General features: G+C 41.6%; 1 long non-coding RNA gene and 2 other non-coding genes across 4 annotated transcripts; all 3 read left to right on the forward strand.

Moving 5' to 3' along the window:
• Positions 1 to 38,098: 38,098 nt before the first annotated feature.
• LOC127778949 (uncharacterized) lies at positions 38,099 to 41,326 on the forward strand. 2 transcript variants are annotated; one of them, XR_008018585.1, is made up of 3 exons: positions 38,099 to 38,258; positions 40,250 to 40,465; positions 40,988 to 41,326. It is a non-coding gene; the product is annotated as an uncharacterized LOC127778949 (long non-coding RNA). The 2 variants fall into 2 exon arrangements; XR_008018584.1 differs by having other exon boundaries at positions 38,099 to 38,236.
• Positions 40,704 to 40,799, forward strand: LOC127780993 (small nucleolar RNA Z159/U59). The gene has a single exon (XR_008018883.1). It is a non-coding gene; the product is annotated as a small nucleolar RNA Z159/U59 (small nucleolar RNA).
• An 8,568-nt stretch (positions 41,327 to 49,894) lies between the features above and the next one.
• Positions 49,895 to 50,033, forward strand: LOC127781006 (small nucleolar RNA Z247). The gene has a single exon (XR_008018896.1). It is a non-coding gene; the product is annotated as a small nucleolar RNA Z247 (small nucleolar RNA).
• The last annotated feature ends 10,915 nt before the right edge of the window (positions 50,034 to 60,948 follow it).

Genomic DNA, 60,948 nt, shown 5'->3' on the forward strand with positions numbered 1-60,948 from the left:
TAAGAAAACTTACGACTCTGTCTCTAAGTGGGGCGTGTTCCATTTGATATCCAACTCTAGTCTAGACATCATAGGGATTCCGCCCCTCATCGGAGTCGCGGTCATCCTCTATGTCGGCTTCTGTCCAAGTAGGGCGGAGGAACAGTCTATATGTCCTATGCAGCCAACGAAGGTACTCTGAGAAAAGATGATTTTGGTGTATAGTCTCGATGTACCTGTCGTTCCTTCCGGCTGTCCTCCATTCATCAATGTATCTGTTATGCTCTAGCCCCCAGTCTTTTACCTTCTTTGTTCTCACCCTGTCATACCTAGACAAGTGGAAGGTGATGAAACAATAGTGAGCATCGACAAGGGTTAAATGGTACAAAATTGAACATTGACAATGAAAGCAAACAAAGATAAGAAATATTTACTTGTGTAATTAAACTCCAGTTGAGATGTCCTCAACCGGCCAGTCTTGCTTCTTCCCGAACTGTCGCATGACACGGTGCGAAAGGTGGTACTCAACTGCCCAGAAACAAATCAATGGGCACTAGTACATGAAGTAGTCAGAGTCTCGATTGCACATCGAGTTCAGGGTCAGGCTTGAAGTCTCATTTGTGTGGTATGGTAACCACTCAATCTGCAAAAGTTGAAGAGATGTCGTTGGTTAGTATCTCAATTAAAGAAGTAAATGTCTAACTAGAAGTGATATTGGAAGTACTTACATGTTGAGGCTGTAAGCAGTCCATCTGATTGACATAATGCTTGTATGCCACATCCCGGTGAGCATGTGCAGTGGCAGTACTCTTAAAAAGGTAGGCCGTTGTCTTCTCCATGTTTGGCTCATTGTAGGGCCAAGGAGTGAAGCTTTGCCTCCACTTAGGCCTTCCAACCGGTAGTCTTAACCACATCCACAGCTGAATCAATAGCACAAACCACTCATGTTGGATGATGGTGCCTGACGACAACAGGCCTCACAGAGCTGTCTATATGTCCACGCCAACACTGCTGAGCCCCAACTGAAACGGCCTAGATCACCAAGGTTGGCGACCAAAGGAATCCATATCGCCGAAGCAATGTCACCCCCAGCATCAGGAAACAGAACCCCTCCCAACAAGTGCAAGATGTATGCACGGGCATAACACTCAACACGCCATGGCTCAGCGTCGTCGTCAAGATGTGAGAAGTTCTGACTCAGCCAAGACAGGGGTATTCCATTCTGCTTCTTCTTGCCCCCTTGCCCCTGCTCAATGTTCAGTGGAATGCCAAACAGCTGCTCCACTTGTGCACGCCATCCAGGATTCTCTGTCCTGCCCGTCACGGCATGCCCCCGTAATGGGAGGGCCAAGATCATAGCCACATCCTGTAGAGGGATGGTCATCTCACCACTGGGGAGGTGGAAGCTGTGTGTCTCAGGCCTCCATCTGTCCACAAGTGCTGTGAACGCAGGAGCGTTGAACACTGGCATTCCTCTGCTCACGACCAAGGCCACCCAGAGCAACCCGGCGGCCCTTAGGTATGGGATGTACCTATCGTCGAACACTGGGGGGCATGAGCTCTAACTCGGAGCGGTTGAAGTACCTGCATTAGCAATTGTAAATCAATTAGTTAATATAATGTCAAACACACGCTACCGATACTTATGTACAAGTGAATCAATGCCGATTCATACCCTCCCCGCCTCGATCGCAGCCCCGCGATGACGGGCCTCGTAGTACGCCTCCAAGGCTGGGTAAGTCGGCAGTTGTCCCTCCTCGGCCATCCTACATGAAAAAGTAATAAATTCACCGTTAGTTACCAATATGACATATATTAAAAGAAAATGAATGCGAGAATCCAAAATAAATAAATAGACATTAAATAGACAAGAATAAAACATGCATTGACTTAAGTAGGAAAACAAAATATTTACCTCCCTAACACTTCTATTTTTTTGGACTTCTTCTTTTTTGGACGCTTAGGACGCTTAGGTTTCTTGTGACCCTCCTGGTGACACAACGAGCATCTATTTTGCACCGGCGCAGCATCAAGTTGAACACATGAAGGTGGTTTCCTTCACTGCTTCATCATGTCTGTTCACAAAGTAATCATTGCACTTCATGAACGTAAATGATACTATGGCCGTCACTAGAAGCTTATGAACACCAACTAGCACGCTATTGAACTGTTCGGCCATGTTGGTTGTCATGTAACCCTATCGGCGGCCATTTCTATCGTATGCACGAGACCACTTATCTTTATCCAACAACTCATCTTCAAGCCATTTACGAGGACCTTCGGGAATACGCTGCCTTAGTGCCACAACATCCCTCTCAAATATCCACTTCTCGTCAATCTGACATATCCTTAGGAGCTCTTTTGTCTGATGCTTGTCCGCACCGGCCTTGTGGAAATTAGCACTGAAGTGCCTCATGCACCATCGGTGGTGAACCGGTGGCAATCCTGGAACAGGAGTCCTCATGGCATTCATTATACCAGCATGTCGATCTGAGATAATACAAACCTCCCTATGCGGCCCAACCACAACCCGTCGGACAAGATCGATAAACCAGCACCAGTCTCGTGAATTCTCTTTCTCCACCAAGGCAAAAGCTAAAGGTACAAGTTGGTCCTCCGCATCAGCTGATAATGCAGTCATCAAGGCACCACCGTATTTCCCAGTTAGGAAGATTGCATCTATAGCTAGTACTGGCCTGCAATGCTTAAAAGCCTAAATGGAAGGACCAAAGCACCAGAATGCATACATAAAAATTTTCTTGGTCACTCCATCAACGTTGACAACCCTATCAGGATGAGTATCGATGTGGTTGACCATACTGGGATACCTCTGCTTAATGGCTTGCAGCAAAGTGGGCAAACGGACGTACGCTTCACCCCATTCACCGTAAATGAGCTTCATAGCCTCCTCTCGTGCCCTCCAAGCCTTGCCATACTTCACCCTATACTGGAAAACCTCAAATATATACAAAGCTAACGCAGAAGCAGAGAGTGTAGGTTGCAGTTTTATGGCATTGCATAACCTATTTGCTATGAACTTAGATGTCAGCTGCCGGTGGCTCCCTGAACCTTCGGCAGTAGCACAACTATGTTCCTTACCTACCCGTGATATCCTCCACGTGCCACTAGACCTCTTAGTTGCATGGACCTTCCATTTGCACCGTGGGTTTTCACATTTAACAGTGTACCTCCTATTTGCGGCAGAATTGACAACACGGTATGGACGATGGTGCACGATGGCGTACTCCTGGAGCCATAGCTTCAATGCGACCATGGATGGGAACTCTAAACCCTTTCTGAGACCATCCACCTGGAATGGTTCTGGCAACTGATCTAGGTTGATGCCGCCATCTAGTATTGCACCATGGGCATGTGTTAGGTCCCTAAACTCAGGAATGTCCGGCTTCCTCCCAAACACCTTCTCAAACGCATGACATTCCTCTAATGCTAACTTGTCATTATTAGTAAGTGGAGGGAATGGACAGTCATCATCAGAGTCTTCAGCAAATTCAACATCATATTGCTCAATACTTGCCTCCTCGTCAACCTCCTCTCTATTGACTTCTACTGAGACAGAATCGTGACCACCACTCAATTCGACATCAAAGTAATCATCTGGATTCACATATTGGCCTGCTACTTCCGCCGGGTATTCAGGGTTGCCTCCGTACGACGACCAATGAACACTCTCCGACAAATGTTCACTTAGATCAAGCCCCTCTTGTACTAACTACCTTTTCATCTCCCTCGCTGCATCCACATCATTAGTATCACAATGTCTTTTTGATGGTCCTGCCTCCCCTAAATCATTTCCAAGCAAAGGTCTCTTCTTATCTCCTTCCCCCTCCAAGTCTTCTCGTACCAACTCAGTCTTACTTGCACCCCCTCCATGATGAGAAGAATATGTCACAAAATTCTTCTCAACGTAATGATAAGAAGGATATTTGTTTAGATCCAAATTTTCTACGGTACGTACCAACTTTGATGCAAACACCTCTAGAGATCTAAACTGAGACTCTTTTACCAAATCAAAGTAAACTTCCCATTCCAACTGACCTATCACATTTAATATATACTTATGCCCTTGACCAACATTGTATCTCCCATAAAAACGAATCTCCACATTATCCTCGGTCCATCCAAGAACTTCTTTCACTCGTGACCTTAGTTCATCTAGAGTTGGGTGGGTGGGAAACAAAATGGTCTTCAATGACATATCCTCAAACTCAACATGTGCACCAACATAAGGTTCCACCACTCTACCACCGTAGTAAACACGAACAAGTCTATCCATCTACACCAAAAAATCAAATGTAACTTTGCAACAAAAATTAAATCTTCATTCCTAAACGTAGTCTAAACCGACATATTATAACCAATGCATAACTTAATTTGTCCCAAAGCTACTACTCCAAAAAAAATATTTAATCCACCTACAACTATCAACAAGTTTACTAGTGCATTACACATCGAAATATTACAAATACTCCGTCATAACACCCAACCTAGTTCTAATTAACTATAATCAATTTGGGCATAAAAGGGGTTCTAGGGTTACCCTTCGATCTACAAATTCAACCAATAAAAACGAAAAAAAGAAAGGGGAAATGGAGGAGTCTACCTTTCTCTTCGATTTCCACAAAAAATCCCGCGAAAAACGAGTTCAAATGGAGTGAATTTGAGGTGGGGAGGTGAGGGGGAGAGAGAGGGGGAGAGCTGCTGCTGCTCAGCTCGGGCTGGTGCTTGGGCGAAAATGGGAGTGGGGAGGAGAAAGGTGGTGGGGCCCATGGGATTTAAGGGGTCAGCCCACAGAGAAGGGGCGCGCCAGCCATGCTGGCGTCGTGGTATGAGGGGCAGCGCCAGTATGGCTGGCGCCCCCATTCTGCCCAGTCAGCACCTCCACGACAACCCTAGTGCCACGGTGGCACGGGCACGGCGCCAGTGTGGCTGGCGCCGCCATGTTGGGGTACGGCGCCAGCCACTCTGGCGCCCCAAAAAGGACCATTTCCGGTTTAAGTTTTTCCAGGGGTCTATTTGTAAAATATGTTTTCAAAAAGGACCAAAATATAAAAATTTCAGTGAGATCTTAGGCTATGTTTAGATCCAGGGGTGTAAAGTTTTGGCGTGCTACATCGGATATACGGACACACATTTGAAATATTAAATGTAGTCTAATAACAAAACAAATTACATAATCCGCCTCTAAACCGTGAGACAAATTTATTAAGACTAACTAATCAATATGGTTTGACCGCAGCCGTTATCACCGCCAAGACGCCAACAGCTTCCTCACCGTTGTGATGCGCCTGAGTATCTCCTCCCTCTGCTGCACCAGATCATCTTGCGTTTGATTTTACAATGTAATCATGAAACTGATACTGGATTTACAGTATGTTTTTAGCCCAAATCCATGGAAAGGTAGCTAGGAAGGAGTCTTATGAGCACCTTATCTGATCTTTGTGTCATTAGAGGAATTAACTGACATTCATTTATTGTTATGGCTAATCAGAATTATTTGATCTGGGATTGCTGCATTCATTGTAACGAGCTGCTGAAAGGCTTTTTCTTTTTCATCTTTGCAAGAAGAGGCAACCTACTGGGCATGATGCCGCCCTGGACCATGTACAGGTTTGGACGATGACTTGTAGTGGAATGAGCACTAATGTTTTTCTTCATGGTATTTATTAGGTTATTCCGAATCAGAATATTTAGCATATTGCCAAAAAAAATGTCGGTGTTTACCTTCTGCTAGCACTCTGAAAAGCATATTAACTTTTTGCTCACTGATATGTGGTTCCTAGGTTTGATAAATTTTCCCATGTGTGCTGTCATTGCAGGACGCCAGGATCCAGTTAGGCCTTAATTCTTCTATTTTATGACGAATACTCATATTTGATATTTGGTATGTATACCTGTGGTCCTGTGCAGATACTTGCCTTGATGTTCCAATAAATGTAACAAAAACTTCAGATAAATGAGCAATCATATGTTTGAAGTTTAGAAATAATAACTGAAGAGAAACATAACCAAGGCATAAAGCAAGGTAGATTGCTACTAACACTAGACTGAAACTGAAGGAATCACCTATTGCAATAGCTTTATCCAAGCACTCATAGGTACAACGGACAAGCTGCTTGGAAGCTTCATCAACATTTCCAACAAAATATGTCTCGTTCAAATCACCTGCAGTTTAGTTATATACTGTGTCAAAAAAACCAACAACTTTCAGCAGCGAAATACAATACCAGGCTGCAGAGAACTTACCATGAACTCCTTTGTAATATACAGTTACGTCGACATTTACAATGTCACCATCTTCAAGTTTCCTATTAGAGAAAGATCAGATAAAAACCAAAATCAATTTACCTGTTTGTTTTTTCTGAAAATAGCAGAAAACGTTATCACAATACTGATATAATAGAATTGTTACATTTCTATAGCATTTAATTCATTCTTTAGAAGTTCAAGAAATGGACATTTATGTGGAATCTGGTATTCTGCCTTTTCTGTTCATTTTAATTATAGAGAAAAATATTGATTGTTAATGTGCGCAGTTGTTGAATTGGTTGTCATGCATTGTGTATTATTTTTGCTGTGTTTATTAATCATAGAAAATGGAAATTTTCTATGTTTAAGGTGTGCCATAGCACTTCTGTCACTGTACTAAAAATGGCAAATTTTATGTTTTCACAAATTAGTGATATTTTTACAAATTTTGCAGTGTAAAGGTGTGAAAATTGAGCTTCCTTGAATGTCTTTTTTTTTTTACAGCTTTTACTAAGTGGGCATGTGTTCGGGAGGATTATAATAGTTTAGCCTAATTACGTCATGATTTGATAATATGATGCTACAATAAATATTTACTAATAATTATTAATTAGGCTTAATAAATTTATCTCTAATTTATTTTTATTATTAAACTATGTTTAATACTGTGTCGTATGTGACACCAGAACTTTTCGTCTGAACAGCCGCATGCATAGCGAGACAGTCCACACTCCAGAGTCCAGACTGCCTCTAGACCGGCGAGGCCAGGGTGAGGTGTTGGTGGCCACACCCACACGTACAGTACACACAGAGCAGGAGCAGGAGGGCGACTTCCTCCATTGGTTCTGCACAGAAATGGTGAAGTGTAACAGTAGTACGTACCCGGTCCGTCCATTGCATGCAGACCGTATGTACTCGGATATGTACGGTGTATCTATAGCAGTAGATATGCTCACTTCACGCACGCCAAGAACCATACTCCGTTCAATGTACACCGTGTTTAGTTCCAAAAATTTTCTTCAAACTTTCAACATTTTTATCATATCAAAACTTTCCAACACATATAAACTTCTAATTTTTTCATCACATCGTTCCAATTTCAATCAAACTATAATTTTGACTCACAATCGCTCCCTGCATATACCAGGTGCATTTAATTTGATCAATCCCATCGGCAAGCAGCGCAATTAATGTTTGCTACTGTAAATACTCGCATCGGAGTAGCTGGATGGAATGTCCACGAATACAATTCGGCTATGACTTACACCCTCCGTCTCAGGGATTTTAAGTTTTTTTTTTGCTTGTAACGTTCTTATTCAATTTTTTTTATAAATATAAAAAACGAAAAATTATGCTTAAAGTACTGTGGATAATAAAATAAGTTACAAATAAAATAAATAATAATCTCAAAATTTTTTAAATAAGACGAGTGGTCAAACGTTGCAAGCAAAAACTTAAAATCCCTTATATTATGGGACGGAGGAAGTATATAATATTTCTCCGTTCCCACTCCGTATATATATTTTAAAATTCAACTTTTAAAATATATGGTTAATAAATATTTTATTATAAATTAGATTTTATTTAATGAAAATAATATCATTGGATTATTATTTAAATTTATTTTTATATGATTATGATTTTGTTGCTACAAATATTGTAGTATATAAGAAATCTAAAGTTAAATATTAGTTTTAAAGACTTAGTTATGTTTGATCATGTCTTAGTGAGTAGGACGGAGAGAGTATATGTTTCTTAGGGAGTGGGCCAGCCATAAATTTTTTTAAAAAATATATTTTTTTAGTTTGTTGACTAGATTGCCATGTGACCAAATTGTCATCGTGCAGGTGGCACCTAGGACCAATACTACTTTGAATGTTAGGTAATTCGTTTAGTATGAAGAGTTCTGTGGGTAGAATGTCGGGTTTAAGAATTTAGGGGATAACTCATACATTTTGAGAATAGTTCTAGAGTTCCTGATGAGATACTAAAACATCGTACCATTTCTATCGTAAAAAATATCCTGATAAGTTGCCTATCTAATTACATAATGGCAGTACCAGGATTTATGAAAAAAAAATCGGTTGCTTTAGGGTTTGTTTGGTTCACGCCAAAATTAAAAATTTGGTTGAAATTGAAACGATGTAATGAAAAAATTGAAAATTTATGTGTGTAGGAAAGTTTGGATGTGATGAAAAAGTTGGAAGTTTGAAGAAAAAATCTGTAACTAAACTCAGCCTTAATCTGAAAAAACATTCAAATTCGATGAAGAAAACATGCCAGGTCGGGCCCATCATATATATCCCGACGTAGTGGCCGATGAGGAGGATGAGGGAGAACAAATTACCGAAAGAGGAAAGAGCGGAAAGCTGCAGGCCGAAAAACAACAATACGTGCAGGGTGTGCAGGTGTGATAGACATACTGTATTTCTGAAGCTGAAGCAGCTGCAGGCTGCAGCCTGGCCACGCTCAGAGCCACAGCTAGAGCTAGCTATAGGCGTGTTTGTACTGTTTGCACTGCACCCCTATGCCACATGGGTGTGTTCCTGGTTCCGGGAATTTCGTTCCGAATCGAGGAACGGGACTACCTGGAACTTCTGTCTCGAAAATAGATGGGTGGTTATTATGCTACAGAACTTAGAAATAGGATTGCTGCTAATTGTATAATTTGAATAGGAGTGCTAGAACTATGGAGCAAGGAGGAGAAAGGTTACGGCAAATAAGCTCATGATTATAGGTGTGTTTAGTTCTTTGGGTGTAAAGTTTTTAAAGTATACGGACGCACATTTAAAGTATTAAATATAGACTAATAACAAAACAAATTACATATTCTGCATGTAAACTGCGAGACGAATTTATTAAGCCTTATTAATCCGTCATTACCAAATATTTACTGTTGCATCGCAATATCAAATCATAGCGTTATTAGACTCAAAAGATTCGTCTCGCAATTTACATGCAAATTGTGCGATTGTTTTTTTCCCACATTTAATGCCCCATGCATGTGTCCAAACATTTGATGTGACGTTTTTGGTAAAAAAAAATTTAGGATCTAAACCAGGCCTATTTATATCACTGTTGTTTAGTTTTGGTGGCATATTTAAAATTTGAGTTTCAAACTGTCATGTTTGTAAGTGGCGTCAATAATGCGGATACGGTAGAATATATGCTTTTGTAAACTCATTAATGTTAACTTGGTCAGATGTTTTAAGTTCATTCCCAACCTACCAAAAGCAACAGTATATTCTCCAAATAAGTACATTAATTAGTTCATTGAATGTGCCAATGTGTACTTCCAGATGTCTATAGATGCACTTTTTTCTCTTCCTTAATGAGTGCTAAATTAGAAATAATCCCCTATATGGATAGGGAGAGTAAAAATCTCCATGCTCGGATGCTCTTATCCCTGTAAAATCAAAGATGTTTTTGATTATTATTCTGTGATGAATAATTGGCATTGGAGATTATAGGTTTTGTTATTTGGAATTTATTTATGAAGTGGTTTTGGAGATGATTGGATTTACAGGTGAATTGCAGGTGTTGTTATTTTATGTGGACCGGTCAGACCGGGCAGTGGTTGCCGGTCAGACCGGCGTGTATTGCGCGGTCTGACCGGACGACACTGTGTCGGTTTTGGTTTCGGGTTGTTTGTTTGGATATTCGTGATTGTTTCATGATTATGGCTTCTAAATGGATACTATGCGTATGTAATACTGTTGTTTGCTACTATTGAGTCAAGTTGGAGATAGCTTGGTCTCGGAATATGGTTTCTTTATTTATTCCATGTGTAGGTGACTCGATGTCTCGAGAGAGTATTTGCGGTGATGGACCGGGAGTCGGCTTGGGGATAAGACGACGTCCGTGGTGGTCAGATATCATGCGGGATACTTAGGCTAGAGTTGATGCACGTGGTTGGTGAATATTCCATATGGCATACGATGGAGGTGTTGTGTGCGTATGGGATGCGGAGTCGAATTTGGAAGGAGTCCAAATTTGGTATGAGTGGTTATGTAAAGTTTGTTTCTTGTACGAGAAGGTTTCCTATGGGGATTAGGACTTCTAGTATGAGTTTTGTTCGTGGCTTTAGGCTGTCTACCTTATGTATAAATAGAGAGGGAGCGTGAGTCTTCCCGGTATCGCTTTTGAGAGCAATTGAGTTGATAGTTTAGTTAGGGTTTCGAATTTCCTCGAGATTTTTGTAAGGAGTGTTGCTGATGCACTTTGTAAACACAGAGAGAATCAATAAAGTCGTCATCCACTTTAAGAGTTCTTCGATTTGTGTTTCACCGGGTTTCGGCGGTCTAACCGGCATCTCACCGGCGGTCAGACCAGCGACAAGCGGCAGTCAGACCGGCGGCTTAAGGGCGGTCAGACCAGCAGCGACTCCAGGCGTGGCAGGCATCTTCAGGCGGTTGGACCGATCGATCTACACCGGTCAGACCGACGACATCAGGGCGGTCAGACCGGTAAATCATCTTCGGTCAGACCGATCTAGTCGAATTTGAGGGTAACTTTTATTTCCGCTAAAAGTTTAGGTTTTTGGGTGTTCCAACCATTCACCCCCCCCCCCTCTGGTTGGCTTAGTTCTTGCTGTTCGATCCTACAAGTGGTATCATAGCCTCGTTTTCTTCTTTGGATTTTTACCGATCTAGAGTTTTTGCCATGGCTGCCGTTAAGTTTTCAACTAAGCCTCATGTTTTTGATGGAACGGATTTTTCTCATTGGTGTAGTAGGATGCAGTCTTACATTATGGCTGAGGATTATGATATTTGGAGAAAAGTTTCTCGAAAAGTTGATTCTAAGTCGAGTGCTTTGGTTTCTTCCTCAACTTCTTTGGATGTTAATGCTTCTTCATCAAAGTCTTCTTTGCTTGCTTTATTTAATGCCACATCTGATGATCAACTCGAACAGTTCGAGGAGGAGGATTTGGCTTTAGTTGCTAACCGTATTGCTTGAGCTATGAACAATGTCAGGTTCAGGAAAAGAGGAGGTCCAAATCGTTGCTTTGAATGTGGATCTATTGATCATCTTCGTGCGCGTTGTCCTAAGCTTGGGAGAGGCAAAAGGGAAGACAATGATGGTGGAGAGAAGGCCAACGACAACAAGCCAAAGGGTACGTTCAAGGAAGGAAGGTCAAGAAGGCTCTCAAGAAGGCTTTTGATCAAGTCTACGCCGCGTTTGAGCCACTAAGCGACGTAGATGGTGATAGTGGAGATGAAGATAAGGGAAAGAACATCTCCGGTGTTTGCTTCATGGCGCGTGGTGAATCGGATTCAGAGTTTGAAGACAATGAGGTAAGTGCTCTTGAGGAAGCTATTAATATTTTGAGTGCAAAAAATAAGAAGTGTGAGAAGATGTATAGAAAACAGGAGTTTATCATTGAATCTCTTAATTCTGAAATTGCTAGATTAAAATCTCTTATTCCTAATAATGATAATTGCCAAAATTTTGAGGTTTTAATGAATGAAATTTCTAAAATTAGAGAGGTCAATGCTGCACATGATTTGAAAAGTAAATCTTCTCTTGCTCTTAGTTTTGCTTTGCACACACGCACTTTGGATGAGTTGTTTTTAACTAAAAAGTTGTTGCAAAAATATCAAATTGCTTTTCATGCTAGTTTGATGTTTAACATTATTTGTGCTAAAAGTTAAAACAACCTCATGGTGTTTTGGATTGCTCAGCATGTACTTTGAATAAGTTGAAGTTAAAAGATGCTTTAGGTCGTGTTGAGTACATGGAAGATGTTGTGAAAAACAATGAAGTGCTTTCTTGTCCCAAGTGTCGTAAGAGCAAAGGTGTCATGGTAGATTGTGAAAATTGTGCTAATTTGGAAAAGGAGGTTTCTTATTTAAAAAACTCTTTGCTAAGATTTTCTGATGGTAAAAAGAACCTCAACATGATTCTAGATCAATCTAAGGTTAGCATACATAACCGTGGTTTAGGTTTTAATCCTTATGCTCATCATACTAGACATCCTCCTGTTGTGTTAGGTGTTGGTGCTAGAAGTGGTGAAATTTTGGTTAAACCTGAAACTAAGAACACTGTGTTTAAATCTGCTGGCATCATGTCTACTTTGAGTGCATCATCTTCAAAACCCAGTGTTGTGCGTGCAAAACCTTCTGTTGTTGCTTGTGTTGCTAAGTCATCTGATTCTGCCAATGTTTCTAATCATCGTGAAAAATATACTTGCTCATTTTGTGGGAAAGATGGACATATTGTTGGTTTTTGTTTCAGATTGGCACATAAACAGAAAAAGGAGAGAGAGATTGCTTTTGCAAAATCAAAGTGGTAAAAATCTAGTTTTCCCTCGAGGAAACCGGTCAGACCGCAGTGGGTCCCGCGGTCAGACCAACGATCAGTCAGACCGGCTACTGAGCGGCGGTCAGACCGGACACCAGTCAGACCGGCGGTACAGAAGCGGTCAGACCGGCCTCGGAGAAATTTTTCTGAAAATTCTCAAACTATTTTTGCATGTGGATATATGCCTATTGGATCTTCTGGTCGTGTGTCTCAGTACTGGATTCCTAAATTTTTATTATCATCAAACCCCAGTACTGAGGCTTCGACGTCTGCTTGTGTGTAGGCTTTGGTGGCAAGGAAGGAGAACGTGTGGATCGTGGATTCCGGTTGTTCGCGGCACATGACCGGTGATAAAAATTGGTTCTCCTCCCTCAAACAGGCATCCAAGAGGGAATCGGTTATCTTTGGTGATGCTTCTACTAGTGTCGTTCTCGCTACAGGTTTGGTCAAGGTAAATGACAAGTTTGAATTGAAGAATGTAGTTTTGGTTGAGGACTTAAAGTATAATTTGCTTTCAGTTTCACAAATTATTGATGAAGATTTTGAGGTTCATTTTAAGAAAACTGGAAGTAAAGTTTTTGATTCTCGTGGTGATTCTGTGTTGAATATTTCTCGCTATGGAAGAGTGTTTAAAACTGATTTTGATAATCCTGTTTCACCTGTGATAACATGTTTGGTTGCTAAGTTTGATAAAGATGTGATGTTTTGGCATCGTAGACTTGGACATGTTGGTTTTGATCATCTCACTAGGTTAAGTGGTTTGGATCTTGTTCGTGGTTTGCCTAAACTTAAGAAAGATCTTGATTTGGTTTGTACACCATGTCGTCATGCTAAGATGGTTGCTTCTTCACATGCTCCTATTGTTTCTGAGATGACGGATGCACCAGGACAGCTTTTACACATGGACACTGTTGGTCCAGCTAGAGTGCAATCTGTTCGAGGAAAGTGGTATGTGTTGGTTATTGTTGACGATTTTTCTCGATATTCTTGGGTTTTCTTTATGGCAACTAAGGATGAGGCGTTTCAACACTTTCGTGGTTTGTTTCTTCGATTGGATCTTGAATCTCCTGGTACTTTGAAAAGAATTCGAAGTAATAATGGTGGTGAATTTAAAAATGCTTCATTTGAACAGTTTTGCAACGAAAGAGGTCTTGAACATGAATTTTCTTCTCCTCGTGTTCCACAACAAAACGGTGTTGTTGAAAGAAAAAATCGTGTTTTGGTTGAGATAGCTAGAACGATGTTGGATGAATATCGCACTCCTAGAAAATTTTGGGCTGAGGCGATTAACACCGCATGCTATATTTCAAATCGGGTTTTCTTACGTTCGAAACTTGGAAAAACTTCTTATGAACTTCGATTTGGATATAAACCCAAAGTTTCACATTTGCGTGTTTTTGGTTGCAAATGCTTTGTCTTGAAATCTGGAAATTTGGATAAGTTTGAAGAATGCTCTACCGATGGATTATTTCTTGGTTACCCCGCACACTCTCGTGGCTATCGTGTACTTATTTTGGAGACTAACAAAATCGTGGAGACTTGTGAAGTTTCTTTTGATGAGGCTAGTCCATGTACTAGACCCGATATTGCAGGTACATTGTCACAGGTTCAGGGGGAGGATGGTCGTATTTTTGAAGATGAGAGCGACGACGACGACGAGGTCGGCTCGGCCGGTCAGACCGGGCACCAGGCCGGTCAGACCGCCGGCACACCTCCGGTCAGACCGGCACAGGAGGTGCGGTCAGACTGGCCAGGATCGTCGGCTGAGGGTTCTGTTGACGCTGTTCGAGATGGTCCTCCGGAGACTTCAACTTCGACCAGTACTGGTACAGAACGTGAATCAACTTCAGAAGTTGTTGCTCCTTTGCACATTCAATGACGACATCCACCGGAACAAATCATTGGTAATCTAGGTGAGCGGACTACAAGGTCTAAGGTAACGACTCATGATGTTTGTGCAAATTCTGCATTTGTTGCTTCTTTTGAACCCAAAGATGTGTCACATGCATTAACTGATGAATCGTGGATTAACGCCATGCATGAAGAACTTGAAAATTTTGAGAGAAACAAAGTTTGGACTTTAGTTGAACCACCTTCTGGACATAATATTATTGGAACCAAGTGGGTTTTCAAAAATAAACAAAATGAGGATGGTTTGATTGTGAGAAATAAAGCTACACTTATTGCTCAAGGTTTTACCCAGGTGGAGGGTTTGGATTTTGATGAAACTTTTGCTCCTGTTGCTAGAATTGAGGCAATTAGACTTTTGTTGGCTTTTGCTGCTTCAAAAGGTTTTAAATTGTATCAAATAGATGTGAAAATTGCTTTTCTAAATGGTTTTATACAGGAGGAAGTTTATGTCAAACAACCACCAGGTTTTGAAAATCCTGATTTTCCCAACCATGTTTTTAAATTGTCTAAAGTTTTGTATGGTTTGAAAGAAGCACCTAGAGCATGGTATGATAGGCTTAAGAACTTTTTGTTTGCGAAAGGTTTTTCAATGGGAAAGATTGATAAAACGCTTTTTGTTCTTAAGCATGGTGATAATCAACTGTTTGTTCAGATTTATGTGGATGATATCATCTTTGGTTGTTCATCTCACGCTTTGGTTGTGGAGTTTGCTGAGACTATGCGCAGGGAATTTGAGATGAGCATGATGGGTGAGTTATCGTACTTTTTGGAATCGCAAATTAAGCAAACACCTCAAGGTACTTTTGTGCATCAAACGAAGTACACAAAGGATCTTTTGAGACGGTTCAAGATGGAGAATTGCAAGCCAATTTCAATACCAATTGGTTCTACAGCTGTGTTGGATCCTGATGAAGATGATGAAGCTGTTGATCAAAAGGAGTATAGAAGTATGATTGGATCTTTGTTGTATCTAACTGCTTCTAGGCCAGACATACAATTTGTTGTGTGTTTGTGTGCACGCTTTCAAGCTTCTCCTCGTGCTTCACATCGTCAAGCAGTCAAGCGAATAATGAAGTGTTTGAATCATACACTTGAGTTTGGAATTTGGTATTCTACCTTATCTTCTATATGCTTAAGTGGATATTCCGATGCTGATTTTGGTGGTTGTAGAATTGATAGGAAAAGTACTAGTGGAACATGTCATTTTCTTGGTACATCATTAATTGCATGGTCTTCTAGGAAACAGTCTAGAGTTGCTCAATCAATTGCTGAATCTGAATATGTAGCTGCTGCTAGTTGTTGTTCACAGATTCTTTGGCTTATTTCTACTTTGAAAGATTATGGTCTTACTTTTGAAAAAGTACCTCTCTTTTGTGATAATATTAGTGCTATTAACATTGCTAAGAATCCTGTTCAACACTCACGCACAAAGCACATTGATATTCGCTTTCACTTTTTGAGGGATCATGTTGAGAAGGGAGATATTGAGTTGACATTTTTGGACACAAAGTTGCAACTTGCTGATATTTTCACTAAACCTTTGGATTCTAATCGTTTTGCTTTTCTTCGTGGTGAATTGGGAATAATTCATCCATTTGGCATGATTTGAGGGGGAGTTTGTACCTCATGGTTTTATCAAGCAAAAATATGACAATGAGAAAAATTGAGAAAAGAGAGCTTTGTTTATGTATATGGTATTTTCTTGTGCATGCTAGCAATACTATGAAGGTTTATTTGTCTCTAGCATAGCCTGTATGTATTCTAGTCTTTTTATGAGACTTGGGTTTTGCTTTTAAGGGAGATGATGCATGACACTTAAATTCTATACTTGAATTAAGAAAATATGCAATGTTGATGCTAGCATATGGTTTGTTTTATAAATGCTTTATATATATGCTTTATTGAATTGTTATTCCTCAAATAGCTTTGTTGCTCATTGTGCAAAGAGAATAAAAAATATGAAAAAAATGAATACCGAATCCTTGGAAACAGTCTTGACGATAAGGACGTATTCGATGTGAGCAAAATAATGGGTGTCGAATCCCTGGAAACAGTCTTGACGGCAGGGACGTACCCGGAATAATTGAGAGAAAAAAAATGAGCAAAAAGGCTCAAGAAAAAAAAATTAAAAATTCTCATGGTTGTTTTGTGCTAAAGCAAATTTGAGAAAGAGTGATAATTGCAATAGGTTTATATGTCTAGTGTTTATTCTTCAACCTATGTACTTGTAAAAATGTTGCATTATAAATCGTATGAAATCATGATTTTTTGATTGTTGATTCAAGCTTAATTGTAAAATCTTTGGTTCATGATTATACTTTAATGCATGTTTGCTATATTTTAGATGGGTTCATCTTCTTTTTATTGCAACACATGACTTGATATGCTATATGTATGCTAAGCTCTTATACATTAGTGAACATAATTCCTATGCTTGATGAAATCATTATCAAAAGGGGGAGAAGCGAAGTGAAAATTTTTTGGCATTTTCGGGAGAAGCAAGGTGAATTTTTTTTTCGAGATGCAAATGAATTTTTTAGAAGAGCATGTTTTTGTTTCAATTGAGAATTTCTTGCTTTTCAAAAGTGAGAGAAGTTTTCTTTTGGATTTTTGAGCACGATGTGTACATTTGTACGAAGTGTGCTTTTTACCACTTCTGTTTTTATTTTTCCAAACACCAAAACATTTTTTGATAGGTTTGCCAATGTGTTCATCAAGGGGGAGATTGTAAAATCAAAGATGTTTTTGATTATTATTCTGTGATGAACAATTGGCATTGGAGATTATCGGTTTTGTTATTTGGAATTTATTTTTGAAGTGGTTTTGGAGATGATTGGATTTACAGGTGAATTGCAGGTGTTGTTATTTTATGTGGACCGGTCAGACCGGGCAGCGGTTGCCGGTCAGACCGGCGTGTATTGCGCGGTCTGACCGGACGACACTGTGTCGGTTTCGGTTTCAGGTTGTTTGTTTGGATATCCGTGATTGTTTCATGATTATGGCTTCTAGATGGATACTATGCGTATGTAATACTGTTGTTTGCTACTATTGAGTTAAGTTGGAGATAGCTTGGTCTCGGAATATGGTTTCTTTGTTTGTTCCATGTGTAGGCGACTCGATGTCTCGAGAGAGTATTTGCGGTGATGGATCGGGAGTCGGCTTGGGGATAAGACGACTAGTCAGATATCATGCGGGATACTTAGGCTAGAGTTGATGCACGTGGTTGGTGAAGATTCCATATGGCATACGATGGAGGTGTTGTGTGCGTATGGATGCGGAGTCGAATTTGGAAAGAGTCCAAATTTGGTATGAGTGGTTATGTAAAGTTTGTTTCTTGTACGAGAAGGTTTCCTATGGGGATTAGGACTTCTAGTATGAGTTTTGTTCGTGGCTTTAAGCTGCCTACCTTATGTATAAATAGAGAGGGAGCGTGAGGCTTCCCGGTATCGCTCTTGAGAGCAATTGAGTTGATAGTTTAGTTAGGTTTCGAGTTTCCTCGAGATTTTTGTAAGGAGTGTTGCTGATGCACTTTGTAAACACAGAGAGAATCAATAAAGTCGTCATCCACTTTAAGAGTTCTTCGATTTGTGTTTCACCGGGTTTCAGCGGTCTAACCAGCATCTCACCGGCGGTCAGACCGGCGACAAGCGGCGGTCAGACCGGCGGCTTAAGGGCGGTCAGACCGGCAGCGACTCCAAGCGCGGCAGGCATCTTCAGGCGGTCGGACCGATCGATCTACACCGGTCAGACCGACGACATCAGGGCAGTCAGACCGGTGGATCATCTTCGGTCAGACCGATCTAGTCGAATTTGAGGGTAACTTTTATTTCCGCTAAAAGTTTAGGTTTTTGGGTGTTCCAACCATTCACCCCCTCTGGTTGGCTTAGTTCTTACTGTTCGATCCTACAATCCCCACTATAGGAGTAGTTTCTTTTGAGCTGCTTACTAATTTTAAAATGTTTTTTTGATTTTTTTCAATTAAAGCTTCTTTTTATAATATTGGTTATTAAATTGCTACGATACATACTCCTATATAAAATTTTTACCAATAAACCTTTTTCTAAGTTGTTAAGCCATTGCTTTATCAGCTAAAGTTTCGTTTTTTTTCCTGTTAGCATACACTATCATAGAACATGCTAGCTTGTGAAATTTCTAGTAACTACTGTACGTTATAAATTTAAAAGACTATCGTTTGTTTGGAGCTAACATGAACTTAGAAATACGGCCTGTTCGGCAGGCCGACTACGATGGCTGCGGCTGCGACGGCAGCTACACATAGTGAGTGCGGTTGCCTGGGCAGCCGAACAGGACCATAGACCGGCCACGGCCAATTTTAAAATTTACTACAATTTAATCAGCTGTAGGAGTAGTCTGTATTTATCTGGCCATATTTGCTTTAAAATCACTAATATCAATGTATATTATTGTCTATATTAGCGGAATATTTATGGTCGTAGAGTAATAAGATTTTAAACCAATAAATTAGTATCCATGTAATACTGTAGCTTAAATTGTCTGTCCCATGCATGGTTGGTATGGTATAGGAGTAGTATACTGGAATAGTAGTTCATCAGGGGTTCTTCTGAATGAAGCGTAGCAATTCCACATGCTAGTACTACGCGGATAAAAATGAAAATAGGCTATTCTATGGTTGCACTTTATGGACGGATGGACAAGCTAGGGGGCCAGGCTCATGTTGATGAATTAAAATACTATCAAGGGTGTGTTTAGTTTCACATTAAAATTGGAAGTTTGATTGAAATTAAAACGATGTGGCTGAAAAATTAAAAGTTTGTGTGTAGAAAAGTTCGATGTGACGTTTTTAGTTCAAAGTTTAAATCTAAACAGAGCCCAAATTATAAACTTCTCTCAAACAGTTACAGTACATTATTATATACTACTGGAGTTCTGTTAACACGTTTCCTGATTAAGATGATTATCTTATTCAATTTCCATCAGCACGTTTTACAAACTATTTTAAAAAATAATTTATGTATAGAAGTTGTCTTAAAATATTAAATACATCTGTTTTTAAATTTATAATAATTAAAATTTAATTAATCATGTATACGCGCCGAGTTGATATTTATCTTAATCTCTCTTAAATACTCCCTCCGTCCCATAATATAAGGGATTTTGAGTTTTTGTTTGTATTATTTGACCACTCGTCTTATTAAAAAAAATTGTACAAATATAAAAACGAAAAGTTGTGATTAAAGTACTTTGGATAATAAAGTAAATAAAAAAAATAATTATTTCAAAATTTTTTGAATAAGACGAGTGGTTAAACAGTGTGAGAAAAACTTAAAATCCCTTATATTATTTGATGGAGGGAGTACCATACTACTCTACGTGATTATATGATACTATTGTTGAAAAATTAGTACTCCTACTCCTATATCGCACGTCTTGCTAGTGAGTGACATGTGATGTACTAGGTGTACAGTACTCTACAAAATTGACAGGAGACCTACAAAATTGACAGGAGACTGTTCTAGCTCGCAGTCTCGCACCCGTGCTACACCCCTGACGAAGCAATTAATGGTGCAGTGAGATACATACTCCTATATAAAAATGTTTACCAATAAACCTTTTTTGAAGTTGTTTAGCTCCTAACTTTTTTTTTTCGAACTTCTAACTTTTCCATCACACCAAAATTTTACTACTCACACTAACTTCTAACTTTTTTTCTTCAAACTTCCAATTTCAGTCAAACTTCTAATTTTGACGCGGAACTAAACACAGCCACGTTGTTTTACCAGCTAAAGTTTCGTTTTTTTTATTCATACACTGACATGGAACATGCTAGCTTGTGAAACTTCTAGTAACTGCTGTACGTTTTAAATTTAAAAGACGATCGTTTGTTTGGAGATAACATGAACTAATTATATATATAGACCACGGCAAATTTTAAAATTTACTACAATTTAATCAGCTGCAGGAGTAGTCTGTATTTATCTGGCCATATTTTCTTTAGAATCAATAATATCAATGTATATTATTGTCTATATTAGCCGAATATATAAGTACATCCTTTAATTTCTTTCAAGGCTGGGTTAATTCTATTGTGTTATGGTATTCAGCTTAACCACTTTGCTAGTGAATGTGTTCTCCGGACCGCTAAATGGTGAATATTAAAAAAGTATAGAAAATTTTATTTTAGAAAAAAATCAAGTAATAAATCTATTTTTAAGTTTACAAAGTTAAATTCAATTAATCATGTCATATTGACTCGCATGCTACTTTTAAATATTATAATTTTATTTGAAGTAGAAGTCTAATGAAGGCGGATGCGGCACGGCTACCGTGGCGGGCACGAGTTGGAGTGGAGCAGCTCGTAGAGCATACCGGTGCTTCTTGGTGGTCAATGATGACGTAAAAGTCGAAAAAGCCATAGATGTTGATAAGGCTCGGGCGCAGAGAGAGGAGAGGATGTGAATCTAACGGTGATGATAGAAAATATGATTGTGATGGTATTGGTTTCAGGGTGTGTAGTTCACGTTAAAATTAAAAGTTTGGTTGAAATTGGAATGATGTGACGGAAAAGTTAGAAGTTTATGTGTGTAGGAGAGTTTTGATGTGATGGAAAAGTTAGAAGTTTGAAGAAAAAGTTTGGAACTAAAAACTCGGTCTTAATTTTACAAAAAATTCAGTAACATGTAAGAGTAGCAAATATTACGGATAGTAATAGTATTTTTATAATATAACGATTTTGCAATGGTATAGTGGCATGTATCGGATTAATCCTAGGACAAATATCCGTAGCCAGTCGGTCTATCAGTCTGTAGCTGGTCTGGTTAACAAGTGTTGTGTCTGCGTTGTTTTTCTGCACCCTCTCAAGTCCAATCGCTTATACTGTATCCTTGCATCAAGTGTTGACAAGTTTATCAACCACCACTATAGGACAGTACTTTCTCCGTTACATACGGAACCAATCAAATACTTGATGTTGATATACTTCATCCGTATTTTAATGTATGACGCCGTTGAATTTTTGACCAACGTTTGACTATTCATTTTATTCAAAACTTTTGTGCAAATATAAAAATATTTATGTCATGCATAAAGAATATTTGATGATAAATCAAGTCACAATAAAATAAATGATGATTACATAAATTTTTTTTATAAGACGAAAGGTCAAACGTTTACTTAAAAAGTTAATGACGTTGTACATTAAAATACGGAGGGAGTATCATATTATCATGCTTTGCTGTAACTGTAATTGTCAATCCTAAATACGGAGTACTATGGCTGTCTTGGGTGCTGAGCGAGGCACTATGAGGTCCCATCGTTTCGTTTATTTATGAAATAAGCTAAACAACATATTTACAAATGAAAAGTAAATTTATGACTAAACTTTTATATACGTATTCTTAGCGATCTAAAAGCAAAGACTAGAAAATAAACTTGAATAAAAAAACTCTAAAATCAGCATCAAATTTAATATTGAAAATTTAAATTTTAGCTGATAAGTATAACCATAAGCGAAAATATGAGATCCTATGATTGACGCCGGTTGTCCAAATTACGGTTGGTCGTGGGCCTCTAGCTAAACCTCAAATATTTAAACTCCTTTTCTAGAAAAGAACATATATATAGTATATATATTGTTTTGCGAAATTGGTAAGACGTTTCTCTATTTTCTCTAGCACTTTCACTGCTACTGTAAAAAAAAAAAAACCGCTAATAGCCAGGTAACCCCTGAGGCCTAACCTCTAACCTCTATGGTTTTTAATAGAATCGTTTAGGATTATTTAATCTCTCAGTGCTAAAAAAAACTCATTTAAGAACTAGCACAACTACGTACATAAACTGTTTCTGTAGACGGACAAAACCAGTTTTCTTATGCGGTTGGCATCCCACATGCAAAAAATATCTATGAAATACATTTTTCTGCATGCGGCTAGCATAATCGTATGGGTAGATCAATCTTTGCATGCGAGCAAATCCACGTACCGCTCGAATGGGAAGAGCCCATTAACCGTTACTAGTATAGACTAATATCTAACGGTCCTGAATAATCAATAGTTTTTAATTAAGAACCCTTAGATCGAGTCTAAACATATGTCTGCTCTGATTTGGTGGAAATGCGTATTATATAAACCTTAGAGAAATAAACAAAACAACCTTTCTATTTTAAATCTAAAAAATATACTTCGACAAAAAAATCACTCTAAAATTAAGTTTCAAAATTTACATGTGGCTCATGAGCTTAATTACAAGTAGATAAGGAGAGCCTAGTTGCGTAGTATTCATTCTGTCTCGCTGAATAAAACGTATTGAATTTTTGTGTAACAGTACTTCTATTGTAGATACTAGCTACACTGTCTACTACAGATGACATGACTATCATTTTCCGTAGCATGAAAAATCAACATAGTTCGTAATGCTTTTTGGCTAGAGCTAGCTGGCCACTTTTATGGAGAATGCACTGGTTTATCCTCTGGGACAAGCCTGTAAGGAATATTGAGTCGAACGGTCAAATCGGCGTTGTGTGAGAGCCATCTGTAATAAAGGCATTAGTTACTCCATTCATTCTAAACTAAAATAAACAATTTGATACCATATATATGATACATCTTAGTACAACAAATTAGTTATTAAGATAATATATTTAGATTTGTTATAGAATGTGTCATATTAAGTTTGTTTATTTTGAAAACGAAGCAAGTGCTTAAGGGAGGAGTACTGTGTTTACAGCTGATGTGATAGTGTGTGATGTTTTGATTGGATAAAACGACTGTATCACCCTCCCGCATACTACTAAATCATTATGTGGCACTCTAATAAATTGATGAACCCATTATTTTATCTATTTAATTTTTTTTAAAATAAAGGCCCCATATACCTCACCTCCCTATCCTCTTTACCCAAATACCTAATTGTAGTTTTATATTGTGTACGTGGGTACGTGCCTCCTCCCTCCCCTCTTACTTGGTCTCCCCTCTTCCTTTTTTTTAAGAAAATTAAAAGTAATAAATTCCATAATTTTCCAAAAGAGTAATGACATGGGACATGGACATGTACTGTAGCACTATCTAGTGGACCACCCTCCCCCCGTGTTGCCCCCGCGCTGGCGACACAGGGGGCGAAAGCCCTAGCAGCGCCGCTGCCTTCCCTCTCCCCCCTCCCCCACCTCGCCGCTACCGGAAAGCCGGCGGGCGAGCCATGATGGCGGCGGCGGGGCTCCCTCCAGGGCGGCGACCCCTCTCAGGCACGGAGAGGTGGCGAACGGTGGCGGTTGGGGGAGCGACGGCGGCGGCCCATCCTGGCGAGGAGACGACGGATCCGGCGCCGCCTTCGTCGGATCTGGCCATCTCCTGGCCGGATCCGGCCGGAGGGTGTGTGGTTGGTGGCAAACGAGGCCATGGCGCGGCGGCGCGTGAAGGGCGGCAGCACCGGCGTGACAAGGCGGCGGCAACGGCGCGGCGTTGGCAGCGGAGGCGGCGGTGACGACGCTTGCACGGCGGCTGGCGGCGGCTGCAGCGGCGAGGAGATGCGTGCGGGAGACGGAGCTCGTGCTGCCGGGCCGGGCGGCAGCGGGGCGAGCGACGGCAGCGTGAGGCTCGACGGCGGCGGTGCCGGTGGCTGCCGCGGCTGTGGCTTGAGGCAGCCGCGGCAACACTCGTGGTGGCAGTGGCTGTGGCTAACGGTGCGGAGGCTGAGGCCTCGGAGCTCGGCGCAACGGTGGCGTCAGCGGCTGACCCGGCGACTGCTGTGGCACGGTGGGAGGAGGCACGGTAGTGTGTTCGGCAGCAGCGGCTGCGATGGCGGTGACTGCGGTCACCGGAGGCATGGCGGCCTCGGACGGCTAGCCGAGGGTGTGGCAGACGGTTGCATCTGGTCGGCGCGGTATCGTTTGGAGGAGGGGTCGGAGACCGGCTTGGCGCAGAGTGGCGCAGCCGATGGCAGCGGAGGCCGGCTCGGCGCGAGAGGCGCGGGCGGCGGAGATGGAGGCCGGCTTGGCGCGAGAGGCGCGGCTGATGGAGGGAGGCCGGATCGGCGCGAGAGGCGCGTCCGGTGGAGGAGGCCAGCTTAGCGCGAGAGGCGCGGCCGGTGGTGGAGGAGGTGACCTTGGTGTGAGGAGGAGCTGCCAGTGGGTGTGCGCGGTCTTCGGCACTCGAAGGCTGACCAGCGGAAGACGTCGGTGCAGGGGTCCCACATGTTGGTAGAGCTTGAGTGGTGATGGAGCATCGGTGCGTCAGCCGTGGATTCGCAGGTGGTGAGTGGCGGGTGAAAACCCAGCCCGGCCTTGGCTGGGCCGACAACGATTCATTCCCCCTCCTGAGGGCGTTGTCGTGCTGTCTCACCCCCCAAGGGTGGTTGCCGGGCGAAAGCCTAGTCTTTGGCTCCTTTGAGCCTCGACGGACGGCGGCGGTGGTTTTTCCGTCGCTTCTCTTCTTGAAGACGCCGTTTTAGCATTCCCTAGGGGGCGATCTCGTCTGTGTACCTTTGTTGGTCTAGCGGCGGTCGGTCACGCTTAGCGGCGGCCGGTCCGGTGCTAGTCTTCTCCCGGGTTGTGTGTTGGCGCTGTCGGTGTGTGGGTGGTGGTATATTTTTTCCTTTTTCCTGGTTACGACCCTCCAGGGTTGTAATCTTGTATTTTTTTCCTCTGTCAATAGAACTTCGTTCAAAAAAAATCTAGTGGACCACGCTAGCTACCAGCAGCTCTCTGCTATGCTGTACGCATAAGTACTACTCCGTAGCTTTGTACTCGATCCGCACTAGTTGCTCTCTATTAATACGGTGTACTAGAAATACAAATGAACTTTATTCACTAACATATCTAGAATTTTTATATAGGTTATCTAACTTGTATATATATTTTTAAAATACCCTAAAAATAACAAGTTAAAAGCATACATTGATCAAATGTGCATCACAACATACTATCAAGAGAGTTGTTTTTTTGTCTTTTTCCAAAAGTTTCTTTTTGCTATGTATATATCCAGGGGCGGATTCACTGTTGGGCTTGTTGGGGCGCAAGCCCTAGCTCCAGCTTCTAGCCCCAAGTGTTCTCCCAATAAGCTCAAAGCTAGTAGAAGACACTGGGACAGTCAGAGTATACATGTTGGGGCCTGCAGCGACTAGAGAGGAAGAAAACTTGCCTATAGCTCTGCGGTTTGATTAGTGCTTAATCTGTCATCCAGTGTTTATTAATTGCTAAATGCTATACCAAGCCCAATTCAATTACCAAACCGGTGAGGACAATTACCAATTCAATTACCAAACCGGTGAGGACAAGACAACACAGATATTACCATCTACAAGGAGCTCTTGGTTTTTATCTGATTAGGGCACATTAATTGGAGGGTCTAATTCAACTGAGCATACATGTTTTTCCAAAATGAAACATGGATATTTTTAAGTTCATATTTTTCAGGAAATATGATTTCTAGTACTGAGTTATATTTTTAGCCCTATGCATTAGCACCATCTCTATTTTCATCTTATATTCGCCATTAATTGTATATATCCATTACATATTGGCCATGTTTTGAAATATCTCATAGTACTCCTCATTCCTCTCGAATATGAGGGCAGGTTAGTACCTTCAAATAGCTACAAGCTGAAAAAAAAAATCAGATAATCCGGCTGCGTTCGGCAACAACTGATCGAGAAAAAAACTAAACGTTTTGTGTTTTACCAATATTTTCTGTAGGAAAGTTATTTTAAAAATTCAAACTAATATATTTTGAATTTGAAATAATTGATACTCTATTAATTATACGCTAATAGTTCACCTATCCTCTCAATGTTCTAATTAATCCTATGTTGTATACCGCACAGAGCAGGAGCAAGAGCAGGAGTTTTGCTCAGAATCAGAAATGGTGGAGTGTAACAGTAGTACGTACCCGGTCCGTCCATCGCATGCAGACCGTATGTGCTCGAAAATGTATGTACGGTGTATATATAGCACTAGATATGCTCACTCCACGCACGCCAAGAACCATATATACAAGTCAGTCACTACCAGTAAACTCCGTTCCATGCAGTGCACCACCGTTATATTATCCATGTGCTTCCATGGCCGTGCACGAGCCTCGCCGCTGTTGCCCCCAACTGCGGCCATGAGCAACCACGTCTCCACGAGCGCCATAACCGTGAGCCATGGTTTGCAAGTTGTGGCTTAACCCAGGAAGAAGCAGCCAGCGCGTGGGCTAGCTAGCTTCTGGCGATGCACTCCATCAGTCGCGATGCATGCCCAGGTGACGGGGATCGAGGAGAGGGAAAGCAAGCACACACTACTAGAAAAAGTGATCTTTACTAGGTCGGTTGTTTTCCACATTAACTAAAGACTATTTTTAGTCCCGATTAAAATTTTTTTATCTTTAGTCCCGATTCATCCTCTGTCAGAGGCTTGTCAGGGGGTCGAGGATCTTTAGTGGAGTAAAGATCACCACTTTAGTCCCGGTTGGTTAGATCTTTAATCCCGGTTGATAATACTAACCGGGACTAAAAATTTATCTTTAGTCCCGGTTGGAGGGAGTAAATATTTCTCTCCCATCTCTGATCGGTTAAGTGCCAGACTAGACTTTACTCCTCACCGAGATATTTAAATAAGATCGGATCATCCCCTCACCTCCTACCCCTCAGATCTCCTCCCCTTCCTCCTCCCCTCCCCTCCCCTCCCTTCTCCTCCTCCCCTCCTCCCCTCCTCCCTTCCTCCTCCCCTCCCCTCTCCTCCTCCCATCCGGCGGCCGGCGGCGGCGGGCAAGCAGCCTGCGGGGCAGCGCACGGCGGCAGCTGGCGGGGCCGCGCCCGGCGGCGACTGGCGGGGCAGCGCGTGGCGGCGCCAGCGGGGCCGCAGGTGGCAGGCGCTGGCCGTGGCGAGCGGCGGCCATGGCGGGCAACAGCGTGCTGGTTCTCCTCTGTCGTTTTTTTTTCTTTCTTTTTTTGATAATTTGTGATTCAGAGATGTATAATCGATCTGTGATGTATTTGATTTGTGTGTAATTTTTTTAAGATTTGTGATGTATTTAATTTGTGTGTATAAGTAACTTAGGATTTATGATGTGAATGATTTGGGATGTTACATTGATTTGGGGATTTGGGGTTTGATTAACTCTAGCAAATAGCAAAGAAACAATGAAAAAAGAAAAGAAAAGGGGACCAACCGGGACGACGCTACCCTCTCTTTAGTCAACTTTACTCCCGGTTATTTCATCCGGAACTAAAGATGTGCATCTTTAGTCCCGGACTCGTAGTCCCGGTTAGAAAACCAGGGCTACACCCGGCACTACAAACGGTTTCTCCAATAGTGACAGGATTCTGTCTGACGGAGGAGAGGGGGGGGGGGGGTGTCAGCAATCTCCACATCGATGTGAATATGTGATGCCCGGTATCATGTGGATGTGTACAGAAATCCTTGGACGCGAGCTCCACTGGGAGAAATAAAAAAGGATGTTCAAAATATGTGGTCAGCCAAGAGGATCGACAAGTTTATAAATAGATGAGGGATACATTTACACGTATAGGTAATGTATCCCAGTTTTAATAAACTAGGAAGGTAGCCCACGCATTTGCGCGGGCATGTATTATAGAATGTGTTGCTTAGATAAATTTTTAATCTGTCTGTTAGCTTTTTCGGTATAATATTTAATCATTCTTTAAGCAATTATATGTAATCTTCTTCATCACTTAAAATACAACAGACTTAGTTTGTTCAGAAAACGTATCTAACAAATTAAATGTAAATTAAAAGGTAGGTGTTTTTTTTAAAAAAAATGAATGTTTAGGAGCTATGTTTTCTCTATCAAATCTTAAAAGACTATTATTGCTAACAAATGTATTTTATTTATACCATTTAGCTAGCCCTCCTTTTATTTGGTTTATATTGATGCACTTTAATTATTACTTATATATGAATAAGACAGAGGATATATACATACATCCTAGGTCTTGATTCCCTATGATATGTGTGATCCATTGTACTTTTAAAAACAAAAATCTAATCAGCTTGACCCTTAAAAATTAAATGTAATAGTTATGAATATAACTTCTAAATCAACTATATACTGTAACCTTAGTATTTTTGCTTATTCTTGCAATAATATGTGGAGAAAATCATAATACCATGGTGTAGGATAGAGAAAATATTAATATCTAAGCACTTAATTAAAAAAAATGACGCAATGGTTATGGCAATGGTTGTTTTAATTTAAGTGCAAGTATGAATCAAAAGAAATAATAAGATTTTCTCCAATTAGTTCAATTAATGCAGTTCATATTGGCCCCTTTTTTTTTCTATTTTCTGTTTTGTTTTATACAATTCTTATTTTAAGTTTAAACTTTGTGATATGTTAAATAGTGACGGTGCATTTTATGTCATTTTTTTGAAAAATAAATGGGCTACCTTTTGTATAAGCATGTAAGACCGATATAGGTTCTCACTATTAATTGAATGTAACCTATCTGAATGCATGAGTTTGTTGAGTGATTGCATAGTGTGGGAAATAACCTATCTGTGGACGTTTCATGTAGAGCGTGTGAGGCTCTCTATAGCCTAGCGTGAATACAATCGGAGGGCTAAATATAATTGTGCACACATTTTTTTAATGTGATTTATTATGAATACATGCTTGAATATCTACGGATATACTAAAGTGCATTAAACACCATCTAAAATCAATTAGATGGTACCTTAAAAAAATCTATTAGATGATTTAGAGCGCTTAGGCTACTCGAATTATTTGACCACATTAATTTTAAAAAACATGAAGTAATTCGATTTGTTTTCTATAACTAAAGCCACTGGATTTTTTATGCAGTGATTTGGACTATTTATATTTGAGTTAAAGTTTCATTTCTTAATTTAATTCATGTTTGCAAAACAACGTATGGTGGCGCAACTTGTATTATTGAATTATTTCATAATTCTTTTATGGCAATTCGGATGACATGTAAAAGGCGAATGGTATATGTCCCACCGATTTTTTATTTGATATATTTTTCTTAGGCATTGTATATTTAATTTAGTTTTTATGTTTACAGAATAATATATGATGGTGCATCCTATGTTGCTGAATTATTTCATAGTTATTTTATCTTTGGATGACATGTAAAAAGGGCAGGGATGTTGTCCGTCAAAAAAATACTGTTTTATACTTTGATGTATAATGACGTAATTTGTGTTGATAATTATTGATAGTATTTCGTTACTATTTGGATGACCTGCAAAGTGCACGGGTCATTGTTCCCAACTTTCATATTTCTTATATAATAAAATATAGGCATATGCTTGCATTTTTTTGTTTCGTTATAATACAATAAAAGTTAGATCAGACATCGCACATGTATCTTATAACTATTGATTATTTCACTTTGATAGCTTATGATTAATGAAGAGCGTAGAGTTCGGGCCAAACAGAGAGGGGTGGGTAGTGTTGTGGGCATATGAGCGAGGGAGGTGAAGGTGACTTTCTATTTCTATTTTCATGAATGATTTAAGTGAAATCCAATGATCAGGTGTCCTTTTTCTCAGATTTCTCATTTCCCCCTATTTTTCAAGACATGATATGTTTATAGTGCTTGAAAATAACAGGCTATCGATTTAAGTAAAAACTAATATTTTTCAAGACATGATATGTTTATAGTGCTTGAAAATAACATGCTATCGATTTAAGTAAAAACTAATGATGCTCGAATTTCTAAGAATTTTTTCTAGTTTTAAAATGTGACACGTGGTGACTTAATAGAACGTTCGATGAATCTGTATTGCGTAGAATGATTTAAGATGACACTAAAATACTAATGTTTCGTGGTTGTTTGGTTGTTACCGGTACGTTCAAATGATGTATTTTAACTTTTATATAGAAAAATAGTAATATAGATGTTGATTTACTTAATTAATTACTCCCTCCTCCGTTCCAAAATATAAGCAGTTTTAGCATAGTGACAAGTTAAACATTTTTAACTTTGATCAGTAATGGCAAAAAAATAAAAAAGATTAATAATGTAAAATTGATGTTATTAGATTTATCATTAAACAAACTATCATAATATACATATCTTTTTATTTAAAACATTTTATTATTGTAGATATTGTTAGTCAAAAGTAATATCTCGAAGAACGTGTTAGAGTTAAAAATACTTATATTTTAAAACGGAGAGAGAGTACATCCCATCCAAACACCCATCAGTCCATCCACTGTCTCCCACCTGTCCATCCCACTGTCTCCCACCTCCCACGCCAAAACACTTCCCTCCTCTCCCACGCCGGCAGGCTACGCTACACACCAAACTATCTACTTAGGGTTTTACCAATCCTCCGCCGCCGCCGCCGCCGCCGCCGACGACGACGAAGAATGATCCGCGTGTTGGCCAAGGCCAGCAACACGGCGGCAGTGCCGTCGTTTGCGCGCACCATCGCAACGGCCGGGGCAGCGTCCGCCCGTTCCGCCGCCGCCGACCACCCCGGCGCCGGCGGCCTCGTCGCCGACCGCTGGACCCTGCCGACCGCTCCCTCCGCCGGCGGCAGCAGTGGAGCGGCTGCGGTCGGGGTCGTCCTGTTCCGGGCCATGCCTGGCAAGGGGAAGGATGTCGTCGTCGTCGAGCACCACGGCGGCAGGAGGACCGCTTCGGAGGCAGCTGGCGGCGGCGCGCTGTTCCAGGCGACGGCGGTGAACGGCGTGCCGTTCCGCGGCAAGGTCGGCGTCCTCGGCGAGCCGATTCCCGTCCAAGTCAAGATAAAGAGCTCTCTTTTCACCGCCACCACCGACCACCCCGGCGCCGGCGGCCTCGTCGCCGACCGCTGGACCCTGCCGTCCGCTCTCTCCGCCGGCGGCAGCAGGGGAGCGGCTGCGGTCGGGGTCGTCCCCTTCTGGGCCATGCCTGGCAGCCTCGGCGGCAGGAGCAGGTGGACCGCTTCGGAGGTGCCCGGCGTCTGCTCCAGGCGGCGACCTTCGTCGTGTACAGAGCCAAGTCCACGTCGGCGGTCGCCGGCGTGAAGGACGCGGCCAAGACTCGATTTCTGGATCGCGCCGGCGCCGCGCTTGCCGGCGAGCTGCTTGTGCGGCTGCTGCTGGGGCCGACGACATCCCCGGAGAGGATGGCTGTCGATGCTGCCCTGAAAAGGGTGCACAAGCTCTTGTTTGGCGATGGTTCTGTGCGGCTGATGCCTCCTCAGCGTCCCCTCCCGTCCTCCGCCACCAACCGATTTGCCGCGGGAGTGATGGATGTCAATGGCAAAGTCAATCAAGGTGAAGCTCTGGGAGCAGCAGTGGGTAAGATTGTGGAGGCCTTGGAACAACACAGGTGATTCTATTACTGATGCAAATCATTTGCTTTAGCTGCTTGCCTACTAACACTGAGACAAAGTTATAACACGTTTTCTGAATGAGCCTCACTCCGGTGCTTTCTACTCGTAGTAGAAAACGATCTGAACCATTGATCTAATTTGATTGAATGGTTCAGATATATTTCTACTACCATCTCATCTTATGGTAGTAGAAGCGTGGGTGGGCAAATTTGTTAAAAAAACTATATGCGGAGGGTAAACTCGTCTTCTAATAGTTACTAAACCTAACAGCGTACATGATCACGACACCGCCGCTCGCGTGCGCGCGCTCCTCTCTACCTGCAGCCGGACGCCGCTGCCGCATGTGTCTCTCCCCATCAGAGGCTACGCAGCAGGGCCTAGCATCTCAGTGAAGCGGGATACTTTCGCCATAGGCCGTGAAGGCCCCACGGTGCACACATGAAAAACCTGAGTTGGATGGATCATTGTTGCAAACGTCTTTGATCGAATCAAATGCATGTCTATTAAATTTCACTGCTACTAATATATGAGTGTTCGATTGGAATGGTCAAAGGTAGATCTACTGAATATCTGAATCTGACGATGAATGGCTCGGGCCGTGCCTTTCACTCTCCGGAGGTGTTTGTGTTGATGGAGATGGCACTGGTGGCTAGATGGGTTAGCAGCTTGCGTACACTGCTCTCTGTTGTCTTTACAGGATTTTTTTTGTGCTCAAGCTGTTTCTGGGACAACTAAATTCTTTATGTAACTCTCTTGACACACCATTAATCAAATGGTAATAAGGTAGAGTCTCGCGTAAAAAAAAAATCATCAACAAAGCGCAATCAAGAGTTATATGAAACAAAATTCAAACATGGATGATTTATATTTCTATCATATTGTTTCATTCATGGCACAAATAGATCCACGTAACATTTGAAAAGCAGCAGGCATTAACCTTTAAACACGCAGAACTGCAACGAAAATGGCACAATACCAAGAGCTTAACTGCTACTCTGCAATGGTGTCTCGCTGCGGCACACACTAGTTACATACATCATCACCAACAGCAGAATTCATGAAACATCAAGCACTACAATTTTTCGTCACCAACTGCACAAGTAAGCACCAGCAGTGCCAGGATTTTTCGTCACCAACAGTATAATTCAGTAGCAGCAACAGCAGTATTTTCCAGAAGCAAACTCTAGCCGGAATGGATCCAAGCGAGTCTCCGCCGCACGCGGAGGGGCCGGGATCATCGTCGAAGCGGCCTCCGAATTGAACTGCGCACCGCTGCCCCGATTGGATGCACGCGGAACGGCGGAAGGCCACGCGCAGCCGACGCTGGAATGGATTGGTTCCATCGCGGCGATAAGTAACATGCGAGATGCAGTGACTGCGTCGGGCCCCTGATGCGATCAAGCGACCGAGACACAGAAATCAGCCCCAGCCAAAATTACCTCTAATATGTATTAGAAGATTACTAATCTACCCTTTAAAATAAACGGTCAAGATTAATTCTACTCGTAGTATAATACTACGAGTAGAAAGCACCGGAGCGTCGACCAGAGAGCAGGCGCCAAGGACATGGTGCTCCATACACTTTTCTTCGTAGCACAGATCCTGTTGATGACTTACTCCAGCTTATCAGAGTTGCTTGAAGACGTTACAGGGCACAAGACATGGGAGAGTTTGTCCATCCAGGTTCAGCAGAAGCTCCATTGGGTAAAGGATCGCACTGGGGAAGCCACAGTGGATCAGATGCGAGACAACCCATTCCTATATTGCTTCTTCTTACTAGATGATCCTTTTGCTTAGCTTAGTTGACGTTGAGCTGATTCACTAGAGTTATTATTCTACTGCATGTTTGTGTTGTTCTACAGGACTTGCTATGCTTTTTAGTATTCAATAATCTCAAATCGTGGCTTCAGTAGTAGTAGTAGCGTGTTTTTTTTTTTTTTGTCAATGAAGCACGGAGACTGGGACTAGATCACTAGAATGAACTGTATGTAAATCGTTGCCATGCAACGTCACAAACCGTATGTTGAGTTAAGCTATGAATTTGACGTTGGTATGGTATTGATATTCACCTGTCTCATTTTAAGAATTATTTGAGGGATGCAATGGTTCATTTCATTTGCATCCCCTCCGTGTGATGGGGCTTGAGCATTTGCTTAGAGGGTGTGTATGATATTCTGATTTGTCATGTGGCTTTGTTGATTGTACGAGCATCGCATTGCATTACTGATAGTAGTAGTAGTATCTAATTTGTGGCTGCATCAATGTGCAGTGGTAATAACAAGATGTGAGGTTTGGTTGTATTTTATTGGAGAAGTGCCCTGTGCTGTGTTGGGCTAGCTTTGTTTGGATGATAAAGACAGACTAGTAACTGGAATTCAAATGAGTGACTGCTCTGTTGCTTTTTTAGTACTCAGTATATGAAGTTATATTGCGTAGCGTGGATGTGAATATGTATGTGTGATGAGGAGGATATATATATATATATATACTCCCTCCGTTTCTAAATATTTGACGCCGTTGACTTTTTTAAATATATTTGACCGTTCGTCTTATTCAACAAAAAATTGAAGTAATTATTAATTCTTTTCCTATCATTTGATTCATTGTTAAATATACTTATATGTATACATATAGTTTTACATATTTCACAAGAGTTTTTGAATAAGACGATCCGTTAAATATGTGCTAAAAAGTCAACGGTGTCAAATATTTAGAAACGGATGGAGTATATGTGAATGTGATGACAAGTAAAGTGAGACAAATACTAGTGTACACCACCACTAAAACTAGGCCATTCTCTCTTTGCCATGACCTCCTGGAGGATGATCTTGGTGTGGGCGGCGCTCGAAGCTGTCCAAGAGGCGGGTGGCGCTGGTCGTCGGCGGCGGCGGAGATGAGCTTGTCGATCGACGTCGAAGTACGTTGTTGCCCAGCAGGTAGAACGCCGTGCTCCGAAGCCTGTACCTGTACGCGTGCGCTGGGTAGCTCGGCCCGATGTCGGCTACCTATGTCGATGCCGTTCCTCATGAACGTCCGGCTCCCCGTCTCGCATAATGGTAATTTACCTGTCTCATTTTAAAAATTACTTCCTCCATTTTTAAATATTTAATACCATTGACTTTTTAGCACATGTTTGATCGTTTATCTTTTTCAAAAACTTTTGCGAAATATGTAAAACTATATGTATACATATAAGTATATTTAACAATAAATAAATGATAGGAAAATAATAATTACTTCAATTTTTTTAATAAGACGAACGGTTAAACATATTTTTAAAAGTGAATGGCGTCAAATATTTAGAAACGGATGGAGTATTTGGTTTTGTGTTGCTGTAATTATCCTCTCTTTTTTTGCTTTCTTTTGTCAAATAAGTACGTGTGCCACACGATAGGAGGATCAAAAGCAAAAGCAAGGGTTAAGTTCTTGAGTTGCATGCTATCATTGGAATTAATTTATTGCAAATATATAGTTAATCTCTAACATGCATGTACCTTTTCTGTCAGATGAAGAATTTAAACTTTTAGTGTCATTAAGGGCATAAAAAAAACTCCGGTTCATTGTTGCTTGGAGCAGCCTTATTTTCCGGGAATCTTCTCATTTTTACATGTAATTTAAATAGCTGTTTTTTTTTAAAAAAAAAGGTATAATTGATCAATACGAAATATGTCAGTTTCACAGAAAAATCAAATTCAACATAGACAAGTAAAAAAAAATGATAGATTTGACTGTGTACTATTCACAATAAAATTTGTTGTTTTTGTTTCTATTTATTTAGGTTGAATTTGTATTTTGTATGTCTATGGAATGACATATTTCACATTGATCTATGATATCAATTTTTTTTAATTTTTTGGACGACATGAAATACAAGGGTAGGGGATAAAAATCCACTTCCTTATCATTGTGTTATGCCAAACCGATCGACGGTGAATATGCTGATCGATCGAGAGTTCCTTCTCTGCGGTGGTATCCACCAAGACGGTGTTGTATACTCCTATGCACGCGCGTGCAAAGAGAACAGCAAAACATCGATCATCGATCGTGGTGTGGCTGGCGGAAGCAGCACCCTCATGACGATGAGCCACAACGCTTGCACGATGCCTTGAGCACGAGGTCGATAGGCGGCAGCACCGATGTCGTTCTCCCTCATGTTGTTTTGCAAACCCGTGCCGTACGTGCCATACGGTTTGGTTCGTTTACATTTAGGTTTGTTTGATTGGTTGGAAATTGAGAGAAGGAATGGAAGTTTAAGAGAACTAGTAATTAATCGTGCATATGCAACGCACTTAAAAAATCAATATAAATTAAACCAGACAAGTAGCTTGTGGCTCTAATATAAATTAAACTTGACAAACAGCGAGGGAAAATATTTTTTATTATTTTAAGAACCATTAGGCTGAGTTGTTTTGTTCACTTTCTCAAACTCACATCCCTTTTTTTCACGAGCGCGCTTTTCAAACTACTAAACGGTACGTTTTTTTGCAAAACTTTTCTATAAGAAACTTGCTTTTAAAAAATCATATTAATCTGTTTTTTATATACAAATAACTAATACCTAATTAATTATGTGCCAATGAGTTGCTCCGTTTTACATGCGCGGAGTATTAGTTCTCAACCCAGGGAGCCGAACACAACCTTAATGATGGTAGTAAAGGGATTACCTAAAGCTACAGAATAATTTTGAAAATTGAATTTTATGTAGTTTGCATATATAGTACATTATTGTTGTGTAGTACAATTAGTTTTTATAAGTAGATTTTGTAAGTAAAATAGTTCCAAATAAATCAAATTTAAATTCTTTGATTTATTATGGTACACAAATTTTGTTCATATTAGTACAATTCTGATCTACATCAAATGCTCGATATTTTTGTTTGAGACTACAACTGAATACACATGCACTGCTACATCCTTCGATTAGGGAACACACGCAGTAGAGATTACCTGACAATTTCCAGTACAAAAGGACTTCGCTGGTCAGAAGCTGATTGAAAGAAGAAGAAACATAACACAGTAAAATTAAATTGGAGTACAATTGTGTATTATGTTTTCTGAATTATGTTCTTGATGTGGATACCCAATCTAGAATCTACTCTCTACTAGAAAAAAACATTTTTGCCAACGTTGGGTATTTTTTTCGCAGGCGGGTATGATCATCGGAGCGAAATAGCCGCCTAAAAAAATGTAAACCGGGTTGAAACTGGCTGTCTGCCTGCGAAAGTTAGTGTGGAATATAAATAGACTCGACACATGAGGGGATTTTTTTTCTAAGTCCTCAGTTCTCTCCTCCTCTCCGGCTCTCCCTCACCTCTCCTCTTCCTCAACTCTCTCTCCCTCAACTCCCTCAGCGACAGGCGGCAGGGGGAACCGTCGACGACGAGGCGAGGCGCGCGGTCGGCGTGGCTCCCCTCCCCTCCCTCCCAAATCTGGCCGAAGGGGGGGAGGCAAGGTGGCGGCGGCGGCGGCGGCGGTTCCCCTCCCTCCGGATCCGGCCGGAGGGAGGCCGGGGGAGGGCGGTGGTGGCGGCAGCGGTTCCCCTCCCTCTAGATCCGCCCGGAGGGATGCCGGGGCAGGGCGGTGGTGGCGGCAGCGCCCCTGCAGATCCCCACTTCCCCTCACCTCCTGGCGGCGGCGGCGCCCCCCAACCCTAACCCTAGATCGGCCGGAGGTGGGTAGGGGCGCGGGTGGGGGTGGCCGCGATTTTTTTTTTTGTTTATAGAGATGATTTTCACTAGCGGGTGACTAGGCCGCTTGCGAAAATCGATGATTTTCGCATGCGATTGCTTCTAGGCGGACTACTCCCCCGCCGGGAAAAATAGTTTTTGGCCGCCTGAAAATACCATTTTTGTAGTAGTGACTCCCTCCGTTTCAAGTCAAAGTCAAACTATTATAAGTTTAAGTAACTCTGTAGAAAAAAAACAGTAATATTTACAACATCAACATAGTTTCATTAAATTTATAATTGAATAAATTTTCATAATATATTTATCTTGGGTTAAAAATATTACTACTTTTCTCTAAAATAATTAGTCAAACTTAGAGCAGTAAGTTTGACTTTAACCAAAATCAAAAGATTTTGACCAAAATAAAAACATCTTGTAAGCTGAAACGGAGGGAGTACCATCTTGTAACCTAAAATGGAGGGAGTACCATGAAAGCACATGGAGAAGCGGACAATTGTGCCGGCTCATGTCTGCACGGAGCCCAGCAGTATGGGCTTGTCTACAAATGTTGGCTTATCTGGGGATTTGCTATACAACACCCTGCAGAAAAATTTTGTTTTATCAGCTGAATTCCTGGCCATCAGATTGTTCCAAGATTTGTGCAAGCGTTACCGGGCAAACAGCTAGTTTTGGGTGTGCACCTGGTTTATTCCGGATCCGAATGGGAACCCAACGCGTTCCCCTCGCCAGTCTCTTCGCCTCCACCTCGCCTCCTCACGTGAGTCGCCGCCATCGCCGTCGCTCTCCCCGCCGGCGGATCCTCCTGACTGGAGGGAGGAAGATGCGCCAGGTTGAGCATGCGAGTCGCCGCCGTACATCCTCTTCGTCTCCCCCTTTCTGTCTCACCACCTCGCCCTCTCCCTCTCCTCCTCCCTCCCCTTTCCCTCTTCCTCCCAGCTCTGTCATCGGCTCCCCGCCGGCGGATCCGGTCGGCCGGAGGGGAGGAAGATGCGCAGAGGTGAGGATGCAAGTGGCCGCTGTGCGTCCTCTTCCCCTCCCCCTCTTTGTCTCGCCACCCCGCCCTCTCCCTTTCTCTTCCTGTCCCTCCCCACTGTCCCCGTCCTCCCCGCCAACGGATCTGGCCATCTAAAGTCAAGATTATGTTCTATTTTCACTGAATTTTAGTTCATTGATGTAGGATGGAAATGAGAAACGTTTTTTTTTTGTTATAAATTGTGCGAAGACATAGAATTGTTAGAAACAGTTTTGTGTTTTCTCAGAGAAATATTCCTTTTTGAAGCAAACAAATTAATGCTTGTGAACTTAAGGGATAAATTTTGCACTCTGTATGTAGTTTGTCTAATTTATGTGCAGTAGAATTTTGGTTAATTTACCTTGTCAGTGCACCATATAAGCTACTAAACAGTAAACTGGTTAGCAATAAAGATAACATAGTTTTGTTAGGAATGTTAGAAATTAGCATGCATCACTTTAGAATTTGAAGTGAAGAGTAGGTACTTAGTTTTGTTAGAAATATATTTGTAAGTTTTGTTCTCAATGATGAGTACTTAGTTTCTTTAGTTTAATTTTCAGCTAGCAGGTATTTTGGTTTGTTTAATTTTCTATAAGCAGCTCATAATCTCTAAAGGAGATTTCCTGACTTCTAGCAGTAGGTTTTTCTGTCATCTACTAGCCATACTTATTCCTAGTTTTGTCATTTTTGTGAGCACTGTGAATGTGGGCTATTTGTTATAAGTTTTGTTATAACAGTTCACTTCCTAGTTTTGTCATTTTTTGTCATTTTTGTGAGCACTGTGAATGTGGTCTATTTGTTATAAGTTTTGTTATAACAGTTCACTAATTATTTCCAATTCCAATTAAAGTGGGGATCAGGAGTTTGTGTAGTTTTGTCTTCTTCTTTTTTGTCAATTTTTAAAATTTTGCTATATATTAATCAAGCTGATGGTAGATTAGATTTTGCTACATATCAAAAGTCTTGCTAAATTTTTGGTTTTGTAATTTTTGTCAGCAATTACAATTTTAAGTGAAGAGTATTTAATTTTGTATTTGTTTTTGTCTAATTTTTATAATTTTGCTAGTAGCAGTACAGCTCAACTAGTAACTAGATACTTTGTAGACGTAACTAGGTACTTTGTTTTTGTTTTTGTTTTTGTCTTTGTCTTTGTCAGATTAAAAAAATTTTTTTTTGTCAATTTTTATATTTTTTTTCTACATATTAATCAAGCCGATGTGCTATATTTGTCTTTATCTTTGTAAATTTTTATATTTTTTTCTACATATTAATCGAGCTGATGCACTGTATTCATGGTACCAACAATGGTAGAGTCCTCTCAAAAAAGAAAAAAAAAACAATGGTAGAGTTTGAGATTGATCTGGAACTTGTTTCATTTGTGAGCAAGTGAATAATTTTCAAAATCACTTGTTTCATCGCAGCAAGAACATATACGCCGGCCGATCGCAAGAAATGCTGGCCAAGATCAGTGCAGCTTTTAGTTATTTTGACAAATCAAGCCTCTGAATGACCTCATCATGTGCCAAATTTTCTCTTCCTTTTTACTGAAAGAAAATTAGTAGAAAACACTAGTAATTAGGTAGCCCACAATGCTCTTTCTACCGATAAATATACCTTATTTTTTTTAGTCAGTACACGAATGCAACATTGATTATCCACACAAAAGGTTGCAAGTTTGCAACTGGAGAGCTTCAGTGATCATGTGGCAGGCAGTCTGAACAACTGAATTCAGTTGTCAGTTTCTCCAAGACAGCTTCAGATTAATGCCCCTGTTGTAATGTGTCTTTGTTCCTTTTGTTTTCTGAAGACTAATTGGATTTCCGTATACAGGTACACGCCCCTGTCACCATATGTAAGTTTTGCACGCCCTGTATTTCACTACCTGGTCTGCAATTCCATCAAGTATTAAAAGGATTTATTTTTTGGGAATACAATTCCATCAAGAACTTGTCATGGCGAAGCTTCAGATTGAATATCAGAATTGAGAAGATTTTCAGGATTTTGATCTCTCACAAAATGTATCCCCAGAGCTGGTCTCCTGCGTAGGTAACCGTTTCGTTATCCATTTCATTGCACCATTACAAAAAATAATAATAAAGGAACCCTTTGGATGAGTTTCTGATTATGCTACTTTGTACTAGTTGAAGAAACACTTGGCTGTCTGAGCTTCCAGATCTCACAAATCGAACTGACTGATTCTTTTTAGATTAAGTTGATGTTTATCTCTCGATTAGACGTTTCCATTAACAATTTTGGAAGATTGATATGCTCCTCATTGTATGATGACTCAATGATGATGCACTTTTATACTACTTTTGTTCTTCTGAAGTTGCAAACTTGCAATGTGGAAGAACAATTTGGGGACCAGAACTGATGGCGTTCATCGATGTCTTATGTGACTCTTTACTTCAAATCTCAGTTATTTTTGTTGTGTTTGTACGATCCATAAATGAATATTCAAGTTTATGGCATTTCTGTCGTCTTTGCGAATTGCGACGACTAAATGAATATTTTGGATAGATTTGATGTGCATTTTAAGCACATTTGGTTGTTGGGTATTTTTAACAGACAACACAAATGGGCTAGAAGCCCATATTCACAGAGAAAGCGTGAGGTGCATGCAGGAGGCCAGCGCGCACGAGGGGAGGTGGCCAGTGCTCTGTGCTCGTGAGGGGAGGGGGTTTGATCCTGACGCGTGGAGAATCCGACGGCTTCAAATCCTGCTGAAACGACAAAAAAATTCAGCCGGCTACCACACAGACATTCCACACAAAATCATGAGGCAATAAAGAATCCCATATGTTGTATTTGGTGGTGTAGTTTCTATGTAAGAGGTGGAAATAATTGATTTACAATGGATTAATGGTTATAAATGCATATCTTTACTATTATAAAAAATGAAGATGTTTCCGCGGTCCGTCAACCGTGTTTGAGTCGGTTATAAAAATTGAAGATGTTTCCGTGGTTTGTCATCCGTGTTTGAGTCAGTTTTAATTTTATGTTTTGGTTTTAATCTATATCTCTTCTCTATCTCTAGTATTCTCTACTATTATAAAAATAGAAGATGTTTTTGCCGGTATCTTTATACGTCATCTGTATATGAGTCGGTTTTTAAGTTCGTTTACTTTTGGAAATACATATCTGTATTTGAGTCGGTTTTTAAGATTGTTCTCTTTTGGTAATACAGAAGGAATCATATAAGAAATCTGTTTAAAAAAACTTGCATTCTAACTTGAGATGATAGGACTCCTAACTGCAGCTCATGATTTTCTAAAAATATATATATCCAAGCGAATTCTCACAGTTAATTTCATCTTAACTAAACCATATAACAATAATAAGAGTAAAATAGACTTCACCCGTTGCAATGCATGGGTATTTTTTCTAGCAAATAAAAAGTAATAACTTACAAACTGTTCCACCTTCTGTAGCAAAACAAACAAATAATGATACATATCCTAAAGGAAAAGCTCCTGAATTTAGCTTGTGCTTTGCAGGCACCATCTGTTGGGATACGCGTAGGCTACGATAGCATAAATCAAAATTTTCTACAGTGTAAATCAAAAACCATGCAAGTATTAGATCATAGATCGTTACCACACGACGCACTGCGCAGCGGAAGAAAGCGCTAAGAAGGCGAAGGAACCCTCGCGATGTAGCGCGCGTCGATGTAGAGGAAGTAGTCGATCGCACCGGCTCGACCTTCTCCTCCTTATGGGTTCTCCTCGCCGTACTCCCACACCGATCAGCACCGCAAAGCAGCGGCGCCTCTATCAGTATCCACACGTACAGAAACGGAACGCCACACGCAGATGTGCTAGCACCCGCGCGCAGCTAGGGTTTTGCTCGGGGAGGGGAGTGGTGGCTAGGGTTTCTCACGTGATGCAATACCTCCGCCGGTCACACCTCTCACGAATATATAGGATTCATGACTCGGGCCTCCAAGGCCCGTAGGACTCCTATTCGGATCCCTAAACGAATTAAGCTCATATTGGATCTCCATCTAATTCCCTTATTTCGGCCCATTAAGCGTGCGACCCTGTAGGTTCAGCACACTCGGCTGTAACCCGAAAACTCATTTTCGGTCCACATGTCAACAGCGGCCCCTAGCAGAACGTATTGACCGACCGGGCATACACAAAGATCATATCGGTTGAACCTCTAGTGTATATTTGTATGAACCCTTTTGCCTCACGATATCGATTAAGCTCAAGGCTGGATATGTGCCATCCTCTAATAGCTCAATCATTCACTCGAACTTGTGATAGATTATATAACTTGTGATTGACTCCTCAATCACCTTTGGTATGGCCATGCACTTCCATAATATATAACATCGAGGGGCCCAGAGATATCTCTTCATAGGAGGGGCAAATCCCATCTTGATTATTCATATCCCACTACATGTTTCATAATATACCCGAAAACTACTTATATAACTACCCAATTACGGAGTAGCGTTTAGCTGTCCCTAAGTAAGCTACTACACATGTTGGGAACCATGATAATCTCAGGTCTAAGGATTCAACACCAACACTAAATGAGATCACTGATGACACAACACATATGGCTCTTGCAGTGTCTCATGTTGGGTCTATCCAACAACATGTTCACCAACATGTGTCCACATTATTAATTTAGTATCTCTATACCATGATCCATGAGACATGATCATCAATTAATACATGTGCTGATCATTTAAATATGTTTGTTCCACATATGATATTTGATCAGGGATCCTTTGAAAATAGTAACATACTACATAAAGAGTCTCATGAAAGAATCACATATTCATTAACCAATAATGAGTTATCTATTTCAAGAAACAATATCGGATAAATATGTAAACATAGTATGTGATACAATTATTTCTATGATTACCTCTAGGGCATATCACCAACACCATCTCCACACAGAGTTTGCACCAATCAGTTGGCAGCTCCCTAATACTCATAATGTTTTGTTTAATAGAAATTTCATCTTAGCTTTTCTTATCAATATATATGGAGAGTTCGACACTTCAGTATATATACCGAAGTGGGATTAATACTCATGATAGAGCTTGATAGCGATAGCCGTACGTGCACATCTATGATGTTCGACAGTACAAGGCCAGCAACAAATTAAATCAAGATTTAAGAAGTCCATAATTAATATTCTAAATCTTAAGAAGTTAATGGCAGAACAAGAGATCAATTTTTCCAAGAACATAAAGATATTTCACATCCAAACAGAATATGTATTAACAAATGCACATCTCATATCCCTTCTCGCACTGACATGAAAAAAGAGCAAATAAACTGAAATTTGCACTCAATTGGTAGTTAATTCCTGATCAAACTTTTTTGTGAAACTAATTTGAATTACGAAGCAAATCAGCAATCAAATAATGCACAGTACCCATAAAAAAAACATGATCCAGACAATCTCTTACATTTTGAGCGCACAGCATGCGGCAAAACATGAGCCAACTGTACTTCTTTGCCTGTTTGAAAAAAAACTCCATATTTGAAATGTTATGAATCTATTAAACAACATGTCAAATGTTTATGATAAAAGGGGCGACACGGGCTGCAAAGCAATCCACACCGGTCCCTTCCTTCCCCTCCTCTCCTCTGCCTCGCCGCCGCCAAAGCCAGGTGGTTGCAAAGACGGCGGCAGCGGGACTCTCCCTCTCTCTCCTCGTGGTGAAGGAGGTTGGGGCTTCGACGAGACTAGAGCACGGGAGCAAGGTGTCAGCGTCCAGATCCGGCGTCGCCGAGTCCGGATTCGGCCCTCCCATGGCCGGATATGGAGCTCCCACTAGTGGTCGTGATGCTACGCGGGGCCGGGGCATGTGGGGACGGCGGCGGCTGCACTGGTTGGCGATAGAGATGGCCGGATCTGGCACCCCTTGGCCCGATCCGTCATTCTCCTGACCGGCAGTGACGACGACGCTCAGCCTTAGGCAGGAGGTCACGTGGAGGAGGCGCGTGGTTGCCATGGCGAGGTGGACCTCGGGGTGCATGCCCTCGCCGGCACCACACTGAGGAGGCCGACGCGGAGGTCGGTTCGTGACTCTCGTCGGCAGTTGTGGGAGGCCGATGACGATGGCAACTGGAGGCCGGCACGGGTGCGGTGGTGGCGGTGGCGGCAGCGAGAGGCTGGCACTGGTGGCACTCGCTGGTAGCTGCGGAAGGCCGACAACTGCGGCAGCGGGAGGCCTGGACCGGTGTGGCACCAGCAGCAACGGGAAGTCAGCGTGTCGCGACAAGGCAGGGCCTGTGGCGGTGGTGGAGTCCCTGGACTCAAAGGTAATGGAGTTGAGGGCTTGAGGCGGCGTGAGTCTGACGCGGGTTTGCTCCTAGACCTGCGGCGGTTATGGCCGGCGCGTGCGAGGAGGCGCGGTCGGTGGCGGAGGCCGGTGGTAGAGGTCGGGGTGGCACGAGGAGGAGCGACCGGCAGTGACAGAGGCCAGCTCGGCGCGCCGGCGGGGGGTGTCGATGTAGCGGTGCCCATGCGCTGACAGAGGATGGATGGTGGTGGAGCAATGGAGTATCAGCTGTGGATAGGCAGGTGACGTGCGACGGAAAACCCAGTCTCGGTTCTCTTTGAGATCTCGACGGACGGCGGCGGCGGTGCCTTCATCGCTCCTCTCCCTAAATATGTCTCTTGGCAGCCCCCGCCAAAACCTCCCAAACATCTGGTACAAGCTCACTTTAGATGTCATATCCTCTTGTGTCGGCATCCTACCTTATGCAAGTTGGCTATGTTGAATGGACTAGGAGGGAGAGTGGTTCCATCTTCTCTCTCTCTCTCCATCAATCGCAAAGATGTGGTTAGAGAAGTGTTCGGTGTTCGGATTTTTTTTTATCAAAGGGCCTGGGCCCTCCATTTCCATTCACAGAAATGAAAAAGGATTACCTAAGCATAAAGAGTTTTGAAGTTCCACGACAACAGTCAACAGAGTCCTCTACTTAGTCTAACAACAACAACCGAAGAGAAAAAAGAGACAGAGAAGAGAAACAAAAAGGTCCCCTCCAGGAGACCTCCTGTAGCCGTCATCTGCTTCTTGGTTTGCTGCTGTAGAAACCTAGTCTTTTCCCTCGATTGAACTATAGTCTTCGCCAGGTCGATCTCCATCCGAATTGGGACTTGAAGACTTCATTTGTGATTTGCTTCAGGAGCTGAACTCCCCACCGCAATCTTCTCCCTCCGAAGTCTGCAAGATTCGCCCAACTGGACACCCAATTACAAGCAGCATGTAAAATATCAGTTGGATCATATGGTAGAATGTTGTTAAAGTAGGCTTTGTTTCTTGATTTTCAAATAGACCGTAAAACTGCAGCAATCACCACATTAGTAAGGTCCTTCGGTGTTCGGATGTTAAAGTTGGGTTTTGGACAATCTTGGCTGTAGTCCCTTTGTTAGCCTAGCGGCGCCCGGTTCGCTTCTAGTTTTCTCCTGGTTCAGATGATTTTTTTATGACAAGATTTTTTTTAGTGACTACAAAAGCTTCTTTTATCGCTTTTTGAGTCGGACCTTTTCTTTTCTTTTTTTACCTTTTTGGGTCGGACTTTTTTTTTCTTTTTAAGTAGTAGAGATAAAGATTAAAACCGAAACATAAAATTAAAACCGATTTAAATACGGATAACGTATCAAAGTATCAACAAAAATATCTTCAATTTTTATAATATTAGAGATTTGGCAAATTTAATTTTGTTTTACATACTTGAATACATTTTCAGAAAACATATTCTGCAAGAAGTCTAGCTAGGTAGATTTATCTTGACTGGCAATAAATAAATATTATCATGAAAATATACAATTTATTATGATTATGTTAAACTTATGAAATTATCGTATGAACCAAAATTGTAGAATTTTACTGCTCGCTCTGTTCACAAATATTCTAGGTATACATTTAAGTAAAATACTACACATGCCGAATTGTAAGTCGTAACTACAATATAAGTTGTTTTGAGATGATATTTTCTTTCCTTTACATTGTGTTGAAATATTGCTAACTGCTTTTAAAATTAGTATAATGAATTATTATATTTAGCCACCAATAATTTTAGGATGTTCATGGCACTATGCAAATGTTTTCGTTGTGAATGCAAACGTCTTATTGGCTTTTCCAGTGCCGTTGATTATTTCACCTATAAACGATGAGCTGCAGTTTTTATTTCCTTCTTATTTGTTCTCTCTATTCCACGTAAGGATTGAGGCCTGGAAAACTCTAGGACAGCACTGGAGTTTTACCAATCCGATCTGATCCTCCTTTTTCCTCCATCGGATGGTACAGGTTTTTTCGCTTACGTGGATCAACCATATTGCGTTTTCAGATTGCCAGGCAAAACTTCTTCTTTTCATGCAGTATCAGTTAAGATAAGAGAATGAGCATTTTAATCTCTTTCATCCGTTGCAAAAACACGGCCATTACGCTAATTACGCGAAAGGGGGAAATCAGATACGGAAAGTGGCCCATGGCCGGGAGACCACTACTAGTCGGCTTCGGTTTCCGGTATTTTTAGGTATTTATTTATTTATTAGAATAAAAGGAACGGATCCCCTCGTCCTCGTGGAGCGGCTGAAAAGCGAGAAAACATCAGAAGAGAGAAGAGGAATCGAGAACCCCCCACCGAGCAAACCCTAGCCTCCGCCGCCGCCGCCGCCTCCGCCTCCAGATCCGACCGGCCGCCATGGCGATGCGCACTCTCGTCTCCAAGCTGAGGATCCCGGCGGCCGCTTCCCGCCGGACTCCCCCGACGTTTCGCTCCTTTTCCTCCGCCTCTCAGGTTCGCTCCGATTCAATTCAATTCGTTCCCCTCCTCTACCTCTACCGATCACCACCTTCTCTTCTAGCTCGCTCGCGATTTAACCCAGGTTATAGTTCTTTTTTTCCTGATTCACCTCTCCGATAGGGAGGGTTTACCTATGTGTGCCTTGCCCGCAGTGAACATTTGAGTCCCTAATTTGCTTCAAATTATCAGGATATTACTACCTATAGTACCTTATGTCTGTGTGTGTGTATGTTTTGTCTTTGTTGATTGAGCCAATAAAAACTGACCCTTTTTTTTTCCTGAGATTAATAAATTGATCTTTTTTTCCTCTATATGAGATGAATAAATTGGGCTCATTTTTTTCCCTCTTCGAAACAACAAGTTATGGGGCTAAAATTTTGGACTGTAATCCTATATATGCGTGTGCTGCCGCCGAGCTGTTCTCTATAGCTCGATGATCAAGCCAGTTCAATTCGTTCCCCTCCTCTCCCTCGCACTTGTCTCATCGCTACTGATAACCTAATCAATCGCGCTACCGATTGTGTTAGCTTGTTTCTGATCCGGTCTGATGATGATTGCACCGCTCAATCACCATCCTTCGCGCACTTTTTACTTTTACCGAGTTACCTCTCTGATTAGGGTTTTGTCCGTAGTGAACATTTTGGACCCTTAATTTGCTTAAATTGTGATGATATTACTACATATTGTACATTCTGTTTGTGTGTGCGCGCTTTTTGTCTCTGTGTTGATTGAGCCAATAAAAATGGACTATTTTTTTTCTGAGATGACAATTGATTTTTTTTTTCTTTATGACGTGAATAAATTGAGCTCTTCTTCTTTTTCTTTTCCCCCATGAACAAATTTAGCTGTTTGGCATCACATTATCTAAAAATAATCCTATATGGCTAGCTTTTAGTTTTCACCTAGTCTTATTGCTCATGGTACTTGCTGCGCAGGCTGTTTTCTTTTATTGTTGCTTGCAGCGGTTTATTAATATTAGTACTAGTTGATTTGAGCTTGACATTGCACTGCTATCTGTTTTTTTTCTCATCAATCTTATATGTAACTGCAGGAGCTTGGCAGCACTGCCGCCCGCGCTACCGCCAAAGTAGTATATCCATATGTTGGTCACAAGTACTTCCCATTTTACTTTGGCATTAATTAGTCAATTTTTCCTTTTAATTTTTCCATTATACATGTTTAAACTCAGATTTTTTTTGACTCATGGATTCTCCTTATTTTTTTTCTCTCCCTCCTAGGGCGATCTTCGAACCAGCCATTGCACGCCAGAATAGGTACCGGTGGTGGCTCACGTTTCTTCGACTCATTCGCAACTATGTCGCCTTGAACGCTGCATTCCGTGCTTCCAGTCATGTCCAAAAGCCAGAGTAAGCAAAAGGGAACAAGGTTTTCCTTGTCTGTGCCTTGCTTGTGTTATGTAATAGCACTGGACCAATCTAGCCCTTATCTATTGTTGTGACTGATATCTATGTGATATGTGACGAACTCTTTTGTAATCGGGATCAAATCAAGCGTTGTATCCTAATCTATATCTATGTCTATCTGGGTTACGAGTAAAACTAGCGCTTTCAACTTAATTGTATTGCCCTCCAAACTCTGTTGCCCGCAATGCAACTGAAGAGGTCTCTGTTTTCAAATGAAATGTGTGACTATAATACATAGTTTAATTCAGACTAGTTCCCTCCATTCTATAATTCTTAACCCTTCATTCCATAATTCTTTACGTTTTGAGTTTTGAATAAGGCTAAGATCATTTTTTTATTAACTTCAAGTATCAATGACTTTTACAAATTTAGTTTAAAGGTCAACATATATAGATTTGTTTGTTGTTTTACAAAGTAGTAGTATAACAAAAGTAAAGTTATTTATTGTCTATATTATAATAGAAAAACATATCAAACACATATTTTTGAGACCGTATTATTATCTAAAACGTCAAGTATTGTCTATTAGATATAATCATGTGTAAGCATAACAACCTGGCCGTATCGATCTTATCTTAGCTGATAGATAATGATTGTAATCAGGATTAGTTAGAGAGATATTAGCCAAGGTTGTTATGATCCTGTAAAGCCATGTTACTGGCTATTGGCAACCATATAAATATACGCGGGCGCACCAAGATCGGTAACGACACCGCTTCCTGCACCTCTGTTTCCTTTCATGGTATCAGAGCACCACAAACTCCTTTCCATCCAATCTAACAATGGCAAGTTCGTCCCAGTCTTCGGCCTCAGGTTCCCTCGGAGGAATCACGGTCACGGAGAAGTTGAGCAAGGGAAACTACCTGATCTGGAAGGTTCAGGTTCTCGCCGTCATCCGAGGAGCACGCCTCGACGGCTACCTCACCGGCGCCACAAAGAAGCCGTCGGCGACCACCATCATCAAGAAAAATGAGAAGGAGGTTGAGGTCTCCAACCCGGCGGTCGATGAATGGATCACCAATGATCAGCAGGTACTAGGTTATCTGCTAACCACTATGAGTAGAGATGTTCTGTCCCAGGTGGCTACATGCAGTAGTGCTGCATCTCTCTGGAGCACGATCGAAGGGATGTTCTCTTCGGCAACATGGGCGCGCTCCATCAACACCAAGATCGCACTGACGAACACGAAGAAGGGCGACCTCGGCATTGCTGAATATGTCAGCAAGATGAGGGCGCTGGCCGACGAGCTGGCGACTTCCGGCAAGCCCGTTGATGAAGAAGACCTGATCTCGTATATAATTGCGGGATTAGATGAAGATTTCGAGCCCATCATCTCCTCCGTGGTGTCCAAATCTGAGCATGTAAGCCTAGGAGAGGCTTACTCACAGCTGCTCAGCTTTGAGCAGCGCATGAAGATGCGCCAGGAACACTCGGCCAATCTCACCAACAGAGGGCGTGGCTGCGGCAATCCAGGAAGGGGCCGCAGCAATCAGCAGCCGCAGCAGCAACGTGGCCGTGGAGGAAACAGCCGCGGCAGAGGACGCGGCAACAACTCCAACCAGTGACAAGGAGGCAATGGCGTTGATAATCGCCCCAAGTGCCAACTTTGTTACAAAAGGGGGCACACCGTGATTGATTGCTGGTACAGGTATGATGAGGATTTTGTTCCTGATGAGAAATATGCAGGCACAGCAGCATCCTATGGAGTAGATTCAAATTGGTACGTAGACACCGGCGCTACGGACCATGTCACCGGGGAACTTGAGAAGTTGACCATCCGGAACAAATACAAGGGCTAGGACCAAGTGCAAACTGCAAACGGCGCAGGTATGGTAATCACTCACATAGGTCATTCAGTTGTTAACACCCCATCACGTCCCCTTTACTTGAAAAACATTCTATATGTTCCCAATGCTAGTAAAAACTTGATTCAGCATATCGTCTTATGGTTGACAATGCAGCCTACTTTGAACTGTACCCTAAACATTTTTCTCTCAAAGATCAGGCCACGAAGGAGATGTTTCTTAGAGGACGCTGTCGTGGTCGGTTGTTCCCGCTTTCATCTTCATCGCTTTCGACTCAACAAGACAAAGAAGCACTAGCAGCCACCACTAGGGGTGGATATCAAGCTGGCTCGGCTCGGTCTAGCTCGTTAGGATAACGAGCCGAGTTACTGTTAGCTCGGCTCGCGAGCCAGCTCATTTAGCTTCTGAACCAGAACGGCTCGGTCTAGCTCGTTAGGATAACGAGCCGAGCTCTAAACTATTAGCTCGGCTCGCGAGCCAGCTCGTTTATCTTCTGAACCAGAAGGAAAGCAGAGAAGGAAAACCGGAAGGAAAGCAGAGAAGGAAGACACTCACAAACAGATAGATTAGGAAGGGAAACAACAATATTGGTATGAATATGATGATACATCACGAGCTTGCAATGATCGATTAGTACAAAGCAAATGCAACCCAGTGGCCGGATAAAATCGTTACTAGCTTACTGCAACAAAACTCAAAAGGGCATTCCAGATCTGAAAACACAAATGGGGAATAGATAAAAGCATGCAAAAGAAAATCATATTGGATGAAAGGATGCACAAATATTGGTTTGTGTGATCTCTTTCACCCTGTTGCTTCCTTGGTTTTGTAGCCGCACCATCCGTTGAGAGGCTAGCCGATGTGGCCGGACGGTGGTCGCCGGAGGAATTGGTGCCGATAGAACCATTAAGGTGAGGGCCGACGGCAGGGGCCAACTGAGGCGAGGGTTGGCACTGCTATGGTCTACGAGCAAGCGATGACGGAACCTCATCGGCGGCAGCGCAATGTGGCGCGACAAGCGAAGAGCGAGCGGCGCTAGAGTAGAAAGGGGATCGGGGATTAGTGCAAGAAAACGAGAGAGAAGGTCACGTGTCTACATTTATCCATCTAGGACTAGTGCCATTCTTTTTCTTTCATGGGCTTTTTGGCTTGATGGGCCAGCTCGGCCGCCTCACAATGCCACTTTGGGCTGTGCGGTTTGGCTCGTTCAGCTCGCGAGCCAGCTCGAGCTGGCTCGTTATATGAAACGAGCTAAAACTTTGGCTCGGCTCATTAATAAATCCAAACGAGCCGAGCCGAGCTAGACTCGAGTCGAGCGAGCTAACGAGTCACGAGCTTTTCGTCCAGCCCTAGCCACCACACCGTCCCTTGAGCGATGGCATTGCCGCTTTGCCGCTTTGGTCATCCCTCCTATGCTATAGTAGAGAAAGTAGTCCATAATCATGATCTACCAGTTTTAGCTGAGTCCAATAAATTGTTAGTTTGTGATGCTTGTCAAAAAGGGAAAAGCCATCAACTACCCTTTCCCAAGTCGTCTAGCGTTTTTAGCAATCCTCTTGAGTTGATTTATTCAGATGTTTGGGGTCCCGCTCCTATTGCTGGGGGTGGAAAGAAGTACTATGTAAGTTTTATTGATGCTTTCAGTAGGTTTACATGGATCTATTTTCTCAAGTATAAGTCTGAAGTTTTTCAGAAGTTTCAAGAGTTTCAGTGCCTCGTTGAGTGTATGTTTAATAGAAAAATCATATCCATGCAAACCGACTGGGGAGGTGAGTATCAAATATTGAATACCTTCTTTAATAAAATAGGCATCACACACCATATTTCATGTCCACACACCCATCAACAAAATGGCTCAGCTGAACTCAAACATCGACACATCGTTGAAGTTGGTCTTTCTCTTTTAGCCCATGCTTCTCTACCACTAAAATTCTGGGATGAGGCCTATCAATCTGCTGTTTATTTGATTAATCACATGCCCACCAAGGTTCTTGGTTTTTCCTCTCCTTTTAAACATGTTTAAACAAACCCCTCATTATCAAGCCCTTAGAATCTTTAGGTGTGTTTACTGGCCAAATCTTAGGCCATATAATTCTCATAAGATGCATTTCCGTTCTAAGAGATGCACTTTCCTTGGGTATAGTCCTCTTCATAAAGGCTTTCGGTGCTTAGATTCATCTATTGGACGCATTTATATTTCCTGTGATGTTGTCTTTGATGAGTCTGTTTTTCCTTTTGCCGAACTAAATCCAAATGCTGGAACCAATCTTCGCAAAGAAGTTAATCTTCTTCCTGCTGATATGCTTAACCCTGGGGGTGTTCAGCTGAATGATCATGTGAATTATTTCCCTACTGCTCCTGCTAATATGGTTGCTGCAGAAAATCCCGTGGAAAATACAGAAGAAAATCTCGCCAGCACTTGTGATGATGCAGCTGATTCCGGTGGCAGCGACACAGGCACGACCTCCAACGCTGATCCAGCAGACGACGCAACAGGTGACATGACCGCCAACCCCAATTTGCATGACAGTTCGACACAGGAGAGCAGCATCAGTGCGTCGGCTTCTCCTGCCAGCCAATCATCCGTCGCCACGGCACCAGAAGCCACACTTCCCAATCTACAACAACACCAGCAGGCGCCGAGATCCTCTGCGCCCGGGGGAGAAGCGAGCCGTCCTGTCACACGTCTTCAAAAAGGTATTCGCAAAGAGAAAACTTATACCGATGGTACTGTTAAGTATGGCTGTCTTACTACCACTGGAGAACCTAGGGATTTACATGATGCTTTGCATGACACAAATTGGAAACATGCTATGGATGCAGAATTCACAGCTTTATTGCATAATAAAACATGGCATTTAGTTCCTTCTCAAAAGGGAAGAAATATTATAGATTGTAAATGGGTCTATAAGATTAAAAGAAAACAAGATAGTAGCCTTGACAGATATAAAGCTAGGCTAGTTGCTAAAGGTTTTAACAAAGGTATGGGATAGATTATGAGGATACCTTTAGTCCTGTTGTCAAGGCAACCACAATCGGAATTGTTCTATCAATTGTTGTGTCTAGAGGTTGGATTCTAAGACAGCTAGATGTGCAAAATGCCTTCCTTCATGGTATTCTTGAAGAAGAGGTATAAATAAAACAACCACTTGGGTATGAAGATAAGGTCCATCCTGACTATGTGTGTAAGTTTGATAAAGCTCTCTATGGTTTAAAACAGGCACCTAGAGCATGGTATGCTAAGTTAAGTCAGAAGCTTCAACACCTTGGATTCCAAGGATCCAAGGCAGATACTTCTCTATTCTTTTATAATAAAGGGGGTCTGATAATTTTTGTGCTTGTTTATGTTGATGACATAATTGTTGCTAGCTCGAGACATGATGCGGTTCCAGCTCTGCTGAAGGACCTACAAAAGGATTTAGCCTTGAAGGATCTAGGTGACTTACACTACTTTCTTGGCATAGAGATAAACAAGGCATCTAGTGGCATTGTTCTAACCCAGGAAAAATATGTTACTGATCTACTAAGACGAGTTGGTATGACTGATTGTAAACCTGTTAGTACACCTTTGTCAACTAGTGAGAAACTCACTTTGCATGAAGGAGATTTATTAGGTCCCAATGATGCATCTAATTACATAAGTGTAGTAGGAGCACTCCAGTACTTAAGTCTGACTAGACCAGACATTTCCTTTCCAGTAGATAAGGTATGTCAGTTTCTATATGCTCCTACTACAGTTCATTGGGCTGCTGTGAAGAGAATATTAAGGTATTTAAAACAGTGTACTAAACTTGGTTTAAAGATTAGTAAGTCAAAGTCTATGCTTGTTAGTGGATATTCAGATGCAGACTGGGTAGGAAATATAGATGATAGAAGATCTACATGAGGTTTTGCAATATTTCTAGGGGATAATTTGGTTTCCTGGAATGCAAAGAAACAAGCTACTATGTCAAGGTCTAGTACTGAATCAGAATACAAGGCCTTGGCTAATGCTACAGCAGAAATCATGTGGATACAAACTCTGTTAGAGGAACTCAGTGTGCCAAGTCCTCCGATGGCTCGACTGTGGTATGATAATCTTGGTGCTAAATATTTATCATCTAACCCTGTCTTCCATGCTAGAACTAAGCACATTGAGGTTGACTATCATTTTGTACGTGAAAGAGTGCAACAAAAATTACTTGAAGTGGAGTTTGTTCCTACAGGTGATCAAGTGGCTGATGGATTTACAAAGGCGTTATCGGTAAGACAACTTGAAAATTTTAAGTACAATCTCGATCTAGGTAGGTTGTGATTGAGGGGGAGTATTAGATATAATCATGTGTAAGCATAACTACCTGGCCATATCGATCTTATCTTAGCTGATAGATAATGATTGTAATCAGGATTAGTTAGAGATACTGATTAGCCAAGGTTGTTATGATCCTGTAAAGCCATGTTGCCGGCTATTGGCAACCATGTAAATATACGCGGGCGCACCAAGATCGGTGACGACACCGCTTCCTGCACCTCTGTTTCCTTTCATTGTCATGGGCTATGACGGTATGTGTCCGGGCGAGACATGGCTGAGGAAAAGAAAATCAATCTTTTTTGGGGGGGAAGAGAATTCATTAATCAGAATAGGAAATTATACATTCGTCATGAATCAACCGCGAGACACAAGTCGCGTCTCATGGCCGAGCCAGAAGCCCGATCATTCACCTTTTATCCCTAAGTTGGCTAACAAAAAAATCAATCTAACCTTGTCTGTCTCATCAGCTTTATATACGGCTAGAGCTAGCACAATATACTCAAACCCTAACAACTTCAAACTGACTTAACCCTAAACCAATTGAGTTTCTCCCTAAGCATTTGGTGGAGCCGATCCTGGAACGGAGTTGTACTGCCTGTTTGCTGCCTCCTAAATTATATCTAGGCATTTGGTGGATGAGTCGATGATGGCGATCATAAAACTTCTTGTAACGCTGCATGGAGAACACCTGCATTGGGTTGTGACAAGCGGCATACTTTCTCCATCCCATTATATAAAAGATTTTGAATGGATGGAACCCTTACTAGCACTATAAATCTGAGACACTAACTAGTAACTATCAAGGTTGTGCTTAATTCACGTCAAAATTAGAAGTTTGATTAAAATTGGAACGATGTGATGAAAAAGTTAGAAGTTTTTATGTGTAGGAAAGTTTTGATGTTCTGAAAAGTTGAAAGGTTGAAGAAAAAATTTGGAACTAAACCCAGCCCAAAACTAAACATTCGGAAATACTTTGACAAAAGTGAAGTGCTAATTGATCACGGGTCGGCAAGCTAGACTCCAGACGGAAACGCAAAGCCAGGCCACACCGTAGGTACTACTATAGATCAAAAGTCGATCCATACTTACGAGTTACTACGATACAATCGTACAGTACGACAGAAGATCGATACTACTCGTACAAAGTAATACCACAGAGATCGATGCACAATTCACTGCTCGTCTGCAAAGTTGAAACTTCTGCGTGCCTACTCTACACTAGTACCTCTAGTGTAGAGGTGAAAACGGTATAGAAACGGATGGAAATCAGTTTTATCGTTTTTGTTTCATATTTTTTTGGAATCGAAATCGAAATCGGAAACCCCAGATACGAAAACGGAATCGAATATTATCAAAACCGAAAACGGAGCGAAAACGAACCGGCGTGAATACGGTAACGGAAATTTGAATAAAAAAACCCCTCAAACTGATAAACCCAATTCTCAAGTCTCAACGGTCAACAATTCATCATAAAACACAATCATATAAGTCCAATTGTTAAGTATCAACAGTACATCACAAAACACAATCTATGGAACAAATTAGTAGTGCTGTTGATAAATCCCAATACAGGAAAAAAATATTCTTATGTAATTTTAGATTTGCATAACAAATATTTTTTTAAAAAATAATAGCCAAACACCATGGTATTAACTATTCGGTGCTTAAAAAAAAGAATCCAGGTTATTTTGTGATTTCTGGAAATTCCTAGAAAAAATATTTCCGAGTTCCGACGGAAACTGCCCTTATCATTTCCGATTCCGTTTCCGAGAAAATATTTCCGAATCCGTTTCCGTTTCCGAAAAATTCCGACCGACAGATTCCGTTTTTGAAAATAGGTCCGGAATCCGGAAAGTTTCCGTACCGTTTTCACCCCTACTCTAGTGTATGTGACCTGTGAGTGTGACCGTGTGGTGTGGCCATAAATACCGCACCTCCTGGTCTACTCCATTATCCATGTTTTTTTTCTGATATGCCACTTCAATCACGATCATTTGCATATCTTTAGGGTGTGTTTAGTTCGCGAAAAGAAAATTTTTGGATCATATCGGACGTATGACCGGATGTCGAAAGGGGTTTTCGGACACGAATGAAAAAACTAATTTTATAACTCACATGGAAACCGCGAGACGAATTTATTAAGTATAATTAATCTGTCATTAGCACATGTGGATTACTGTAGCACTTATGGCTATCATGGACTAATTAGGTTCAAAAGATCGTCTCTTGATTTCCATGCAAACTGTGCAATTAGTTTTTTTATTTATATTTAATGCTCTATGTATGTGTTCAACGAGTCGATGTGATGTTTTTGGGCAAAATTTTTTGGGAACTAAACAAGGCCTTAATTACTACCCACAATGGATCAATCTGGTACTAGCTCAAGATTTTGCCGCCTACGCCTACTAATTACTCGAAAATAAGGATTTCTATGTAGTAGTAGCAAATACTAGGATTTCTATATCAAAATATTTCTTTTAGTCACTTCAGTTGTCAATTTTTAAATTTTGGATCGTTTACATTTTATTTCGAAACATCTGATTAGCTTTGAAATCATTAAAGTGATGATATCATATGAATCAGTCTAGGAATACTATAAAATTTTAGTCTAAATACTTAGGGCAACCACAATCTACCAAAAAGTTAGTCTTAAGCATTAAGTGTTGTAACTTTAGCCATTGTGGAAGCACACCTTAAGCTTCATACAACCAAAAAGAACCTTAAGCCCAAGGTTCATCCGAAAGAAATATAAAATTATTTTTTTCATTGTCCACGGACTATTTCTCTAGCTTGCTGCCTTGCATGGGGTGGTTAGGAAGTGATCTTTTTTTCCTTTGGTGGGACTCAACGGGACCCATCTTATGTTCTTCCAAAAACTTAACCATTGTAGATATTATCATAAATATTGCTCCGAGCTGTAACGGGTTCCATCCTTATTGTCATAATAACCATAAGCATTGCCTTACCCTTATATTTTTAATGGAGAAAATGAGTACACGATTTCATGTTGGTTAAATTATACTGCCGCTATCGATTCTATCTCTCATGAACTCGGGTCATAAAAAAATGGTTGGATATATTCTTTTATGCTCAATCCATACTAATGATCTATCCCTATTTATATGGGTTGTGCTACTCATCTCTAATTACATATGTGGACCTATTGCAATATATGGGCCATTACAAATTCGTCGTCTTGGAGAAATGATGTTACTGTTTGTTAAATCGACTTAGTGCCATTGGTATACCATAAAATTTGAAACGTGCCATTATGTGGCTTGAGCCTATGAGGCGTCCTTGAGGAGTTTGTTTATACCATATTTTTTCGGGGACTCCTACGCGTCGGGCGCCCGATGGTGTGTGGGGGGGGAGGGAGGGAATCGGGCACGCCACGTATACGTGCAAAACTACTTGAAACTATTTTTTCTCTTAAATTATTTATCCAAATCATGATTCGATTGCACCATTAAATTCGTTACAATTAAATCTTTAAAACAAGACCACACATGGATATATTCCGACGAAATTTTTTTTAGCTTATTATTGAATTATTTTTAAATGTTGCATGATGTTCCACCAAGTATATCGGAATTGTTTCACTAAGTAGATAGAAAATATTTCAATCGTTTAAATTGGGTGTTGTTTCACCTTGTATAAAAACAATGTTTCAGCAAATAGCAAATGAATGTTTCAGTTCACTGCAACATTAGATCTATACATAGTAAAACATTGTAAGTATACTAGGTGAAACATTTTTGGTGAAAAAAAATGAAACGAGTTCCCTTAATAGAGGGTTTCCAAAATATGTGGGTGATTTGTTAGAAAAAAATGTTTCAGTTCACTGCAACATTATATGTATACATAGTGAAACATTATGAGTACACTAGGTGAAACATTTTTTTTTGGAACAAAAAATAAAACGAATTCTCTTAATAGAAGGTTTCCAAATGGGTGATTTGTTGCAAAAGAATGTTTCTGTTCACTGCAATATTAGATCTATACATAGTGAAACAATGTGTGTACACTAAGTGAAACATTCTTGGTGGAAAAAAAATAAAACGAATTCCCTTAATAAAGGGTTTCTAAAATATGTGGGTGATTTGTTGCAATGGAGTATATGGTGAAGATACGTGGTGGGGCCAGGAGGAGACACGTGCGCGTTAGGGGAGAGCGCACGATTCTGCTGCCCCCGAGCCGGTCGACCGATCGGAAGGAATTCTGTATTTTTTTCACAGGGATCAAAATATAATGCCCCTAACCATTTTTCTTCCGTAGCCGTTATCTTCTTCTAACACTTGGGAAACATGGCCACCAGCTCGAGGCTCGCGAGCAGCTCGAGCTTGGCTCGTCCAAGGCTCGATTTGAGCTCGGCTCGAGCTTCAAACGAGCCGAACTCGAGCCTGAGCAAAAGCTCGCGAGCTTTACCGAGCCGAGCTCGAGCTTCTACCGAGCCTAGCCGAGCTTGACTGTTTATAGTTTATATTGCATGTTCACCTTATTAAGATAATAAACTAATAGATAAATATATATATTACTATCTATTTACAAAATAAATTAGCATGTGTTAGCACAATATATTTATTTTAATCATTTTATACTCTTTTATTAGTGTGATAAACTAGAAAATAATTATATTTATCAAGAGATTATTATTAAAATATATATTATACTACTTATGGCCGAGCTCGGTACCGAGCTCGAGCTCGAACGAGCTCGAATCGAGCTTGCCTAAAAGCTCGAAGGTGCAATAGGCTCGACTTGAGCTCGGCTCGAGCTTGTGTCGAGCTCGAGCTTGGGCAGACGAGCTCGCTTGAGCTCGGCTCGTTGACAGCCCTAGCCACGAGTGAAAAAACAACTTGGTTGGTGTGGCTAGCGATGAAATTAAGCACTACTGTAGCCGTTGTATCCGGTGGCCCCCTCACGTACTTACCACGGTGTTGGGCCGGGAGGGAGCCGGCGTCATATCTGACTATTTTTTTTTTGAAAACTCATAAATTTATTTAAATAGTGAGGATTACAGACAGAGCTTAAAGGAAATGATATCCCCAGAACATCGCCATAAAAGATAAGACATAAAGAACAACACCATCCATTCAGAAGGTAAAGCTAGCTGAACTAAGAAAAACATCCTCCAAGATAATCCAAACAGCAGTAAAGAACGCGATCGACAGGGGACTGCGCAATGCCGTGACGACCACGTCCACGAGCCTCTACTGAAGACGCGCACACCGCTTGATAGACCGGTGACCCCTTCGGCTGCCTCCACGGAAACGGCGCTATTCGAGGTTTGTTGTTGAGTCGTAAATTTTTCTTAAGCTTCACCGGACTCAACAAAATATTGTCTAGGAGTTCTCCATCAAATCTGAGGAGCACAGACTGCAATCCTATCGACAAGAGCCGACTAGACGGTCTATACTCAACCCGAATGGAGTCCTCAACTTGAATACTACTGCAAGGAGATTTGAAGAAAGTCTCCATAGTCCAACTTGCCTTGAACATGCAAGAATTAGGATGGCGGCGACTGAACCCCTGTCTTGTAACGATTTGGCAGAGGTACGAAACACCGAAGATTGAAAGGATAATGTTGCCGCAGAGAGCTTCAATAAGCAGGAGCCTGAGCAACCAACCAACAAGCTTGCCACCAAGAGCTTCAGCAGAAGCATGTGGAGATTCAACCAACTAACAAGCTGGAGCAGCACATTCAGCCCACCAACGAGCAGGAGCAGCAGCAGCTCTTGCAGCCAACACCATCCGTCCTTGTCAGGGAGCCTGAGACGGCCGGCCCAGAAACACCACATCCACCTCCATCGCTCTGGCCAAGCAATGAACCGAGGCCAGCTGCACCAGATCCACCACCGCAAGCCCTTGTCGCCATGGAAAGGACGCCAAACGCCCCAGATCCGTCCATCTTCAGCGACGCAGCCGGGATTGCGTCGGACACCGCGCAGACCCTTGATGTGGAGAGCAAGCCAGCTGCGGTCCAGATTAAAAGCGACACTGGGACAGCCACGGCCACAAACACCACCGCCACCATCGTCTTCTCCGATCGCCATGAAGCAACACCAGCGAAACTCCAAAAGGGACAAACCCGAGCTACAGGAAGACCTGACTACGGAAGAACTCCGACCTAACCTACTCTATACTAGTACGGGAAGGTGGCCTGACCCCTCCTCCGGCCCTCGCCGGCGGCGAACCACCGGAATCGGGGGGAAAAGGGGTCGGG

This window comes from Oryza glaberrima, chromosome 7 (genome assembly GCF_000147395.1).
Source record: "Oryza glaberrima chromosome 7, OglaRS2, whole genome shotgun sequence".
Classification (NCBI taxonomy): domain Eukaryota; kingdom Viridiplantae; phylum Streptophyta; class Magnoliopsida; order Poales; family Poaceae; genus Oryza; species Oryza glaberrima.